This window comes from Nicotiana tabacum, chromosome 4, assembly GCF_000715075.1.
Source record: "Nicotiana tabacum cultivar K326 chromosome 4, ASM71507v2, whole genome shotgun sequence".
Taxonomy (NCBI): Eukaryota; Viridiplantae; Streptophyta; class Magnoliopsida; order Solanales; family Solanaceae; genus Nicotiana; species Nicotiana tabacum.
The window spans coordinates 123,312,236-123,384,324 of record NC_134083.1 but is presented as its reverse complement, the minus strand read 5'-3'; the positions used below and the strand labels follow the sequence as shown (position 1 = coordinate 123,384,324).

At 40.2% G+C, this 72,089-nt stretch overlaps 2 protein-coding genes across 4 annotated transcripts; one reads left to right on the top strand and one right to left on the bottom strand.

Moving 5' to 3' along the window:
- Positions 1 to 29,552: 29,552 nt before the first annotated feature.
- Positions 29,553 to 37,970, bottom strand: LOC142180098 (uncharacterized). Its single transcript, XM_075251023.1, has 5 exons — positions 37,398 to 37,970; positions 36,393 to 37,340; positions 33,140 to 33,277; positions 30,668 to 32,231; positions 29,553 to 30,163 (listed from the first exon to the last, which is right to left on the bottom strand). Exons 1-5 carry the CDS (start codon positions 37,968 to 37,970, stop codon positions 29,553 to 29,555), a joined length of 3,834 nt encoding a protein of 1,277 aa, XP_075107124.1.
- Positions 37,971 to 59,639: 21,669 nt separating this feature from the next.
- Positions 59,640 to 71,355, top strand: LOC107764054 (synaptotagmin-1). Of its 3 annotated transcripts, XM_075252386.1 has the most exons (13): positions 60,058 to 60,189; positions 63,077 to 63,168; positions 64,869 to 64,967; positions 65,052 to 65,102; positions 65,192 to 65,315; positions 66,229 to 66,347; positions 66,464 to 66,565; positions 66,995 to 67,069; positions 67,787 to 67,863; positions 67,952 to 68,198; positions 68,276 to 68,626; positions 70,039 to 70,170; positions 71,015 to 71,355. In XM_075252386.1, the coding sequence occupies exons 2-13, from the start codon at positions 63,154 to 63,156 to the stop codon at positions 71,144 to 71,146; spliced, it is 1,524 nt and encodes a 507-aa protein (XP_075108487.1). In that variant the 5' UTR covers positions 60,058 to 60,189; positions 63,077 to 63,153; the 3' UTR covers positions 71,147 to 71,355. The 3 variants fall into 3 exon arrangements, with proteins under 3 accessions (XP_075108485.1, XP_075108486.1, XP_075108487.1); XM_075252384.1 differs by lacking the exon at positions 63,077 to 63,168 and having other exon boundaries at positions 59,640 to 60,189; XM_075252385.1 differs by lacking the exon at positions 63,077 to 63,168 and having other exon boundaries at positions 60,049 to 60,189; positions 64,796 to 64,967.
- The last annotated feature ends 734 nt before the right edge of the window (positions 71,356 to 72,089 follow it).

The following is a 72,089-nucleotide window of genomic DNA, read 5'->3' as shown; positions in this document are numbered from 1 at the left end:
TTATAACTCTAGTTTTTATGTATTGAATCGTTTTGGATATTTTAATAGTTGCCTCTATATTCATATGTTCATGTAATCGAGAGAGGCATAATTTGTGATATCTTTGCATTATCTTGTTGGTTGAATTCATTAATTCCTCTTAGTAATCGAAAGAGGCTAGTTGAATTGTTGATTACACCTATTTAGGAGGATAATCGAAAGAGATTTTCCTAAAGACCAATCCACTACAAAGTTATGCATATCTTCACTGAACTTAATCTAGTTCATCTTGTGAGGTTGAGACTTAATCGAGAGAGGAGTTTCTACTAAACATTTGAACTAATAATTGAGTGAATTCGAGAGACTCACTTGAACATTAGAAGTGAATTATTTAGAGTTAAATCCCAGAAAATTATCTTACACCTATCCTATCAAAACCCTATTTTCTCCTATTGATAACCGTCTTTGCTTACTTCTTGTTCATTTTTCATTAGTCAATAACTATAGATTCTTAGTTAATTATAGTTTTTTAATTAGAGAATTCTCAACTGTTGATCATCTTGGATAGCAACCAAGCTATAAACTACGAAAATATTGTTTAACTCCAATCCCTGCGGATACGATATTATATTATACTATATTTAACTAGCGAACATATTTAAGTGTGTATTTTGTGCTCGTCAAAGTTTGGCGCCATTGCCGGGGATTGGCAATCAATAGTGTTGTAAATAGTTCGTAGTGCTAATTCAAGAATTAGGTTTTAGTTTTAATTCTTTTCTTTTTCCCTTTCTATTTTATTTTCTGTCACGCCCCAACCTGGGGAGGTGTGGCTGGCACCTGGTGTCGTACTAGCCCGAGCGAACCACTCTATAACTCATTTTGTTTTTTGTAACTATCATGGGCCAACATGGCCACAACTTTTAATGTAGTGGCTAGCTGCTTTCTGCTCTCCTTATTAGTTTAGTGAAAACTCCGCTAGGTATAGGTAAACTATAAGTGGGCAAGCGTTGTATCAATGAACCATCGTTCTTAAAACATGAATACATATGGGCCGTCAAGTCCTCTGACATATTGTACAAAATGAACCTCTGTCTACAAAGCCTCTAAGATTATGTGACATCAAATGGGACAGGGTACCGGCCTACCCATAGTCTGTAGCAAAACTCTAACATGATGACTCATAGACTCGGCTGCACTCCGAATGAGGTGGAGTCTTACTGATCCTTCGCTGAATGGCATTCTCATCTACTATGAGGGCTCGTCAAACTGTTTATCTATACCTGCAGGCATGAATGCAGCGTCCCCAACAAAAGGACGTCAGTACGAATAATGTACTGAGTATGTAAGGCAGAACCGAAACATAACAATAAGTCAACATTAAATAATGACATATAAGAATCAACCTGAATGTCTGAAGTGCCACTGTATATCCATACTTATTATACTTATATATATAATGCTTCTCTTTGAGAATATTATCCATATCGTATGATGCATGACTGCCCAACTGATCAGTGGTAACTGCCCGACCGGCCGTAGTGCGGTGGTAAATGCATGACTGCCCGACCGGCCGTAGCTCGGTGGTAAATGTGTAACTGCCCAACCGGCCGTAGCTCGAGGTAAATGCATGACTGCTCGACCGTCCGTAGCTCGGTGGTAAATGAATATGCATGACTGCCCAATCGATGGTAAATAATGATATATAACTGCCCAACCGGTGGTAACTGCTCGACCGGCCATAGCACGATGGTAAATGCATGAAGATGCATGTACATGTATCACTATATTATAAAAATTAACATCTCTATCATATACCTCATTAGGGACTTAGGGACATACTTAGACATGCTTGAATATCATTTTACAGGAATAACTAATATAGACATCCTTAACTGCTAAGAGTAGAAACACTTATAAAATAGCATTACGTTTACGTATCGTTACTTGGATCATGCCAAAAGAAAAGAAGGGATAGCCTTAACATACATGTATGATCTCTTCCTTATTACTCAACCAAGCTCAACACAACTTCTTTCATCTACAACAAGTGAAATGATATTGCTGTTAACATATAATGTCGTACCATCGTATTTGGCTAGTCGTATGACTTAAGGAAAATCGGGCAGCAACTCCCCTATTTTTAATACAACCCAAAGACCACTAAGGTTCATCAACAGACTAACAACAACAACAACTATAACCAACAATAGCAATAACAACGATATACTCAATTCTCCGATTATCTTAACAATCATATTGAGCGGCAAGCTCGTTTTTACTCATAACAAGATATAAATTGAATCCAACTCTTATTCCATAAATTTGTTTACAACCTTCATAACATTATACTTATATGTACCATATTATTTCTAGTTTAAAATATCCACAAAATACCTTCCAAAACAGCCTCATACATCTAGCACCTTAATTTTTATCGTCAATCACTTGTTTTTCATCTTTTCTTTTTCAATCAACTTAATTAACACCTAGAAAAGCTTAAAAACATCAGCCACAACATTTTAAAATTATTTCTCACAATTTGCAGCCACCACAAACCATATATTTAGCCACAAAACAGTCCAACCAAAAAAACAACCATATCTCATGTTCTTTCAAGTGCTATCTTATGGTTTTTCACTCAAACAACACAACATTAACCTTAGGAACAATTAAAAAGATGTTATACATACCTTGTACAGCAGCTACAACTCGAATTTCTATCTCAACTTAGCTCACAATAGCCCTCAATCACACCACAACACCATAGAAGCTTTCTCTTGTAGTCTTTAACATCTTTGATGATGATTTGAGTTGTTGTTTCCTTGAGTTTGGTTCTTGTGATCTTGAGATATGTTAGGGATGATTTTGGAGATCTTGAGAGTGGTTTTGTGTGAGTAACATCTGTATTGTTGACGAGATATAAGGGGATAAGACCACCGCCTCAAATTTCCAAGCAGGTGGGTAAGCTGCCTGCTTGGCAGCTTGAGCAGTGCCACTTCGGACACTTGTATCTCTCTATTCCGATATCATATTGACAAATGGTTTACAGTGTTAGAAACTAGACACATAGGCTTTAATTAAATATAAATATATCCATGTAACTCTTAATATATTTGGAGAAAACGGCGTCGCAACTTGGCCTATAAACCTGCCAGTTTCTTCGAAGTGCGGCAACGTGACTTGGCGACCCTATTTTAAAAATTCATATTTCTCTGCCCCGATGTCGTATGAATAAATGGTTTGGAACATTGGAAACTAGGTTCCAAGACCTTCATTTCTGTATATAATATGTCCCAAAAAGACCTCATATAACACATGAAATGTATTGCACTAAACGCTTCATTACAAGTCGGTTTTGCCGCAACTTAAATCTAATTTTTTCCAAACTTTATATTTCATATCCAAATATCATATATAGCCATATAACGACTTTAAACGTATTTAAATCATGATTAAAAAATCTCATTCATCCTAACTTTCTTAATACTTAGATAAACCTTCCTTAGCCTTGTAGAAGGATTTCATCCTTTTTGAGCTTACATCAATTTATTTATGGCGTACTTTCATGTATGGAAACATGGGGTGTAACATTTTCTTTATTAGTTAACTTCTTTTCTAGATTTGTTTTGTAATACCTAACAAGTTGGAGAAGATACTGTAGATATTAAACTCTAAATATTATGAAGATGGAGTACAACCAGCCTAAGAGGATTCATATGGGCACAATCTTGACTCTGGTTGGGATGAATACCCTTATTATAACTAGAATGGAAGCGAAGTGAGACAACCACCTCAAGGGGAGAATGGTAGTTTAGAAGAGCTTGTGTATAAGTTCATAAATAAGGTGGAATAGAGATTTACTTGGATCATGCCAAAAGAAAAGAAGGGATAGCCTTAACATACATGTATGATCTCTTCCTTATTACTCAACCAAGCTCAACACAACTTCTTTCATCTACAACAAGTGAAATGATATTGTCGTTTACATATAATGTTGTACCATCGTATTTGGCTAGTCGTATAACTTAAGAAAAATCGGGCAGCAAGTCCCCTATTTTTAATACAACCCAAAGACCACTAAGGTTCATCAACAGACTAACAACAACAACAACTATAACCAACAATAGCAACAACAACGATATACTCAATTCTCCGATTATCTTAACAATCATATTGAGCGGCAAGCTCGTTTTTACTCATAACAAGATATAAATTGAATCCAACTCTTATTCAATAAATTGGTTTACAACCTTCAGAACATCATACTTATATGTACCATATTATTTCTAGTTTAAAACATCCAAAAAATACCTTCCAAAACAGCCCCATACATCTTGCACCTTAATATTTATCGTCAATCACTTATTTTTCTTCTTTTCTTCTTCAATCAACTTAATTAACACCTAGAAAAGCTTAAAAACATCAGACACAACATTATAAAATTATTTCTCATAATTTTCAGCCACCACAAATCATATATTTAGCCACAAAATAGTCCAACCAAAAAAAAAACCATATCTCATGTTCTTTCAAGTGCTATCTTATGGTTTTTCACTCAAACAACACAACCAACACAACATTAACCTTAGGAACAATTAAGAAAATATTATACATACCTTGTACAGAAGCTACAACTCGAATTCCTATCTCAACTTAGCTCACATTAGCCCATAATCACACCACAATACCATAGAAGCGTTCTCTTGTAGTCTTTAACATCTTTGATGATGATTTGAGTTGTTGTTTCTTTGAGTTTGGTTCTTGTGATCTTGAGATATGTTAGGTATGATTTTGGAGATCTTGAGAGTGGTTTTGTGTGAATAACATCTGTATTGTTGACGAGATATAAGGGGATAAGACCACCGCCTCAAATTTCCAAGCAGGTGGGTAAGCTGCCTGCTTGGCAGCTTGAGCAGTGCCACTTCGGACACTTGTATCTCTCTATTCTGATATCGTATTGACAAACGGTTTACAGCATTAGAAACTAGACACATAGGGCTTTAATTAAATTTAAATATCTCCATGAAACTCTCAATATATTTGGAGAAAACGGCGTCGTAACTTGGCCTATAAACCTGCCAGTTTCTCCGAAGTGCGGCAACGTGACTTGTCGACCCTACTTTAAAAATCCATATTTCTCTGCCCCGATGTCGTATGAATAAATGGTTTGGAACATTGGAAACTAGTTTCCAAGACCTTCATTTCTGTATATAATATGTCCCAAAAAGACCTCATATAGCACATGAAATGTATTGCTCAAAACGCTTCATTACAAGGCAAATCCTTAGTCGGTTTTGCCGCTACTTAAAACTGATTTTTTCCAAACTTTACATTTCATATCCAAACATCATATATAGGCATATCAAGACTTTAAACACATTTAAATCATGATTAAAAAGTCTCATTCATCCTAACTTACTTAATACTTCGATAAACCTTCCTTAGCCTTGTAGAAGGATTTCATCCTTTTTGAGCTTACATCAATTTACTTATGGCGTACTTTCATGTACGAAAACATGTGGTGTAACATTTTCTTTATTAGTTAACTTATTTTCTAGATTTGTTTTGTAGTACCTAACAAGTTGGAGAAGATACTGTAGATATTAAACACTAAATATTGTGAAGATGGAGTACAACCAGCTTAAGAGGATTCATATGGGCATAATCTTGACTCTGGTTGTGATGAATACCCTTATTATAACTGAAATGGAAGCGAAGTGAGACAACCACCTCAAGGGGAGAATGGTAGTTTAGAAGAGCTTGTGTATAAGTTCATAAATAAGGTGGAATAGAGATTTACACAAGATCATGAAGCCATTATAAACCTAACAATGCAAGTAAGTCAAATAATAAGTACACTTTCAAAAAGCTCTTTACGTTGTGATGATGAATATATAGAGGTGATACCCTGCAAGAATGAGCCTACTCAAGAGGATGAGCGTCTACAGAGGGAGATTTCCACGGTACAAGAAGACTCTGATTCAACTGAGATGATCGAAAATAAGGCTTTGGTTGAATATGAAGCAACAAAAGAAGAGTTCAAACCCTCATCCACCTTTCCACGTCTGCAACATGTAGTAGAGGAGAATGACAAAATAAATGGTCGTGGACATACCAGAGGAATATTCACTTGACCTTTCGTCTTTATTTTCTTATTCTAACATTGATCATGCGGATTTTATTTTTGAGGATTTATAGGAATATGTATGGATTGATCCTGTGAAAGAATGCAGAAACAAATTAAGGATCGTCATGAACAAGCAATTCACTGCTCAAGATGAGGATAAGAAAGAAAGAAAAGAGCAGGTCTTGCAGGTATCCTCAGAAAAATTGGGCTTAATGAGCTCCACAAAAAATCCCAAGGAGCGAAAATGAGGAATGAATTCAGAATTAGGAGTGGAGTTCATAAGTTCTCGGAAAAGAAAAAAATTCAGGGAAGTTTCCTTTACCTCTTACTTTTTAATTGTGTGTCATGGGGACATGCCACAACTTAAAGTGTGGGGTGGGGAATAATTGTATCTTGTGTGTATATGTGTTAGTTTTATTAGTTGTAGTAGTTCGAAAATTGAAAAAGCCATAAAATTTGACAAATTTTCGATTTTTTCCGACGATGGATATCATTTGACGAGTTTCTTGAGGGATTAAAGTCGAAAGAAAAAGACAAAAAAGTTTCTTTTGTTAGGTAGTGTATTAATTCACCTTTGGTTTTTCTTTGTGTTGCGGTTCTTTTCCAAGGGTTTTATTTGAATCGGGTGTAGTTAGTTTTTATTTTTTTTTAGGAGTAGGAAACCTTGTACTATGATTTGAATGGAAGACGATGTCTCTTAAATTTATTATGCCTTGAGAATAGATAGTGATTTAGTTGTGATGCTTGGGTTCAGTTTTTGACTCTTGTATAAGTACCTTAAAGTGTATGGTCTTAACTTTGTTTTACTGCTTTGACTAGAGTGTCTTGATGATCCAATCTTGAATGAGTTATGTGCCATGTATGTGTGAGGTTTGTGTCATTCTGTGCACTGCATTTGATGTCTAGAACTTGCTCCGTGTGTTTGTAAAGCGAAATAGTAGTTTTATGCAGTCTTGAAAATGATATAGGCATTTCTTTGTTGAGTTAGATATATGAGTTTACCCATCTAATTGTTATGTATCTTAGTTAACCCCGTTGAGCCTGTAATCTTGTTTCTTTGGCAACCACATTACAAGCCTTACCCATTTGTTTGAATTGACCATCTATTTTAACCTAGTACCTCTCATGATCACTTGAAATTGTTATGAACTGTGTAAAAGTTGAAGTGTGGGGTGATTGGTTTGGCTTTTGAGTGGAACTATTGAGTTCCTAATTGTTCTTAATGAAGGTGCTAGATGTTGTCTTTTGAAATTGTTCTATCTTGAGTTCCTAATTATTCTTAATTTCTATTGTGTGTGGAACTACTCTCCATTGTTGTGTAAGGGAACTTGATTCATGAAGGAAAGGTAATGTCGTTGACCTCTATGTTGGAGTAAGAGAGCGAGCTATAAATAATGCGTGGTACTTGTGAGTTAAATCTTGAGGCTAGGATGTTACACTATTGTGCTTAGTCTATTTTAAATATTCTTGGTATGATGGGTTAGGAGAGTTGTTTAAAAATGTCATGTCTTTATAAAGTGTAGTTTGATTGATCAAGGACGAGTAATGGCATAAGTGTGGGGTGTTGATGGTTGGCTATAATCTTGTGTTTTAATCGCCTATTGCACTCTAATTTACTGCACTTCAATTGAGTTGAGCTTTAATCACTAGTGTTTTGCACTAATTGTGTATTTTATGCCTTGTAGGAGATTCCTAGCTATGTGGATATTTTGGAATGAATTCAAGCTATTCTGGAGCTTTGAAGTCTGAATAAAAGCCCAAGGATTAAGTTGGGATCGTGTTCGGGGATCAACGGACAATAGTGCACTTAACAAGAGAAACGAAGAATTGAGCAGGACACCACCCAAGTGCACGAGCGCGCACTGGGCACGCAAGTCAGGCAGAACACTGTCCAAAGTGCACAGCCATATGCGCGAGCACACCTCCAGGTGCGCGGCCGCGCATGTCCAATCCCAGAATTGTCCTATTTCGCGTCGGAAAAGGAGTTTTCGTTTGGGCCAGACCCTAATTGGTATATATACATGGAAAAATGGTATTTTCTGAACTTTTGATACATCTAAGACCTAAGGAGGCTAAGGAGAAAGTGGAGAAGCAAAAGAACAAGGAGTTCATCATTCAATCCTCATACCCACAACCATTTCAAGCCCAAATATGAGCGCTTGATATTCAGCAACATTATTGGAGCACCGTTGTGTCAGAGTGAAATAATATGGCAAAACATCTCCTTAAGAAGTGATAAATACTATTCCAGTGCCAGCTCCTTCACCATGTGCAGTGCCATCAAAATACATCTTCCAAGGAGGTTGAATTTCTATCACCATTGCATCTTTATCAGGCAATTCATCAGACAACTCCCAATCATCTGGAATCGGATGGTCAGCTAGGAAGTCTGCTAATGCTAGTCCTTCTACCACCTTTTGAGGAACATACACAATTTCAAATTGTTGAAATTGGAGGTACCACCTCGCTAATCGATCACTTAGGACAAGTTTAGATATGACAAACTTGATAGGATTCGCTCTTGAGATGAGTCGCACAACGTGAGCTTGGAAGTAATATTTCAACTTCTGAATAGAGAAAACAAGTGCCAAGCATAACTTCTCGATAGGTGAATACTTGAGCTCATTTGGTGTCATCATCCTACTCAAGTAATAAAGTGCAGTTTTTTTGCCTTCATTGTTTCCTTAAGACAGAAGCGCTCCTACTGACCTTTCTTGTGCTGAAATGTATAATATTAATGGCTTTCTAGGTATGGGGGCTGCCAGTACTGGAGGTTTCATCAGATAAGTCTTAATGCTTTAAAAAGCATTTTTGCAAGCTTGGTCCCATTTAAAAGGAACCCTTTTCTTCCTGAGGCGAATAAATGGTTGGCATCTTCCAGCCAGATTCGAAATAAATCTTCTAAGATATGTCAACTTACCTTGTAAGCTTTTTAATTCATGAATATCCTTAGGCTTAGGCATTTTCAAGATAGCATCCACCTTAGATTGATCAATTTCAATACCTCGATGTTGAACAATAAAACCGAGGAACTTTTCAGAAGTAACCCCAAAGGCGCACTTCAACGGATCCATTCTGAGTTGGTATCTTCGAAGTCGTTCGAATACCACCCTCAAGTATTGTAAGTGATCATATCTCTTCCTTGACTTTACTACCAAGTCGTCAATATAAAACTCCACATTTTTGTGAAGCATGTCGTCAAAAATGTTTTGCATGGCACGTTGATATGTAGCACCAGCATATTTCAATCCAAAAGGCATTACCTTGTAGCAGTATATACCTTTAGGGGTTCGAAAGGCGGTAAGTTCTTCATCCTTCGGTGCCATGCGAATTTTATTATATCCAGACGAACCATCCATGAAATACATCGCCTCATATCTAGTCGTGGAATCAATCATGAGCTCCGGGATGGAAAGAGGAAATTCATCCTTAGGAAAAGTGCTATTTAGGTCCCTAAAGTCAACACAAACTCGGATTTGGCCATTCTTCTTTCTTACAGGGATGATTAATCCATGTAGGATATTTAACTTCACGAATAAAACCAACCTCAATAAGCTTGTTAACTTTGGTTTCAATCAAGGGAACCAGTTCAGGTCTGAAGCGACGTTGTTCTTACTTTACGGGACGAGCACATCGTTTGACAACAAGATGATGAACAACCACCTTGGGATATAAATGTAAGGCCCCCTAAGATTTCGCAAAGGAAAAATAATATTTCGTGGTGCTGAACTGGGCTTACGTGTTTGAGGATTGTATAAATTTTTGGGTTGAACAATGCACTGGAAAGTAAAGGAAAAAAATTTTGGGCAGAAGAAATGCACTTTTGCGGCCCACTATGCGGCCGCAGAATCACTCTGCGGACCACATAATGGTCGCAGAGTGAGACAGTCTTTTGGGCCATTTTATATGTCATTTTTGCGGCCTATTATGTGACCACAAAGCCATTTCGCGGGTTGCACTCTGATCGCATACCCAGCTTTGATATTTTTCGGAGGGAGGTTCTACGGCGCATTATGCGACTGCAGAACAAGTCTGCGGACAGCATAATGACCGCAAACCGAGTCAGATTTGCACAGTCCTGGAGGACAATTATGCGGCCTATTCTGTGGACATTAGAAGCATTATGCGGACCGCATACCCTGTTCTGGATCTTTATTTTAGGGTTTTTATAACCCGACCCTACTTCGTTAAATAAACAATTTGTACCACTTTTGAGCTAAAATCTGATATTTTGAGAGTGAGGGTGAGGGAGTGCCCTAGATTTGGAGAGTGATCTTCAACAATTTATTCTTCAATTCTTGCTCGAATCTTTAAAATTAACAAGGAAAACTCACAAGGTCTTCATCCTAGAGGTAAGATTCTACACCCCAGCCCTTAATTTCGAAATTTATCTAAGAATGGGTAATTAACAAGACAATTCTTGGGTATGAGAGTTGTTATCTTGCATGCATGTGTTATCAAAGAATATGGGAAGGTTGTGAGCTAAAACATGGTAGAGAATGGGTTGGGGAATGATGGAATCTTTCACAAAAGGACCTTAAAAATATTAATGCACACCTAGTGTTTGATAATGTGCTCAAATGAGCTAGAATCATGACCATCTTCGTAATTTTGGTCCAACTTGTTATATTTCTAAAATAGATCGAAGTTGCTAAGAATTCCGGAATGTTTTAGAGTTTAAAGGAAGCTCAATTGAGGTATGTTGGCTAAACCCCCTTCTTCTTAGAATCGAATCCCATGGTGTTCATGTAAGTGGTGTAAGTCCCAAATTGATCATAATAGAATTGGCTATTCTAAATGTGCTTGTGTTGAAGGATATATGCTCAATATGTATTGTAAATGCTTCATCATATCACCTTATCATTGAGAATGTGTTCAAAACATGGAATATGTGTTAAAATGTTAAGACTTCAAGTCAAGATCGAAAAAAAGATTGTTATGCCAAATTGTTTTTATGAAAAGCCTCTATGTGCCTAAGATTCCCAAATTGCTCATATGTGAATTTAATGTCTTGAATGGGAAGCCTTATTATTGTTGATAATGATAATGATGTTTGAATGTGGAAAGGTGAAGTGGAATTATGAAATACGGCCAAGTGCCAAGAATGACTTTATAATTGTGGCCACTAGTGCCAAAGAAGTATGATGTGAGATTATTGACTGAAAAAGGTAATGTCTCGGGTGAGACGGCCTAGCCGATCGGACAGTGATTGGACTCCATGCCGCACACATGGTGGTGACTGTGCTTGAAATTATAATGAAATTGTGGTTATGGTTGATGTCTCAAATGAGACGACCTAGCCGATCGGGTCGTGATCAGACTTCGTGTAAGAATACAGTGGTATTGTAAATTATGGTATATCGGCACTAAAGATCACCCAACCTAATAACATGGAAATTGACTTGAAAACTTATGTGATCCTTAACTTGATGTTTTAGTATTATTTGAAGCTCTTATTGAATTCTTGACTGTTTCCCCATTGTATTATTATTCATTCTATTGAGATGGTGTTTAGTTTTACATACTAGTACTATTCGACAGTACTAACGTCCATTTTGTCGGGGGCGCTGCATCTTTAAATGGATGCAGGTGATTCCATAGCAGGCAGTGTTGATCAGCGACAGTGGTACATCCTCTTCCCAGCATACTTGGTGAGCCCCACTTTATCCTGGGGTCACGTATTGTATCTTTTGTTCATATTATTATCACATCTCTAGGTATAGCCGGGGCCTTGTTGCTGGCACTATCATAACACTCTTTTGTATCTTTTAGAGGCTCTGCAGACACTATGTGGGTTGTACATGGGTGCTAGAAAAGTCAAACAAGTTATGTTGTGTTTTGATCACTTGTTCTACTCAAACTATAAGAATATGTGTATTTTGAGACTTAAAAGTGAAGTAACTAATGAAATGATTTAGTATTGTGTACATGATCTCCCTACTGTCTAATTACCGAAATTATGTCTTCTCTTGATCATGGGTGCGTTGGGTAGAAAGCGTCTAACAGGCTTGCTTGACCGGGTTCACTCGGTTGGGCGTCGGTCACGCTTTCCGAGTTTGGAGCGTGACACTAAACCTAGCATTTCTTTGTAGCTCCAAGAAAATATGCCTTTGAACTCCTTAAGTAGCCAGTATATTTGCTCTCTTCATCACCAGTTAGAGAGGCACTTATATATGTGGGCTTTGGATCTTCAACAACTCCGATATTGACTTCTTTTAGTGCACCAACCGTTGTTTTCACCCCCTTTTCAAGCTCAGGTACTGCATCTTTAGCATATTCATCCTCTTGAGGATCATAATCATTGAATGATATGTGATGACATACACAAATATCAAGGCACTTTTCCTCGACTTGCGAAAAAAAGATCGCAAATGCGACCACTGAGAAAACTTCAAACAAAAACTTGTTGCGACCAAACACACTCACGCAAGTATACGCGGTCGTCAAGTAATAAAGTGACTCAAAGTCGGATGTCGAACCCACGAGGACTTATGATTAGCTATTAACTAAATTAGCCTATCTTAATTATCTAAATAAGAATTAAATCTAAAAATATTTTATTCTAACTAATTAAATAAGAAAAATATAAATAATAAACTTTGAACAGAGAAAGAGCAGATTTTAATGATATCAATGTAATGAAAACGATCTAGGGTTATGGTCTATCTAACAATCCTATTGTATTCTTCAATTGAATTGACCGACTGATTTATCTAGCTTATTGGTTGACAGGGTTAATATTGCTCATAAGAATCTGTCGAGTTCTTACTCGCCTATTCAAGCTAACCTAACGCCTATATGTCTATGGAGTTAGAATCAACAAGAACGCATTTATAATTCCTGTAAATCAATCAAGCAAGGCAATTAGGTATATGTCTATCCTAACTACGAATCCGTTCCCCGATGCCCGAGTTCAAGAACTTGCCCTACTCAATCCTATATGCAATATAGAATTCCCACTTTCGAGTTCAATTCTAGATTCGTAGATAGTATTCAATTGGTGATCAAGCAATTAAATAATTAAGTGCAAGATTGAATAAATAAACTAATATGATAAATCAAGAAGTCAAAATCAATATCCGAATAACAATAGTCATGAAAGACCCACAACCCTAGAACGTGAAGTTTAGCTCCACATAGACATGGTAGCCAAACAACAAATCATATAAAGAAACATAAAAATTACTAAATTTGGTGGGAGAAAGATGAAACTTGATGAATTCCGGCCTTCACAGCTTTTTCCTGGCTTTTTTCCTCTTCCCAATATGTTCGATAACCTAAAAGAGGCGTTTTTAGCTTATATATTGCGTACAAAAGTCGTGGGCCAAAGCTCTCCTATTCCTAGTCCAATTCGGCTTCAGGGATTGATGCTAAGGTGGATGCGACGCATCCACCTTGTCCTCCATTTCAATTTTTGCCTGCGAAGGTGGATGCGACGCATCCACCTTGTCCTCTATTTCTCAGCTTGCATGCGATGGTGGACGCGACGCATCCAGCTTCACTTCTACTTCCCAGTTTCGCACGCGATGGCGGACGCGATGGCACAACTTCACTGCTAAGGTTGCATGCAGGATGATGTTTTCCTAGGTTGGATGCGACGCATCCAACCCTTCTTCCTCTAGCTAAACCACCTTTTCTTCATATTTTGCACTCCGAACACCTTAAATCGTCACACATAACTTAATTAGTCATCAAACCAATAATTACACCATGTTGGGTGTTTTAAAGATTAAATAACATCAAAAAGTGGTTAAAGCATGGGTAAAGTAACATTAACACATATCGAAATATGCCAAACATCATGACCCCACACTTAAACCTTTGTTCGTCCTCGAACAAACCATCATATAGTAGACGAAACAAAATTAAACTCTTATCGTTCAAAGCACACTGCACCTATGACCGTGGTTATTTGCTACAATTAGGCTCTAGACTATGCATCAACACACTTCCCTTTTCTTATGCCCTTCTTTAAACATATTCGAACAAAGACAACATGCTCACAACAATCCTAACCTCAAAAACCGACTCAATGTCACAATGCACTCATGGCTTGAACAACCAACATCATAGAGAAGTCTAATAACGTTACCTATCCCTCGTGAAACCATGTGCCCTCACAACAAAAGCAAAGAGAGTAGAATCAATCCACACATTCGAATCTCATGCTCACAAAGAAAATCGCTCACTCTCACAAAAAGAAGTCGCATGCATGCAGTTGGTACCATAGGCTTGCCCTTAATGTAAATCTCTACTAATGTAAGCTCGCTCGATCTAAAATCAATTAGGACTTTTTTCATGGTTGTAATGTGGGCTAAGGGACGGGTAGGATATATTTTAGGAATAGTGACTCAACCTCCTAAGCACTTTAACACATCATCAAATAACTTAAGCGCAAATTCTTCAACACTACTTCAATTTCACAAATAATATCACCCCAACAATATTTCCTCTTTCTTTAAGCACTACTTTAATTCATACCCACTAGCAAGAATAAGACAACAATTTATTCCTCTATATTTTTCTTTCTTTTTTTTTCTTTTTTTTTCGCTAGTGGCGTATTATTTTACAAAATAAGTGCACCCTTCTTTCTTTCATTGGTTCCACTCAAAAGTCACCCCACACTTAGTCCCTTCTTACTTCTTTTAGCGCTCATCTAACAATTAAAGTGCTTTAAGAGGTAAAAGGATCAAAACAATGTCAATTAAGAATAAAAAGGGTATAGGCTTGTAATGTGGGTACCAAATAAAAGGTCTACAGGCTCAAAAGGGTTAACTAGGGATAGATTTTATTTGTGATAAGCAATAAGCTCAAAAAGATCAAAGAAAGCCTAAAATCATTTTTCAAACCGAGCATCACCTAAAATTTCGCTTCAACTCACATACCGGGCAAGTTCTAGACACAAGTACATTACATGGACTACACAAAAACCTCACCACACATGGCACATGACTCGCTAAGGACGATCACATTCCGACTCTCAAACAATGCAAGTATTCACGGAGCAACGAGATATTAAGCATTAAACGCAAAGTGAACACAAGTCAAGAAAAATGAGAAATAGGCTGCAACAAAACATGCTATCCGTTTTAACAAGGCATCATCAATAATTTCAGAGTGAGAAGGGAAGATATTACATATGTAAAAGCTTAAATATGCCAGTATCAACCAAGTCAAGGTCACCTAGGTTCATCATTCTTCCTCCTTTTATTCCCTACATTCCTACTCTACTCTAAAAAGAAAACAAAATTACCCGGTTCAAACTACATCCCATGGAAAAGAACCGAGGCACAAAGAAAAACCACAGGGGATTATTACTATCTACAAAGATACTTTTTTTTTTTAAATAAATAAACTAATAGATAAACTGATAGTTACTCCATATAGATGAATTTACTGCTATTTTATGCCATTAATCCAGTGAATATATTAGTACATTCATCCATACATCAAACATAAATCACCCCCACCCCACACTTAGGATTGTGCGTTGTCCCCAACGCACACAAACAAGGTAAAGTAGGGTGAGAAGGACTCCCTGAAGTCAAGGTGGAGGAGCATCTGCATCCATAGCATTCCTATCATCAACAACTGGTGCTGATTCTGTATCAGGTGTTACAGCGACCTCAATAGGCCTGTTGAGTGGAGCCTCGGTGACTATGGGAGGAACAGGAGTGGATGGTCCGGCAGTGGATGATGCAATCAGCTGGGAGATGTCTGTACCTGCACATTGAACCAGAGCTCTGAGGAGTAATGATATCTCCTTCATCATCGTGGCCTGCTCGGTCTGAACTCGGCTTAGATCCGCACGAGTCTGTCTCAACTCATCCCTGGTGGCACTTAACTCGACACGAGTCGCTATCAGCTCAGCCCTGTTCTCTTGCATATCTGCTTGCATATGCTCAAATAATTGTTGGACGGTGAGCTTAGAAGACCTTCCCTTGTTCGGCTCTAGAACATGAGTGACATCATATGGTCCTGGAGCTTTAGCCTCAATGTCATCATTCTCCTTGTCCCATAGTACTCCCCTCTCTGTTAAAAAAGCCGTTAGGGTATTAGCAAAGAACAGCCTCCACTTGTAATTCATCCTGGTTCGCTGTATTTGATCATGCATGATGGCTCCGAAGTTGAGTGGTATCCCCTCTAATAAAGCATATAATACGAGTGCGCGGTAACGAGGGACATCAGTTTTATGTTGGCATGGCAGCAGTCGATTACAAATGAAATTTAGAGCCACACGTGCTAACGCACTCATGAATTCCTTTGCTATAGAGTGGTACTCCATACTCCCATGCTTCCATTCTGCATCCTTCCTGGTAGGGCATAGGACAGACTTAATGTGTGCATAATCTGGTGTTTTGCATATGGCGTCAAACCTGTCAGTGAGTGTGTGTGGCACCCTTAAGAAGTTATTCAGAGCTTCAGCTGACACATTAATATCTACCCCTCTTACTCGCACAATGTTTCCCCGTGCGTGACGCCAATTGGCGTAGAGCTCTCTAACAATGGTGAGGTTGGCTTTGCCATGACCTTTCAGAATGGGTCCCCATTTTTGCACCTCTCGAATTGACTGGAGAAACTCTGAGTACTTTGTCTTAAGTGGTCCGATGTTTATCGGCTTTTCCGGAATGTACTTCTTTGAAACCAATATCTTCTTATAGGCTCGGAATGCCTTCTCATTAACAAAGTATTTCTCCCAATCAACTCGGTCTATGGGTTCACCTTCGTCTTCATCACTCATGTTGATCTGTAGGTGGTCATTGTCCGAATCGGAATCGGATTCAGATTCTGTAGTAATCTTCTCCTTCCCTTTATCAGTTGGAGCACTCATTCTCGAAGCTTTTCTTTGGTATGTCACAGGCTCTCGTATCTCTATTCCTTTGCTTGGTGTAATACCCTTCTTCACTGTCCTCCGGACCAATGTTTCCTCCTCCTCTTGCTCTGAATCATCACTTAACTGCCTAGGCAGCAGTTCCATTTCCTTCTCCGTCCGCTTCCTCTTTTTCTGTGGATTTGGACCGCCCGCTGCCCTTCCGGTAGGCTTTTTGGGCGGTTGTTTGTTACCATCTTTGTCTTGTTGCTTGGATGGTTTACTCGCTGCTGTCATTTTATGAATCTAAGTACCTGCAATGCAAAGAATTCAACAATTAGCAGATGAAACAGCGAAGTTCAGCTTGAAAGCAATTGCGACAGCTTGCAGACTTCAATTTATTTGTAAAGTCATGCCATTCACTCTTCATGGAATTGTAGCTCATGACTTTCGGCAAGTATGTGATAACTTTCTTCAAAAACGCAATTTCACATAGCCCCTCACTCGACCCCACACTTATTCTCAAGCATACACCAATGTTGCTCGGTTACTCAGACTTCACCGACGCCTAAATTTTTCTCAGGGACAATTCGTCGAACATGTGGTATGCAACAAGTGTGCCTAGTTCATTCTATCAGTTGAGCAGTGCAACTACCCTCCCAAAGTTGGACGAGATGAAGGGAATTATAGTTTATCATCTCTCAACCATTACAACTACCAAGAACGACAGCCCTAAAAATCTTGAAATTGCAAAACCTACTTGTTGCTGCCATTGAAGGAGGGAGGAGAGACGAATTTGGAGAGAAGCCAACGGAAGAACGAAGAGGATGATGCGTACCTGTCGCGTTTGATCTTATTGCGATACAATTTCGATGAGAGAATTCTGTTCTGCGTTCGTAGGCGTCGCCAAAACGAGACGAGTGGATGCGTCGCAAGAAACGTTTTTGTTCGAATAGGTTATCTTAAGATGTGTTAAAATATATATTACTTACCTGTGCGTGCGAGCTTTGACGCGACGCATCCCCTTGTCTTCCTTCAAAAATTTTCGGACGCGATACGGGCGCGATAGGCAGACTTCACTGCCTTGAGCAATTGGCCCGTCAATTTTTTTGCTGAGGGGGACGCGACGCATCCCCTTGTCTTCCTTCAAAAAATTTTCGGACGCGATACGGGCGCGATAGGCAGACTTCACTGCCTTGAGCAATTGGCCCGTCAATTTTTTTGCTGAGGGGGACGCGACGCATCCGCCTCATTTTCTTGAATAAAATCTATGTCCTACGAAACGAAGGGAGAAAAAAAGAAAAAAAAATTAAAATTAAAATAAAAAAACTAACTAACTTGGGTGGCCTCCCAAGAAGCGCCTGATTTAACGTCGCGGCACGACGCAACATGTTCTTCATGCCTTCACTAAGTCCATTGTGGTCTTGTGACGTGCAATGTCACGACCCCAATAGTGTTTTACTCTTTGGCCATTTACCAAGAATGTCGTATTGGACCCCTTTTCACACAATTCTATCGCACCATGAGGTTTCACACTAACCACTTCAAACGGACCCGACCATCGAGATTTAAGCTTTCCTGGAAAAAGCTTTAGCCTTGAATTAAACAGTAGAATTTGTTGACCTGGTTCAAACTCACGATGTTGGATATGCTTATCATGCCATCTTTTGGTCTTCTCTTTATACAATTTGGCATTTTCATACGCATGCAATCGAAACTCATCAAGCTCGTCGAGTTGTAGCAATCTCTTTTCACCGGCCAAGTCCATCTCCATATTTAGCTTTTTAATCGCCCAATAAGCTTTGTGTTCAAGCTCGACGGGCAGATGGCAGGCCTTCCCATAAACCAACCTGTACGGAGAAGTGCCTATTGGGGTCTTGTACGCAGTGCGATATGCCCATAATGCGTCATCCAGCTTCCCGGCCCAGTCCTTTCTATTCATACTTACTGTCTTTTCCAAAATCTGCTTTACCTCTCTGTTGGAAACTTCTACTTGACCACTCGTTTGGGGATGATAGGCAGTGGAAACTTTGTGCTTAACTCCGTATTTTGCAAGAATATTATTCAGCAGTTTGTTACAAAAGTGAGTTCCCCCGTCGCTTATCAACACTCTTGGGGTCCCAAAACGTGTGAAAATGTGCTTCTTTACAAAGCCTACCACAACTTTTGCGTCGTTAGTAGGAAGAGCTATGGCCTCTACCCACTTAGAAACATAGTCGACCGCCACCAAGATGTATCTGTGTCCGTTAGAATATGGGAATGGTCCCATAAAATCAATCCCCCAAACATCAAAAAGTTCTACCGCCAGTATATTTTGCAAGGGCATCTCGTGCTTCCTCGTGATAGTTCCAGTTCTTTGGCATCTATCACAATTTTTAACGAAGGCATGTGCATCCTTAAACAATTTTGGCCAATAAAAACCTGATTGTAGCACTTTTTGGGCGGTTCTATCCCCGCCGTGATGACCTCCATATGGTGACGCATGGCAGTCATGTAGTATAGCCTTCATCTCTTCCTCAGGAACACACCTTCTCACCAACTGATCTGCACACTGCCTATATAGGAATGGCTCATCCCACACGTAGAACCTTACATCATGTAGGAATCTTCTTCTATTGTCAGCTGTCCATTCTAGTGGCGTTACCCCACTTGCGATAAAATTCACATAATCTGCATACCATGGGGCTTCACCTGAGGTGATTGCCAATATTTGCTCATCCGGAAATGTTTCTTTAATTGACCCTCCTTCAGCTACATGGTTCCGGCTCTCTAATCTGGACAAATGATCGGCCACTTGATTTTCTGTCCCTTTTCGATCTCGGATCTCTAAGTCAAATTCTTGCAAGAGGAGGACCCAACGAATCAGCCTCGGCTTGGCGTCTTTCTTTTCAAATAGGTATCTGATAGCTGAATGATCTGTGTAGACGATGACTTTGGTTCCCACTAGATAGGATCTGAACTTGTCAAACGCCCACACCACTGCAAGCAACTCCTTTTCAGTCACTGTATAATTCATCTGAGCTGGATTCATAGTTTTGCTTGCATAATAAATGGAGTGAAAGATTTTATCCCTCCTTTGCCCCAACACCGCTCCAATTGCTATGTCACTTGCATCGCACATCAACTCAAATGGTTGTGCCCAATCGGGGCCAATGATAATTGGTGCAGTCACCAATCTTCCCTTCAGCTCCTCAAATGCTTTCAGACATGCATTATCAAACTTGAAGGTAACGTCTTTCTCTAGAAGCCTGCACAAAGGGGAAGAAATTTTCGAAAAATCTTTAATGAAACGACGATAAAAACCTGCATGACCCAAGAAACTGCGAATGCCTTTTATGGATGTCGGCGGGGGCAATTTTTCGATCGTCTCCACCTTTGCTTTATCCACCTGTAGACCATCTTTTGAAACCTTGTGCCCCAAAACTATACCTTCACGTACCATGAAATGGCACTTTTCCCAGTTTAGCACCAAGTTCGTCTCTTCACACCTAGCTAGCACTTTATCAAGGTTCATCAAACAACTATCAAAAGAACATCCAAACACAGAAAAATCGTCCATGAATACTTCTACATATCTTTCAACCATGTCAGTGAAAATAGCCATCATACACCTTTGAAAAGTCGCAGGTGCATTACAAAGACCGAAGGGCATTCTCTTGAACGCATACGTGCCATAAGGACATGTAAATGTAGTATTCTCTTGGTCTTCTGGGGCTATAGCAATCTGATTATACCCCGAATAACCGTCCAGGAAACAGTAGTATTCCTGGCCAGCTAATCTATCAAGCATTTGGTCAATAAAAGGCAGGGGAAAGTGGTCTTTCCGGGTGGCATTGTTTAGTTTTCTGTAATCTATGCAAATTCTCCATCCAGTTACAGTTCTTGTAGGAATTAAGTCATTATTTTCATTAACTACTACGGTTATCCCCCCTTTCTTCGGCACACATTGAACGGGGCTTACCCATTTACTATCAGAGATTGGAAATACAATACCTGCATCAAGCCACTTAATCACTTCTTTCCTTACCACTTCTTTCATGATTGGATTTAGTTGGCGTTGGTGTTCTACACTCGGCTTGTGTCCGTCCTCCATGAGGATTTTGTGCATGCAGAAAGCTGGACTAATGCCTTTAATGTCAGACATTGTCCACCCAATTGCTCGCTTGTGCTCACGTAGCACCCTTAATAGCTTTTCTTCCTGTAATTTAGACAAGTGAGCAGAAATAATAACAGGTAAAGTGTCAGAACTTCCCAAATAAGCATATTGAAGGTGAGGGGGTAGGGGTTTAAGTTCCAAATTTGGAGCTTTTTCAATTGACGGCTTTGGTGGGGGGCCACTTGGCCTATTCAGGGACTCAAACGGGATTATTCCTTGCATGTAACCACATGATGTATCTAGGATTCCCTTCATCTCCTCAACCTCATCATCCATCTCCAAGCTATCAAACAGCATGATTGCTTTTTCTAAACAGTCGCCTAGATATACACTCGTGTTAAGAAGTTTCTCATCCACCTCCACCACAGATATCATAGAGAGCTCCTCATAGTGGCGGGGGAGTTGGATTGCTTTGTAGACATTGAAGACTGCCTCCTCGTTGTCCACTCTCATAATCATTTTCCCTTCTCTCACTTTAATTATTGCATCGCCAGTAGCCAAGAGAGGTCGTCCCAATATGATTGGAACTTGTTCATCAGCCTCGAAGTCTAGAATAATGAAGTCAGCTGGGAAGATGAATTTTCCAATTTGCAGCAGCACATCTTCAATCACTCCTTCGGGGTAGGCTATGGACCTATCAGCTAATTGCAACATCACGGTGGTTGGTCTCGGAGCTCCCAGACCTAATTGCTTAAACAAGGATAACGGCATCAGATTTATGCTTGCACCCAAATCACACAGAGCACGTCCCACGTTAATATTACCGATTTGTACTGGAATAGTGAAGCTGCCAGGGTCCTTAAGCTTTTGGGGAAGCTTGTTTTGGACCCTTGATGTGCACTCCTCAGTAAGTGCAACCGTCTCGAACTCAGTCAATTTCCTCTTATGAGCCACTATGTCTTTTATGTACTTAGCGTACTTTGGAATTTCACGAAGTACATCCACTAATGGAATATTTAATTGAACCTGACTCAACATGGAGAGAAATTTGTTGAACATGCGATCGTCATTCCTTTTCTGCAATCTTTGGGGGAAAGGTGGTGGTGGCCTTGTAACCTCCATTCGCTCTGAACTTGCATCATCTTCCTTTGACTCTTGTGTTGCCTTAGGTGTCAACTCCCCCCCAGGTATAGGTTTTTCTTTTATCTTCCTTGGCGCTTCCTCTAGTTCCCTCCCATTTCTAAGTGTAACTGCATTAATTTGAGGGTTCTTCTCTGTATCACTGGGAAGTGAGCCTGTAGGTCTAGTATTTTGGTTTGCTGCTAACTGCCCCATTTGCCTCTCAAGATTTCTGAAATCGGTCCTGAGCTGTTGATTGTCTAGTAACAACTTTTTCAGCAAGTCATTCGTACTTTCTTCCATTTGTTGGGGTGGCTTCTGAGGTTGAGTAAAATTCCCTTGAGGCCTATACTGATTCTGTTGACTCCCGCCCCATGAGAAGTTAGGATGATTCCTCCAGTTTGGGTTGTAAGTGTTCCCATATTGCGCATGTTGATTCATAGGACCTCTGTTTTGTTGTCCCACATAGTATATAGATTCAGGATTCGTGGGGCACATGTCAATCATATGACTGTCTCCGCATAGTTCGCAACAAATAGACATCTGCTGTACATGTTGCATTTGTTGTGTTGTCATTCTATTCATCTGATTTGCCAATTTTGCTATATCGGCTCTCATGGCGGAAAAGTCATCAAGCTCAATCAAACCGGCGGCCTTCTGTTTAATTACCCTTCGTGAATCCCCCTCTCCTTGCCAATTATGGTCATTAGCAGTGAAATTATTTAGCAGGAGTTGTATTTCACTATACGGTCTTGCCATGCAACTACCCCCACAAGCTGAGTCAAGATTCATCTTTGATGCTTCATCTAACCCATCAACAAAAGTGTGACCCAATACCTTATCAGTTTGACAATGATGCGGGCAGTCTCTGAGTAGTTTCTTGTATCTTTCCCAAGCTTGACGAAGTGTCTCGCCATCCCGTTGTTGGAACCCAAGAATTTGGCTCCTCAACGACTTTGTCTTCTTAGTTGGGAAAAACTTGATCAGGAATTTCCTTGCTAGATCATCCCAAGTGTGGATAGAGTTCGCGGGCTCCTTTTGCAACCATTCTTTAGCTTCCCCCAACAGTGAAAAAGGGAATAGTGTCAGCCTGACATAGTCCTTGGAGACGTTCGGATAATTGTAAGTGTCCGTGATTTCCAAGAAGTTCTGAATATGCCTCTGCGGGTCCTCATGAGATAGACCCACATATTGTCCTGTGGACTGAATCAGCTGTACCATGTACTGTTTGAGTTCAAAATGCCCAGTGATATCAGGCTTCACAATAGCCTGAGTCATATTCGCAAGATTGGGCCTTGCGGCTTCGATTACCGGACGCTCTTCATTGCCTGCCATATCTATTGGCTGTGGTTGGATTGCGATGTCCAAATCTCTTTCTATTCTCGTTCTAGCTTCGTGTTCCCTTCTCACTCTATGTAATGTTCGTTCGATTTCTGGATCAAGAGGAATGAGGTTGTTTGCACTTCTACTCCTCTGCATTCGAGAGTAAACCCTGCGTTGACACAAACCAGGCAAACTGAAAATTAAAACTTGAAAACAAATATCTAATAAAAGCTTAACTTAGTCACGTAGCTAATTTCTAAGTCCCCGGCAACGGCGCCAAAAACTTGTTGCGACCAAACACACTCACGCAAGTATACGCGGTCGTCAAGTAATAAAGTGACTCAAAGTCGGATGTCGAACCCACGAGGACTTATGATTAGCTATTAACTAAATTAGCCTATCTTAATTATCTAAATAAGAATTAAATCTAAAAATATTTTATTCTAACTAATTAAATAAGAAAAATATAAATAATAAACTTTGAACAGAGAAAGAGCAGATTTTAATGATATCAATGTAATGAAAACGATCTAGGGTTATGGTCTATCTAACAATCCTATTGTATTCTTCAATTGAATTGACCGACTGATTTATCTAGCTTATTGGTTGACAGGGTTAATATTGCTCATAAGAATCTGTCGAGTTCTTACTCGCCTATTCAAGCTAACCTAACGCCTATATGTCTATGGAGTTAGAATCAACAAGAACGCATTTATAATTCCTGTAAATCAATCAAGCAAGGCAATTAGGTATATGTCTATCCTAACTACGAATCCGTTCCCCGATGCCCGAGTTCAAGAACTTGCCCTACTCAATCCTATATGCAATATAGAATTCCCACTTTCGAGTTCAATTCTAGATTCGTAGATAGTATTCAATTGGTGATCAAGCAATTAAATAATTAAGTGCAAGATTGAATAAATAAACTAATATGATAAATCAAGAAGTCAAAATCAATATCCGAATAACAATAGTCATGAAAGACCCACAACCCTAGAACGTGAAGTTTAGCTCCACATAGACATGGTAGTCAAACAACAAATCATATAAAGAAACATAAAAATTACTAAATTTGGTGGGAGAAAGATGAAACTTGATGAATTCCGGCCTTCACAGCTTTTTCCTGGCTTTTTTCCTCTTCCCAATATGTTCGATAACCTAAAAGAGGCGTTTTTAGCTTATATATTGCGTACAAAAGTCGTGGGCCAAAGCTCTCCTATTCCTAGTCCAATTCGGCTTCAGGGATTGATGCTAAGGTGGATGCGACGCATCCACCTTGTCCTCCATTTCAATTTTTGCCTGCGAAGGTGGATGCGACGCATCCACCTTGTCCTCTATTTCTCAGCTTGCATGCGATGGTGGACGCGACGCATCCAGCTTCACTTCTACTTCCCAGTTTCGCACGCGATGGCGGACGCGATGGCACAACTTCAATGCTAAGGTTGCATGCAGGATGATGTTTTCCTAGGTTGGATGCGACGCATCCAACCCTTCTTCCTCTAGCTAAATCACCTTTTCTTCATATTTTGCACTCCGAACACCTTAAATCGTCACACATAACTTAATTAGTCATCAAACCAATAATTACACCATGTTGGGTGTTTTAAAGATTAAATAACATCAAAAAGTGGTTAAAGCATGGGTAAAGTAACATTAACACATATCGAAATATGCCAAACATCATGACCCCACACTTAAACCTTTGTTCGTCCTCGAACAAACCATCATATAGTAGACGAAACAAAATTAAACTCTTATCGTTCAAAGCACACTGCACCTATGACCGTGGTTATTTGCTACAATTAGGCTCTAGACTATGCATCAACACACTTCCCTTTTCTTATGCCCTTCTTTAAACATATTCGAACAAAGACAACATGCTCACAACAATCCTAACCTCAAAAACCGACTCAATGTCACAATGCACTCATGGCTTGAACAACCAACATCATAGAGAAGTCTAATAACGTTACCTATCCCTCGTGAAACCATGTGCCCTCACAACAAAAGCAAAGAGAGTAGAATCAATCCACACATTCGAATCTCATGCTCACAAAGAAAATCGCTCACTCTCACAAAAAGAAGTCGCATGCATGCAGTTGGTACCATAGGCTTGCCCTTAATGTAAATCTCTACTAATGTAAGCTCGCTCGATCTAAAATCAATTAGGACTTTTTTCATGGTTGTAATGTGGGCTAAGGGACGGGTAGGATATATTTTAGGAATAGTGACTCAACCTCCTAAGCACTTTAACACATCATCAAATAACTTAAGCGCAAATTCTTCAACACTACTTCAATTTCACAAATAATATCACCCCAACAATATTTCCTCTTTCTTTAAGCACTACTTTAATTCATACCCACTAGCAAGAATAAGACAACAATTTATTCCTCTATATTTTTCTTTCTTTTTTTTTTTTTTTTTCTTTTTTTTTTTCGCTAGTGGCGTATTATTTTACAAAATAAGTGCACCCTTCTTTCTTTCATTGGTTCCACTCAAAAGTCACCCCACACTTAGTCCCTTCTTACTTCTTTTAGCGCTCATCTAACAATTAAAGTGCTTTAAGAGGTAAAAGGATCAAAACAATGTCAATTAAGAATAAAAAGGGTATAGGCTTGTAATGTGGGTACCAAATAAAAGGTCTACAGGCTCAAAAGGGTTAACTAGGGATAGATTTTATTTGTGATAAGCAATAAGCTCAAAAAGATCAAAGAAAGCCTAAAATCATTTTTCAAACCGAGCATCACCTAAAATTTCGCTTCAACTCACATACCGGGCAAGTTCTAGACACAAGTACATTACATGGACTACACAAAAACCTCACCACACATGGCACATGACTCGCTAAGGACGATCACATTCCGACTCTCAAACAATGCAAGTATTCACGGAGCAACGAGATATTAAGCATTAAACGCAAAGTGAACACAAGTCAAGAAAAATGAGAAATAGGCTGCAACAAAACATGCTATCCGTTTTAACAAGGCATCATCAATAATTTCAGAGTGAGAAGGGAAGATATTACATATGTAAAAGCTTAAATATGCCAGTATCAACCAAGTCAAGGTCACCTAGGTTCATCATTCTTCCTCCTTTTATTCCCTACATTCCTACTCTACTCTAAAAAGAAAACAAAATTACCCGGTTCAAACTACATCCCATGGAAAAGAACCGAGGCACAAAGAAAAACCACAGGGGATTATTACTATCTACAAAGATACTTTTTTTTTTTAAATAAATAAACTAATAGATAAACTGATAGTTACTCCATATAGATGAATTTACTGCTATTTTATGCCATTAATCCAGTGAATATATTAGTACATTCATCCATACATCAAACATAAATCACCCCCACCCCACACTTAGGATTGTGCGTTGTCCCCAACGCACACAAACAAGGTAAAGTAGGGTGAGAAGGACTCCCTGAAGTCAAGGTGGAGGAGCATCTGCATCCATAGCATTCCTATCATCAACAACTGGTGCTGATTCTGTATCAGGTGTTACAGCGACCTCAATAGGCCTGTTGAGTGGAGCCTCGGTGACTATGGGAGGAACAGGAGTGGATGGTCCGGCAGTGGATGATGCAATCAGCTGGGAGATGTCTGTACCTGCACATTGAACCAGAGCTCTGAGGAGTAATGATATCTCCTTCATCATCGTGGCCTGCTCGGTCTGAACTCGGCTTAGATCCGCACGAGTCTGTCTCAACTCATCCCTGGTGGCACTCAACTCGACACGAGTCGCTATCAGCTCAGCCCTGTTCTCTTGCATATCTGCTTGCATATGCTCAAATAATTGTTGGACGGTGAGCTTAGAAGACCTTCCCTTGTTCGGCTCTAGAACATGAGTGACATCATATGGTCCTGGAGCTTTAGCCTCAATGTCATCATTCTCCTTGTCCCATAGTACTCCCCTCTCTGTTAAAAAAGCCGTTAGGGTATTAGCAAAGAACAGCCTCCACTTGTAATTCATCCTGGTTCGCTGCATTTGATCATGCATGATGGCTCCGTAGTTGAGTGGTATCCCCTCTAATAAAGCATATAATACGAGTGCGCGGTAACGAGGGACATCAGTTTTATGTTGGCATGGCAGCAGTCGATTACAAATGAAATTTAGAGCCACACGTGCTAACGCACTCATGAATTCCTTTGCTATAGAGTGGTACTCCATACTCCCATGCTTCCATTCTGCATCCTTCCTGGTAGGGCATAGGACAGACTTAATGTGTGCATAATCTGGTGTTTTGCATATGGCGTCAAACCTGTCAGTGAGTGTGTGTGGCACCCTTAAGAAGTTATTCAGAGCTTCAGCTGACACATTAATATCTACCCCTCTTACTCGCACAATGTTTCCCCGTGCGTGACGCCAATTGGCGTAGAGCTCTCTAACAATGGTGAGGTTGGCTTTGCCATGACCTTTCAGAATGGGTCCCCATTTTTGCACCTCTCGAATTGACTGGAGAAACTCTGAGTACTTTGTCTTAAGTGGTCCGATGTTTATCGGCTTTTCCGGAATATACTTCTTTGAAACCAATATCTTCTTATAGGCTCGGAATGCCTTCTCATTAACAAAGTATTTCTCCCAATCAACTCGGTCTATGGGTTCACCTTCGTCTTCATCACTCATGTTGATCTGTAGGTGGTCATTGTCCGAATCGGAATCGGATTCAGATTCTGTAGTAATCTTCTCCTTCCCTTTATCAGTTGGAGCACTCATTCTCGAAGCTTTTCTTTGGTATGTCACAGGCTCTCGTATCTCTATTCCTTTGCTTGGTGTAATACCCTTCTTCACTGTCCTCCGGACCAATGTTTCCTCCTCCTCTTGCTCTGAATCATCACTTAACTGCCTAGGCAGCAGTTCCATTTCCTTCTCCGTCCGCTTCCTCTTTTTCTGTGGATTTGGACCGCCCGCTGCCCTTCCGGTAGGCTTTTTGGGCGGTTGTTTGTTACCATCTTTGTCTTGTTGCTTGGATGGTTTACTCGCTGCTGTCATTTTATGAATCTAAGTACCTGCAATGCAAAGAATTCAACAATTAGCAGATGAAACAGCGAAGTTCAGCTTGAAAGCAATTGCGACAGCTTGCAGACTTCAATTTATTTGTAAAGTCATGCCATTCACTCTTCATGGAATTGTAGCTCATGACTTTCGGCAAGTATGTGATAACTTTCTTCAAAAACTCAATTTCACATAGCCCCTCACTCGACCCCACACTTATTCTCAAGCATACACCAATGTTGCTCGGTTACTCAGACTTCACCGACGCCTAAATTTTTCTCAGGGACAATTCGTCGAACATGTGGTATGCAACAAGTGTGCCTAGTTCATTCTATCAGTTGAGCAGTGCAACTACCCTCCCAAAGTTGGACGAGATGAAGGGAATTATAGTTTATCATCTCTCAACCATTACAACTACCAAGAACGACAGCCCTAAAAATCTTGAAATTGCAAAACCTACTTGTTGCTGCCATTGAAGGAGGGAGGAGAGACGAATTTGGAGAGAAGCCAACGGAAGAACGAAGAGGATGATGCGTACCTGACGCGTTTGATCTTATTGCGATACAATTTCGATGAGAGAATTCTGTTCTGCGTTCGTAGGCGTCGCCAAAACGAGACGAGTGGATGCGTCGCAAGAAACGTTTTTGTTCGAATAGGTTATCTTAAGATGTGTTAAAATATATATTACTTACCTGTGCGTGCGAGCTTTGACGCGACACATCCCCTTGTCTTCCTTCAAAAATTTTCGGACGCGATACGGGCGCGATAGGCAGACTTCACTGCCTTGAGCAATTGGCCCGTCAATTTTTTTGCTGAGGGGGACGCGACGCATCCCCTTGTCTTCCTTCAAAAAATTTTCGGACGCGATACGGGCGCGATAGGCAGACTTCACTGCCTTGAGCAATTGGCCCGTCAATTTTTTTGCTGAGGGGGACGCGACGCATCCGCCTCGTTTTCTTGAATAAAATCTATGTCCTACGAAACGAAGGGAGAAAAAAAGAAAAAAAAAATTAAAATTAAAATAAAAAAACTAACTAACTTGGGTGGCCTCCCAAGAAGCGCCTGATTTAACGTCGCGGCACGACGCAACATGTTCTTCATGCCTTCACTAAGTCCATTGTGGTCTTGTGACGTGCAATGTCACCACCCCAATAGTGTTTTACTCTTTGGCCATTTACCAAGAATGTCGTATTGGACCCCTTTTCACACAATTCTATCGCACCATGAGGTTTCACACTAACCACTTCAAACGGACCCGACCATCGAGATTTAAGCTTTCCTGGAAAAAGCTTTAGCCTTGAATTAAACAGTAGAATTTGTTGACCTGGTTCAAACTCACGATGTTGGATATGCTTATCATGCCATCTTTTGGTCTTCTCTTTATACAATTTGGCATTTTCATACGCATGCAATCGAAACTCATCAAGCTCGTCGAGTTGTAGCAATCTCTTTTCACCGGCCAAGTCCATCTCCATATTTAGCTTTTTAATCGCCCAATAAGCTTTGTGTTCAAGCTCGACGGGCAGATGGCAGGCCTTCCCATAAACCAACCTGTACGGAGAAGTGCCTATTGGGGTCTTGTACGCAGTGCGATATGCCCATAATGCGTCATCCAGCTTCCCGGCCCAGTCCTTTCTATTCATACTTACTGTCTTTTCCAAAATCTGCTTGACCTCTCTGTTGGAAACTTCTACTTGACCACTCGTTTGGGGATGATAGGCAGTGGAAACTTTGTGCTTGACTTCGTATTTTGCAAGAATATTATTCAGCAGTTTGTTACAAAAGTGAGTTCCCCCGTCGCTTATCAACACTCCTGGGGTCTCAAAACGTGTGAAAATGTGCTTCTTTACAAAGCCTACCACAACTTTTGCGTCGTTAGTAGGAAGAGCTATGGCCTCTACCCACTTAGAAACATAGTCGACCGCCACCAAGATGTATCTGTGTCCGTTAGAATATGGGAATGGTCCCATAAAATCAATCCCCCAAACATCAAAAAGTTCTACCGCCAGTATATTTTGCAAGGGCATCTCGTGCTTCCTCGTGATAGTTCCAGTTCTTTGGCATCTATCACAATTTTTAACGAAGGCATGTGCATCCTTAAACAATTTTGGCCAATAAAAACCTGATTGTAGCACTTTTTGGGCGGTTCTATCCCCGCCGTGATGACCTCCATATGGTGACGCATGGCAGTCATGTAGTATAGCCTTCATCTCTTCCTCAGGAACACACCTTCTCACCAACTGATCTGCACACTGCCTATATAGGAATGGCTCATCCCACACGTAGAACCTTACATCATGTAGGAATCTTCTTCTATTGTCAGCTGTCCATTCTAGTGGCGTTACCCCACTTGCGATAAAATTCACATAATCTGCATACCATGGGGCTTCACCTGAGGTGATTGCCAATATTTGCTCATCCGGAAATGTTTCTTTAATTGACCCTCCTTCAGCTACATGGTTCCGGCTCTCTAATCTGGACAAATGATCGGCCACTTGATTTTCTGTCCCTTTTCGATCTCGGATCTCTAAGTCAAATTCTTGCAAGAGGAGGACCCAACGAATCAGCCTCGGCTTGGCGTCTTTCTTTTCAAATAGGTATCTGATAGCTGAATGATCTGTGTAGACGATGACTTTGGTTCCCACTAGATAGGATCTGAACTTGTCAAACGCCCACACCACTGCAAGCAACTCCTTTTCAGTCACTGTATAATTCATCTGAGCTGGATTCATAGTTTTGCTTGCATAATAAATGGAGTGAAAGATTTTATCCCTCCTTTGCCCCAACACCGCTCCAATTGCTATGTCACTTGCATCGCACATCAACTCAAATGGTTGTGCCCAATCGGGGCCAATGATAATTGGTGCAGTCACCAATCTTCCCTTCAGCTCCTCAAATGCTTTCAGACATGCATTATCAAACTTGAAGGTAACGTCTTTCTCTAGAAGCCTGCACAAAGGGGAAGAAATTTTCGAAAAATCTTTAATGAAACGATGATAAAAACCTGCATGACCCAAGAAACTGCGAATGCCTTTTATGGATGTCGGCGGGGGCAATTTTTCGATCGTCTCCACCTTTGCTTTATCCACCTGTAGACCATCTTTTGAAACCTTGTGCCCCAAAACTATACCTTCACGTACCATGAAATGGCACTTTTCCCAGTTTAGCACCAAGTTCGTCTCTTCACACCTAGCTAGCACTTTATCAAGGTTCATCAAACAACTATCAAAAGAACATCCAAACACAGAAAAATCGTCCATGAATACTTCTACATATCTTTCAACCATGTCAGTGAAAATAGCCATCATACACCTTTGAAAAGTCGCAGGTGCATTACAAAGACCGAAGGGCATTCTCTTGAACGCATATGTGCCATAAGGACATGTAAATGTAGTATTCTCTTGGTCTTCTGGGGCTATAGCAATCTGATTATACCCCGAATAACCGTCCAGGAAACAGTAGTATTCCTGGCCAGCTAATCTATCAAGCATTTGGTCAATAAAAGGCAGGGGAAAGTGGTCTTTCCGGGTGGCATTGTTTAGTTTTCTGTAATCTATGCAAATTCTCCATCCAGTTACAGTTCTTGTAGGAATTAAGTCATTATTTTCATTAACTACTACGGTTATCCCCCCTTTCTTCGGCACACATTGAACGGGGCTTACCCATTTACTATCAGAGATTGGAAATACAATACCTGCATCAAGCCACTTAATCACTTCTTTCCTTACCACTTCTTTCATGATTGGATTTAGTCGGCGTTGGTGTTCTACACTCGGCTTGTGTCCGTCCTCCATGAGGATTTTGTGCATGCAGAAAGCTGGACTAATGCCTTTAATGTCAGACATTGTCCACCCAATTGCTCGCTTGTGCTCACGTAGCACCCTTAATAGCTTTTCTTCCTGTAATTTAGACAAGTGAGCAGAAATAATAACAGGTAAAGTGTCAGAACTTCCCAAATAAGCATATTGAAGGTGAGGGGTAGGGGTTTAAGTTCCAAATTTGGAGCTTTTTCAATTGACGGCTTTGGTGGGGGGCCACTTGGCCTATTCAGGGACTCAAACGGGATTATTCCTTGCATGTAACCACATGATGTATCTAGGATTCCCTTCATCTCCTCAACCTCATCATCCATCTCCAAGCTATCAAACAGCATGATTGCTTTTTCTAAACAGTCGCCTAGATATACACTCGTGTTAAGAAGTTTCTCATCCACCTCCACCACAGATATCATAGAGAGCTCCTCATAGTGGCGGGGGAGTTGGATTGCTTTGTAGACATTGAAGACTGCCTCCTCGTTGTCCACTCTCATAATCATTTTCCCTTCTCTCACTTTAATTATTGCATCGCCAGTAGCCAAGAGAGGTCGTCCCAATATGATTGGAACTTGTTCATCAGCCTCGAAGTCTAGAATAATGAAGTCAGCTGGGAAGATGAATTTTCCAATTTGCAGCAGCACATCTTCAATCACTCCTTCGGGGTAGGCTATGGACCTATCAGCTAATTGCAACATCACGGTGGTTGGTCTCGGAGCTCCCAGACCTAATTGCTTAAACAAGGATAACGGCATCAGATTTATGCTTGCACCCAAATCACACAGAGCACGTCCCACGTTAATATTACCGATTTGTACTGGAATAGTGAAGCTGCCAGGGTCCTTAAGCTTTTGGGGAAGCTTGTTTTGGACCCTTGATGTGCACTCCTCAGTAAGTGCAACCGTCTCGAACTCAGTCAATTTCCTCTTATGAGCCACTATGTCTTTTATGTACTTAGCGTACTTTGGAATTTCACGAAGTACATCCACTAATGGAATATTTAATTGAACCTGACTCAACATGGAGAGAAATTTGTTGAACATGCGATCGTCATTCCTTTTCTGCAATCTTTGGGGGAAAGGTGGTGGTGGCCTTGTAACCTCCATTCGCTCTGAACTTGCATCATCTTCCTTTGACTCTTGTGTTGCCTTAGGTGTCAACTCCCCCCAGGTATAGGTTTTTCTTTTATCTTCCTTGGCGCTTCCTCTAGTTCCCTCCCATTTCTAAGTGTAACTGCATTAATTTGAGGGTTCTTCTCTGTATCACTGGGAAGTGAGCCTGTAGGTCTAGTATTTTGGTTTGCTGCTAACTGCCCCATTTGCCTCTCAAGATTTCTGAAATCGGTCCTGAGCTGTTGATTGTCTAGTAACAACTTTTTCAGCAAGTCATTCGTACTTTCTTCCATTTGTTGGGGTGGCTTCTGAGGTTGAGTAAAATTCCCTTGAGGCCTATACTGATTCTGTTGACTCCCGCCCCATGAGAAGTTAGGATGATTCCTCCAGTTTGGGTTGTAAGTGTTCCCATATTGCGCATGTTGATTCATAGGACCTCTGTTTTGTTGTCCCACATAGTATATAGATTCAGGATTCGTGGGGCACATGTCAATCATATGACTGTCTCCGCATAGTTCGCAACAAATAGACATCTGCTGTACATGTTGCATTTGTTGTGTTGTCATTCTATTCATCTGATTTGCCAATTTTGCTATATCGGCTCTCATGGCGGAAAAGTCATCAAGCTCAATCAAACCGGCGGCCTTCTGTTTAATTACCCTTCGTGAATCCCCCTCTCCTTGCCAATTATGGTCATTAGCAGTGAAATTATTTAGCAGGAGTTGTATTTCACTATACGGTCTTGCCATGCAACTACCCCCACAAGCTGAGTCAAGATTCATCTTTGATGCTTCATCTAACCCATCAACAAAAGTGTGACCCAATACCTTATCAGTTTGACAATGATGCGGGCAGTCTCTGAGTAGTTTCTTGTATCTTTCCCAAGCTTGACGAAGTGTCTCGCCATCCCGTTGTTGGAACCCAAGAATTTGGCTCCTCAACGACTTTGTCTTCTTAGTTGGGAAAAACTTGATCAGGAATTTCCTTGCTAGATCATCCCAAGTGTGGATAGAGTTCGCGGGCTCCTTTTGCAACCATTCTTTAGCTTCCCCCAACAGTGAAAAAGGGAATAGTGTCAGCCTGACATAGTCCTTGGAGACGTTCGGATAATTGTAAGTGTCCGTGATTTCCAAGAAGTTCTGAATATGCCTCTGCGGGTCCTCATGAGATAGACCCACATATTGTCCTGTGGACTGAATCAGCTGTACCATGTACTGTTTGAGTTCAAAATGCCCAGTGATATCAGGCTTCACAATAGCCTGAGTCATATTCGCAAGATTGGGCCTTGCGGCTTCGATTACCGGACGCTCTTCATTGCCTGCCATATCTATTGGCTGTGGTTGGATTGCGATGTCCAAATCTCTTTCTATTCTCGTTCTAGCTTCGTGTTCCCTTCTCACTCTATGTAATGTTCGTTCGATTTCTGGATCAAGAGGAATGAGGTTGTTTGCACTTCTACTCCTCTGCATTCGAGAGTAAACCCTGCGTTGACACAAACCAGGCAAACTGAAAATTAAAACTTGAAAACAAATATCTAATAAAAGCTTAACTTAGTCACGTAGCTAATTTCTAAGTCCCCGGCAACGGCGCCAAAAACTTGTTGCGACCAAACACACTCACGCAAGTATACGCGGTCGTCAAGTAATAAAGTGACTCAAAGTCGGATGTCGAACCCACGAGGACTTATGATTAGCTATTAACTAAATTAGCCTATCTTAATTATCTAAATAAGAATTAAATCTAAAAATATTTTATTCTAACTAATTAAATAAGAAAAATATAAATAATAAACTTTGAACAGAGAAAGAGCAGATTTTAATGATATCAATGTAATGAAAACGATCTAGGGTTATGGTCTATCTAACAATCCTATTGTATTCTTCAATTGAATTGACCGACTGATTTATCTAGCTTATTGGTTGACAGGGTTAATATTGCTCATAAGAATCTGTCGAGTTCTTACTCGCCTATTCAAGCAAACCTAACGCCTATATGTCTATGGAGTTAGAATCAACAAGAACGCATTTATAATTCCTGTAAATCAATCAAGCAAGGCAATTAGGTATATGTCTATCCTAACTACGAATCCGTTCCCCGATGCCCGAGTTCAAGAACTTGCCATACTCAATCCTATATGCAATATAGAATTCCCACTTTCGAGTTCAATTCTAGATTCGTAGATAGTATTCAATTGGTGATCAAGCAATTAAATAATTAAGTGCAAGATTGAATAAATAAACTAATATGATAAATCAAGAAGTCAAAATCAATATCCGAATAACAATAGTCATGAAAGACCCACAACCCTAGAACGTGAAGTTTAGCTCCACATAGACATGGTAGCCAAACAACAAATCATATAAAGAAACATAAAAATTACTAAATTTGGTGGGAGAAAGATGAAACTTGATGAATTCCGGCCTTCACAGCTTTTTCCTGGCTTTTTTCCTCTTCCCAATATGTTCGATAACCTAAAAGAGGCGTTTTTAGCTTATATATTGCGTACAAAAGTCGTGGGCCAAAGCTCTCCTATTCCTAGTCCAATTCGGCTTCAGGGATTGATGCTAAGGTGGATGCGACGCATCCACCTTGTCCTCCATTTCAATTTTTGCCTGCGAAGGTGGATGCGACGCATCCACCTTGTCCTCTATTTCTCAGCTTGCATGCGATGGTGGACGCGACGCATCCAGCTTCACTTCTACTTCCCAGTTTCGCACGCGATGGCGGACGCGATGGCACAACTTCACTGCTAAGGTTGCATGCAGGATGATGTTTTCCTAGGTTGGATGCGACGCATCCAACCCTTCTTCCTCTAGCTAAACCACCTTTTCTTCATATTTTGCACTCCGAACACCTTAAATCGTCACACATAACTTAATTAGTCATCAAACCAATAATTACACCATGTTGGGTGTTTTAAAGATTAAATAACATCAAAAAGTGGTTAAAGCATGGGTAAAGTAACATTAACACATATCGAAATATGCCAAACATCATGACCCCACACTTAAACCTTTGTTCGTCCTCTAGTGTGGACTATAGTATGAGCCTTTGCTTTGAGGACCTCTCCGCAAGAATCTACAAGTTTGGTCTCTCGCCTCATTCTAGAAGGAATTAGACTTGGACAGTCTCTGGTCAAAATCTCCTTTTTAGCGAAGATAGGTGCTCCAATCCTTCTATTACTTCCATGACGCTTGTTTTCCATATTTTGTGGTCCCAACCTATCAAAGACTAAGGTACTTGGTTTCGCAAGTTGATCAAACACATAAGGCTTCTCATTAAGTGCCGTAGACACTTCTTTAGCAGTAATGTAGTTACAACTTGCCCTTTTAATGGAGATACGGATTGGCGAGGGTTGTTTGTAACCCAAACCTTCACGTGATTGCTTCAGTGAGTACCCTTTCTCCATCATCATCTTTTGAGTAGGGTTTGAAGCTTCAGGCGGGAGCTTTCCCAACTTGGATGGTTCATTGAGATCATATCCAGCTTTTACTAAGAACTTGTAGGCATTTGGTTCAGATCCCTCAAATGTGCGCTTTGCAGGAAGTGCTAGATTTAGAAGCGAGTTGTGGTTTGATGATTTGAAAAACCCTTTAAGCAACTTTTTAGATGACTTAATTGCATCAATTCGCTTGATAGGAAGGGTCAAGTCTCCTAACACATTACCTTGTAGTTCATAAGATGAATCTTCAACCTTCCTTGCCTTTGGGACATAGCGAAGAACATGAGTAACTCTCTTACTTGAAGATGCCTCATTTATCTTGTTCCTATCATAAAGCACCTGGTCGTTTTCAACTGTAATCTTTACCTTACTAGTTGTGACATCAACCTTCTTTGCAGCACTTTTAGTCAACATCACATCATCGACCTTATCCTCCTTTGAGACATAATTCTTTAAGTAGAATTTCGCATCGGCAAAGTATGAATCATCCTCGGTAAAGGGCTTATCATCAGCAACTATCTTCTATTCGACCCCATCTTCATAGTACTTCAAGCATTGATGGTAGGTGGATGAAACCACTTTGTTCTCGTGTATCCATGGCCTTCCTAACAAGATATTATATGAGGTCTTTGCATCGATCACGTGTATCCATGTACTTGAATGCATATCTCCCATATTGATTTCTAATTTTATGGCCCATATAGCTCTTTGCCCGCCTTGATTGAACCCTTGAATCATCAAATGACTTTCACATAGTTCATCCATCAGTATGCCAAGATTTTTGACAGTACGAATTGGGAGAATATTGACACCAGATCCATCATCGATCAAAAGTCTACTTATTCTCTGTTCCCACACAAAGCCAACCATAAATAGTGGACGATTATGGTGTGTTTCACCAAACAAAATATCATCATTAGTAAATGTGATTTTTGCATCACAAATGTCCACTTCTTTAGAATTCTCAGTGAGTTTTTCAGACAGGGGAGGCGGCAGAAATGATGGATCTTCCTTCTTTGTCTCTTCTTCATCTACCTTACAACATGAGGCCTTGATATATTCACAGGAAGCTTGCGAGCGTAACCAACTTGGAAGCAATTCATCCAATGTCACTGGACGACGTAGCCTTTGATAGTGATTGTCCTCCATTTTTTGTTTTCTTCCAATTCTTCTTTATCATTTTCTTCTTGTGTTTTTTCACCATTTTTCCCGTAGTCAATTGCTTACTTGACTCCCTTTGTGAACTTGTCTTGCAGCGTCTCCGCCGAGTCACAAGAATCCAACCTTCATCATCAATTTGAACATCATGTGATTCACTTTCCTCTTGAGATCTTTCCTCCAATATTCGTTTATACACTATATGGAAAAGCAATGGTTTGCTCACATCGATAGGTTCAAAGTCACCAAATTTAATCTTATTTGGTGATGATGCAGTTTGGATGCCATCACATTAATGTACTTCGACATAATTGCAAAGGACAATGGGATCAAGTGAACCAAAAACGAAAGAGACTTGATTCGAACTGTCTTTCTCGTCCTCAAGCAAGATTTCTCCTTCAGTGGCCAAGTCCATGACTTTCTCCTTGAAGATAAAGCACTTTTCAATAGGGTGGCCAATCAACCGATGGTACTTGCAATAATTTTGATCATTAGTCCTTCCAACTTCGTCTGGTAGCTTCATTACGGGTAACTCAATGAGCTTCAACTCAAGGAGTTCTTCAAAAATTGCTGGGACATCGGAGTCTACAAATGAATATTCTTTCGCTTGCATTTCCTTTAGAGTTAACTTTCGGCCAACTTTATCCTGTAAGGACGTTATCTTCACACTTTGCTTCTTACTCACTTTTGTAGTGACATTTAATGCCGAGGCATTAACATTCATTAATTCCTTGCTCTCAAACTTCGGCACAAACTTGCCTCATTTCTTTACTTCTTGTTATGCTTCACTTTGCGAGGTTCATAAATAGGTGGCCCTTGATTTCCACTTGAAGACATACTTAACTCCATATCATGAGAACGTGTAGCCAATTCTTCAAAAGACTTAGGCTTGATACCTTGTAGGATGTAGCGAAGTCTCCAATGCATTCCTTGGATACACATTTCCATTCCAAAAGCTTCACTAAGTCTGTCTTTGTAGTTGAGGCTTGCATTCCTCCATCGATTGATGAAATCAACGACTGGTTCATCCTTCCATTGACGTGTGTTTGTGAGTTCAACCATACTTACAGTACGCCTTGTGCTATAGAAGCGATTGAGAAATTTATGTTCATGTTGCTCCCAGCTATCGATGAAACTAGCCTCGAGATCAGTGTACCAATCAAAATCATTTCCTTTTAAGGAACGAACAAACCTCTTGACAAGATAATCTCCACAAGTTCCAGCATTATTACAAGTTTCGACGAAGTGTGCAATATGTTGCTTTGGATTTCCTTTACCATCAAATTGTTGAAATTTTGGGGGTTGATAACCTACAGGCATCTTCAAACTATCAATTCTCGCAGTATATGGCATCGCATATGCGAGAGAAGACTTGGCAGCAACATCGTACTTGTCTTTGATAGTTCCCATGATGAGGTCTTTTAATTAGTCAATGGCAATAAGCCCGTCAGATGAAATCTGAAGTTCTTTAGGAGTCGGGTTCTACCTTGCATATGAGTCTCCTTTATCTTGCATCATAGGGAGCTTTCCAGGGGCATGACTTGAATCTCCCTCCATCATGCTTTCAACTCTATCTGTCAGCTTGACAATTTGATTATCTTGATCTTGCATATGCTTCGTTCACCCCTCAATTGCCTTTGTTAAATTTGCGAGTTATTCTTCAACAGTTGAAGTGTTAGTCACCATCGCTTGGATAACCGTCGTGGATGATGGAGCAAAGCATGGATTTTCTCTTACACCATACTTTGGGTGGTGATAAGTGGGGATTTTAACTACTTATTAGCATATTTTTGCTTTCGTTTTAGTCCAAAAGCGTTTAATTGTGTTACCGAAAATTGATAAAATATGCTTAATTGCAAGAATAGTGGAAAATGAGCCCCCAAGATGAAATCTAACTCAAGAAGGAGTGATCTGAACTCAAGGACACAAACAGGTACAGAACCTCAGAAGTGCGGACTGGAGATTTTCATCTGCCGCAGATTGTGAAGAAACTCCTATTAAAGACAGGTGCAAAGTACGGTACACACATGACATGTGCGGCCGCAGAACCTGGGCAAGAGCAAAAGTTCAGATAAGTTGCATCTCAAGGTCAACAGAAGTGCAGACCACATAATTATTGTGCGGCCACAGAAGAATAGCTACGCATCCGCAGTCATATTTGTGCAGTCCGCAGAAGAGCAATGTGCGGCCGCACTCAGAAATACGCGGATCGTAGAAAGAGAGAAGTGCGGCCACAGTTCAGAATTATGCAGCGCAGGTTTCCAGTACTGTCAGGCTGAAGCAAAGTGCGGACCGCACATGGAATTGTGGGGCCGCAGAACCTCCGGAAGGGCATTTTTGTCCGAAAATTCCAGCACTGTATAAATAGAACAATTTTACTTTTTTAGGTCAAGTTTTGACATCAGCAGCTACAGTAGACGTTTTCTTTTACTCTTTTTAGTAGTTTTTTCTATTTTGAGCTTTTTGAATATCGATTTCATCATTTTAGTTATCCATATGGGTTTAATTATCACTTCTTCTTCTTTTTCTTCCAATTTAAGCATGAGTAGCTAGATTTTCACTAGGGATGTGACCCAACCCTAGTATGTACACTTAATGGTTGTTTGATTTATTGCTTGTTTATGGTTGGGTGTTGATTATCTAGCTTAGTTCTTGCTTTTATGTGAAGAATTAATGGTTGCAAATATTATTTCATACCTATTTGACTTGGTCTCTACTTGAGAAAGAGAGACTTAGTCTAGCAAAACTTGGCTAGCAAGAAATTGGGTCAATCGAGAGATTGATAAGCCCAATTAAAGGGTTGAACCTAGAGATAGTAAAACCCGACTTGAGCTTATCATCTACTATTTTGTTCAATACCCATTTGGACTTGAGAAAGCCAAATTGGGCAAAATCACTCTCTGACCGAGAGGTATTGAGTGGGTACTTGGGTGTTGATAGCTATAATACACCCCGACCAATAAAACAAGATTTAAAGTTTACAACCCATTAGGCGAACACCTAGGTGAAGGTCATAGCCCTAGGCCTTTTATATCATTTGAAAAACAACCAAAAACACTTACCTAGTTTAAATTCTTAGTTTGTAATCTTAGTTTAAATTAGACCTAGAAACAACCCAAGTTTGTGGAAGTGCAATTTGAGATAATTCAAGCTCATATACTATAATATATATTCCTAAGACCCATTCATAGCTCCCTGTGGAAAATCAACCCCGACTCCTTGTTGGGTATTACTATTGCATCGACCGTTTTCATATCCTCAAATAGAGGAGTGAAATTAGATAAGATCAATTTTTGGCGTCTTTGCCAGGGAGCTAAAAATCGGTGTTAGCTATATATTTAGGTATGTTTTTGGAATATCATCTTTTCCTTCCTTGTTACTAACGTGTGAATATTGTAGGTGCAATCATGACAAACAATGAGTTCGGAAACATAGTCGTGGGGGATGTGGACGTTGATGATGATGCAATGGATGAGGTCCCTCTTGAACCTCAAGCCAATATATGAGGCCGACCGCCTCAAGACAATGTTCTCATTCCACCCCCACCTCCACCACGGGCGGCTCCACACCGGGTATTACCGAATGAAGGGTATGCAAGTGCTATAGTCCCACCCCGTATTATGGCGGGCAACTTTCAAATAACCAAAGTGATGCTCACTTTGCTTGAGAAACGAGGGTTCTTCACCGGTGCACCAGGTCAAAATGCATATAAACATTTGAAGGGGTTCGTTGATACGTGTTGGGGAAGCAAACAAACAAATATCTCTGAGGATTCTTTGAGGCTAAGGATTTTTCCCTTCTCTCTATGGGGAAAAGCTTTAGATTGGTTGGAACGTTTGCCAAATCATTCCATTAGTACTTGGGATGAACTAGCAGAGAAATTTATTTCAAAGTACTTCTCTACCAGGCACATAGCCATTCTTCGGGATGAAATTCTAGCATTCAAGCAAGAGCCTAATGAATCACTACACGAGATATGGGAAAGATATAGGACAATGGTGAAAGAGTGCCCCAAAAATGATATGACGAAGAACATGATTCAACAAACTTTCTATCAAGGGATAAATACCACCAACCAATGTGTAGTGTATCAACTTCCCAGTGGGAACTTCATGACTACGCCCTTTGCGGAGGCGTGTGATATTTTGGATGAGATGGCAGATACTTCATCGGCATGGCAATCTAGAGCCAATGTTCCACAAGGTGATCCAAATCTGATTCTTCTTCATAAAGAGTTACATGACCATGGGTAAGCCACAACCGAGTTGACAACCACCATGAACCAATTGGAAAAGGCTCAACTTCAACCAGTGCAAAACTCGAGGCAAGTCAATGCTATAGAGGGAATCAATATGATGGTTAACAAGAGAAGAACAAAAAGTCCACAAGTGCAACAAAGAGTGGACAATTGTGTGCAAGAAGATAGTGGATTTGATCAAGGTAATTCTTACAATGATTAAGAAGAAGAGGTCCAATATGTGAACAACTTTCAAGGGAAAAGAAGCAACTTTCAAGGTCCTAGTCAACAACAATGGAGACCTTCGAATAATCAAGGCAACTGAAATTCTAACAACCAAGGTAATTGGAATAGTGGAAACAATCAAGGCAATTGGAACAACAACAATCAAGGTAATTGGAGTGGAGGCAATAACCAAGGGAATTGGCAAAACAATAATAACCAAGGCAATTGGGGAGGCAACAACCAAGGCGGGTGGAACAACAACCAAGGAAATCGGGGGTCGGGTTTTCAAAGGCCCCCGATGTATCAACAACCGAGCAACCCGCCTCCTTATCTTTCTCATGGTCCTAGTTCCTCCAACAATGAAATGGGTCATATTGAGAACATGTTCAAGCAAATTATGGAGAAGAATGCCGATTCCGATGCTCAACTTGCTTCACATAACACATCAATCCGAAACTTAGAAGTGCAAATGGGTCAAATCTCTCAATATTTAAATTCTCATCCTAAGGGGGCACTACCAAGCGATACGGTGGTGAACCCGAAAGGTGGGAAAAATACGGGGGATGCTATGGTCGTTACAACAAGAAGTGGAAGAGGTGGGAATGCACCTACCTCAAGTCAAAAGAAACTTGTGGATGATGAGCAAGTGGTAGAAGAAGGGGAGATCACGAACAATGTTATGCAAGCAAATGATGAATTGTGGATTGATATTGATGACATGGCAGAAGAGACTCAAGAGGATGTGAACCCCTCTAAGGATCATGTGATTGACATACCGGAACCGGTAGTGCAAAAAGCTAAGGCACCATTGCCTAAGCCACCTCCTCCCTATCCTCAAAGGCTAGCCAAGAAAAATAGCGAGAATCAATTCAAGAAATTCATTGATATGATGAAAAGTCTCTCTATAAATGTTCCATTAGTTAAAGCTTTGGAGAAAATGCCCGGATATGCAAAATTTATGAAGGACTAGGTGACAAAGAAGAGATCGATGAATTTTGAAACTATCAAAGTCACTCACCAAGTGAGTGAAATTATGCATTCGATGGATCCTAAGTTGGAATATCCCGGTGCTTTTACAATTCCTTGTACCATTGGAAGTGTCGAGTTTGTAAAAGCTCTTTGTGATCTTGGGGCGAGTATCAACTTGATGCCCTATTCGGTTTTTAAGACATTGCAAATTGGGCAACCAAGACCCACATCTATGAGATTAAAAATGGCCGATCGTACGATTGAGGATGTATTTGTTCGAGTTGACAAGTTCATTCTCCCAGCGGATTTTGTTATTCTGGATTGTGAAGTGGACTATGAGGTGCTGATTATTCTTGGTATACCTTTCATTGCTACGGGGAGGCTCTTATTGATGTGAAAGCCGGTGAACTCACTTTCTGGTTGGGTAATAAAAAAGTGGTGTTCCACGTGTGCAAATCTATGAGGCAACCGAATAGCAATGAAGTGTGTTCGTTCGTGGACTTGGTGACCGATGTGATTATTGATGATACAAGTGCCACGATTAATGTGGGTGACATGTTAGAGGGCATTTTGCTCAATTTTGATGATGATGAAATGGATGGCTTCATGGAATGTGTTAATTCTTTGCAAGGGATGAGGTCATACAATTATGTACCTCGGAAACTTTCCTTGGATCTTGAGAATAGGAAAACTCCTCCTACAAAGCCTTCAATTGAAGAGCCTCCTATCTTGGAGTTAAAGCCATTACCTCCACATCTCATGTATGAATTCATTGGCCCTTGCTCTACTTTACCGGTTATTCTTTCATCTTGTTTGACTAACGTGCAGGTTGACTCTACATTGGCGGTGCTCCACAAGAGGAAGAAAGCTATTGTGTGGACTTTCGCAGATATTCGGGGAATAAGCCCCGCATTTTTCATTCACAAGATTAATTTGTAGGAATATGCCAAACCCTCTATTGAACATCAAAGGAGACTCAATGAAGCCATGCAAGAGATGGTCAAAAAGGAGATCATAAAGTGATTAGATGCCGGGGTTGTCTACCCCATTTCTGACAGTTTGTGGACTTCTCTGGTTCAATATGTTCCGAAGAAGGGGCATAACTGTGGTCAACAATGATAAAAACGAGTTGATTCCAACAAGAACGGTGACCGGATGAAGAGTGTGTATGGACTATCGGAAGCTAAACAAAGTCACAAGGAAAGACCATTTCCCACTACCCTTTCTTGACCAAATGCTTGATAGGTTTACCCGTCGGGCATTCTATTGCTTTCTAGATGGATATTCGAGCTACAATCAAATCCTTATTGCCCCGGAAGATCAAGAGAAAACAACTTTCACTTGTCCCTATGGCACTTTCGCTTTCAAGTGGATGCCATTTGGCTTATGCAATGCACCGGTAACTTTTCAATGGTGTATGATAGCGATCTTTACGGATATGGTAGAGGACTACCTTGAAGTATTCATGGATGACTTTTCGGTAGTCGGGGATTATTTTGATGATTGTTTGGCAAATTTGGATAAGGTATTGGCAAGGTGTGAAGAAACGAACTTGGTATTGAATTGGGAGAAATGCCATTTCATGGTCGAGGAGGGTATTGTCCTTGGCCACAAGATTTCAAAGAAGGGAATAGTGGTCGACAAATAGAAAATAGAGGTGATTTCTAAACCTCCACCTCCAACATCCGTGTAAGGCGTGAGAAGTTTCTTGTGGTCATGTGGGGTTCTAATGGCATTTCATAAAGGATTTTTCCAAAGTGGTGAACCCCTTGTGCAAGCATTTGGAGAAAGATGCTAAATTTACTTTAATGATGATTGCATGAGAGCATTTGAATTGCTCAAGTTCAAATTGACAACTACTCCCATTATCACCGCTCCTAATTGGAGCATTCCTTTTGAGCTCATGTGTGATGCTAGTGATGTAGTGGTTGGAGCAGTTTTGGGGCAACATATCAACAAGATATTTCATCTGGTCTACTATGCTAGTAAGACTATGAATGATGCCTAAGTCAATTACACTGTAACCGAAAAAGAGCTCCTTGCCATTGTGTTTGCTATTGAGAAGTTTCGTCCGTACTTGATGGGTGCAAAAGTGATTGTCCACACGGATCATGCGGAACTTTGTTACCTTATGATTAAGAAATCTTCCAAATCTCGGTTGATGAGATGGGTGCTTTTGTTGCAAGAGTTTGATATAGACATCCAAGACCGAGAAGGAAGTGAAAACTAAGTGGCGGACCACTTGTATCATTTGGAGGAGGAGGGGAGGCCGCATGATGGCCTTGAAATCAATGACTCCTTCCCCGATGAGCAACCCTTAGCCATTTCAATGAAAGAGGTGCCATGGTTCGCGGATCTAGAAAATTTTCTTGTAAGTGGTATCACCCCGGATGAGTTCTCTTCAAACTAAATGAAGAAAATCAAACGGGATTGTCAAGAATATTATTGGGATAAACCGTACCTTTTCCGGATTTGTACGGATGGAGTGATTAGAAGATGTGTACCGGAGGAGGAACAAGTTGAAATTCTGGGGGCTTGTCATTCTTCGTCGTATGGTGGTCACCATGGTGGAGCAAGAACGGCGACCAAAGTGCTAAGTTGCGGTTTCTATTGGCCCACTCTTTACAAGAATGCAAGTGATCTAGTCAAGCATTGTGATGAATGTCAAAGGGCCGGTGGAATCTCAAAGAATAATGAAATTCCCCTCACCGCCATTTTGGAGATTGATATTTTCGATGTGTGGGGTATTGACTTCATGGGACCTTTTGTAAGTTCTTGTGGAAACACCTACATCTTTGTTGCGGTTGATTATGTGTCTAAATGGGTTGAGGCCATTGCTATACCCAATAATGAAGTAAGAAGTGTGGTGGCATTTTTGAAGAAGAACATCTTCACAAGATTTGGTACTCCGCGGGCTATCATAAGCGATGAGGGGTCGCATTTTTGCAACAAAACTTTTGACACCTTTCTTAGCAAGTATGGTGTCACTCATAAAGTTATGACTCCCTATCACCCTCAAGCTAGCGGTCAAGTGTAAGTCTCCAACCGGGAGATAAAGAGTATTTTGTCCAAAATAGTGAATGCTAATCGGACGGGTTGGTCAAAGAAGCTTGATGATGCACTATGGGCTTATCGGACTGCTTTCAAAACTCCTATCGGGATGTCTCCATACCGGTTGGTGTTTGGCAAAGCTTGTCATCTTCTGGTGGAACTTGAGCACAAGGCCATGTGGGCTTTAAAGAAGTTAAATCTTGATTGGGATGCAGCTGCTAACTTGCGAGTTGCACATTTGAATGAATTGGATGAATTCTGGTACCATGCATATGCAAGTTCATCCTTGTACAAAGAAAGAATGAAGTACCTTCATGACAAATACATCCGAAACAGGAAGTTCAAGGTGGGCGATCTTGTTTTGTTTTTCAACTCACGATTGAAGATGTTTCTCGGAAAGCTGAAATCCAAATGGAGTGGTCCCTTTGAAATTGTGGGTGTGACACCTTTTGGTGCACTGGACTTGAAGAACAAAAAGGATGAGGTATTCCGAGTCAATGGTCACCGGGTGAAGCATTATTTGGGAAGGTTGATGATGGCCATGTGGTGGCAGTGATTCATTTGAAGTGTTAGTAATCTGCGTCGTGCTGCGATGTTAAATTAGGCGCTACTTGGAGGCAACCCATGTTTCTTTTTCTTTTTTTATTTTCTTCTTCTTTAGATAGGTCTTATTTTGTACTAACTGGATTTGAAGTGTGTTGCAGGAAGGTGTGTGATTTACAGGAACAGTGCTCAAAAAAATTGGCTAAGTATGGAAAAAGTGCGGATCGCAAATATTGGACGCTACAGCAAAAGGCAAATGCGGTCGCACAATTCCTGTGCGGACCGCACAACTTGAGATGAAAAAATGCAAACTCTCTAAAGTTTGTTTGTCAGAGAAACAACCAAAGTGCGGCCGCACATCGAATTTTGTGGTCAGCACCAAAATCTGCGGCCGCACAACTAAATCTGCAGACCACTGATCATCAAAAGGAAGTGGAACACCAAGTAACAGAGTGCGGACCGCAGAAGGAATTCTGTGGCCGCACTCTTCTCTTTATTCCTTAGCTAGACCCACTATGTATAAATAGTAACCCTAAGGCTACTGTTGAAACTTTCCATTCTTTAAGAAATAAAAAAAAAAGGCTAAAATTTTACACACATCTAATTCAATCATCTACCACCTAATTATGCATATGTGATCATTCCTTAGGACTTCATCACAGGTATGTTCAAATAATTTCTAGGATTCTTTAGTTTTCTTAGTTTAATTTACAATTTGTTAGTTAGTTTAGACCATTTGTCAATTTCATATCCATGTGGGGTTTAAATTGTGTGGGTTAACTCTTACTTGCTTTTTGGGGAGTGGGTAGTTTGATTATCATGTTTAGTTGCTATCACCATGTCCAATTTATGCATAAATCAAAAACCTACAAGACTCTGCCCGATTGAATTTTGAAATGTGCGGCCGCACAAAGAATTGTGCAGTCCACAAAAGTATAGATTAGGGCAGTTGGTGAGGTAAGATTGTGCGGACCACACTTAAAATTGTGCGGACCGCAGTAATGTCATCACGGCCACAGAAAAGTGTGTGCGGCCGCATATCAGGCCAATCTCTGTCATAAGAGAGTTGGCACTTTTGGAAAGTTTCATGTGCGGCCGCACTTGCAATTGTGAGGACCACACTTCAATTCTGTGGTCGCACTCAAAATTGTGCGGACCGTAGTTTCATTGTTGCGGCTGCACTTTAAAATTGTGCGGTCCACACAACCCAGGCTGCGGCCGCACTTGCAATTGTGCGGACCGCACTTCCCCACCCTGCAACATGTTTTGTTCTGTGACTTTCTATTTATCTGCAATTGAATTGGAACTGACTCATGCTGTTGTTTGTTACAGAAAATGGTTAGATCACGAGGTCGTGTTGATATATCAAAGGGGATGGGTGAACCTTCCAGAGGAAGAAGCAAAATCAATTTACCCCTCACCCTCCAAAGGGCAATCAGTAAGAAAGCACTAGCAGGCCGAGGAAGACAACCCGAGCCTTCCGAGTCTAGTTTATATGCCCCATCTCGGGAAGCGTCTGAGGGTGACTCAATGCAAGAGCAGTCTGTTGTTAAATCACAACCACAACAGGCACAAGGCATATACCAACTTAGATACGAGCCTTCCTCCTCTGAAAGCACTTACGAGGGTTAGAAAGGTGACAGTCAGGCTTCAGAGCCCTCATCCACACATGCCACCGACGCACCTGCTACTACAGTGGATGTTGACGATATTCTGTATGATGGTCGAGGGGGTGATACTAGAGTTGCCGGCCTTGAGAGGTCGAAGAAGAAAGAGATTTGGGAAGATATGGTTGTCAGTCTGGCTGCTTTCACAAGCTTCCGAGAGTGGTGGCCAATGCGATCGCTCACTCTTGAGTGTCAGTTCATGATAAAAGACCTTGACAAATAGAACCCGGAAGTGTTGAGACAGTTTCGGGAGCGGAAAGGATGGATGTGGTTCACCAAAAGTGTGGTAGATTCCAAGGAATACCTGGTCCAAGAATTTTACGCCAATGTGGAACATATAAAGAAAGGGACCAAGGTAACAAAAGTGAGAAATTTAAATGTGCGATTCGATCAGAGCACCCTGAACACGTATTTAAGGTTTGAGGACGTGGAGCTTGTGCAATACCTGGAAACATTAGCACTGGGAGATGCAGTTCGACCATGGCTAGCTGAGATTTTTGCAGCTCCAGGCCCGCCTCCAGTATGGATCACAACAGGGGTTCCCATTCAGCAGAACACCCTAAATATTAAGGCAAAGGGATGGCAAACATTCGTGTGTAGCAGACTAGACCCGTGCCAAAATGAAACAAATCTTCCAATTCAGCGGGTAGTGCTAGTCGCTTCTATCATGGACGGGTACTCAATCAATGTGGGTGTCGTGATGTCGGCCAACATGTCTATGGCCGCCAGGCAAGGTGACACCTCATACCCGTATCCCAATACTATCACTGAGTACCTGACGGATGCGGGTGTGGAGGCGAGCGATTTTGATACCAAGGTGCGGGCGAAGAAGCCCTTCTCATGGTATTCTTTGATGGGTGGTGGAAACCCAAAGAAAAAGGGTCAACCCTCTACTACTGCAGGCCGGTCTGATGAGCCCGTCGGGGTAGCTACTGAGATAGTTGACATGCCATCTACTTCAGCAAATCCTGATGATGGTGCAGCAGCTATGCCTCCACCTCCTTCTCTAGGTCCCTCAGCATCAGTGCCTTCCACATCGGCTTTGAATCCGGTGCCCATGCCCGCTCATCCAATATCTACGTTGCGAGTCTCCCAAACACTAGTGAGCCTCAACAACTGGATGCAGACAGCCACTGCAAAGCTGTCTGACATATCTAGTGTTGTTTCAACACAGTCATCCACTCCGGCAACCCAGATTTCTCCGACAGTGGAGGATACATTGAAGAAGATCTTGGAGAACCAAACCACCATCATGAACACCTTGGTAGCACATAGAGCAGTGATTGAGGAGCTGGGGAGGTAGGTAAAGAAAATGAAGAAATCCCAGGCATCCAAGAAATCAGTTGACATGTTGAGGAGAGAGGTGACCAAGATAGCAGCAGCTGGTGAGCTTCCATTCGATTTGCTCATAGGGTCAGACCCACCACCACCAGCAGATCCAGCAGCATCATCAGCTCCAGTGGCACCAGCTAGCCAGTCTGAGGAGCCAGACCTAGCTGCCGACACTGCTGAGGTAGTGTGCCAGATGTTCACCAACCCAGTTACTCCCAGAGCCGATGATGATGGGATCCAGTTAGAGGAGACTGAGGGCGGTGACGCTGCTATGGACATGGAGATGTCCAAGGCCACATAGGGAGTCTTTTTCACTCTTACCCTTCTTTATTCTTATTTTGATTAAGCATTGGGGACAATGCTTATTTTCATTCGTGGGGTGGAGTTATTTGCTATTTGGATGACTTTTAGACATTTGGTTTGTAATAACTGATAATATTTTATTCTTTCTCTTTATTATGTATATATATTCTCTCTGTTCTCTCTTGATGTATATATTCTCTCTTTTTCTCTCTCATTATGTATATTCGTTATGCTTTCGGTAGTTTGTTTTTTTAGCTTCTTTATTCTGTTTTCTTATTAGTCTATGTTTAATCTAATAGCTTCTTTTTATGTTTTAGTAAACAATAGGCCTTTGGTTTTCTTAATGTCACGGTTCTTTCCAAAGGTCATTTTTGTGTGAACCGGGTGACTCTTCCCAACGATGGATAGCATGATAACCTTCTTAAGGGATTGAGTCCTTTTTGGTGTTTAGGTAAGAATAGTAGTAATAATGAATAAAAAGACCTAATTGAGTCAGGCTCGAAGAGTAAAACATGTTTCACTTGGTACCAACACACTTAACTATGTGTTTATGGTTAAAAACAAGGTTTTTGGAAAGATATAGCTCTAGTTAGTGACCTTGTGATTCTTATATTGACTTAGGCAATCATCGAGTGATTTAGTCGAACCATAGTGATTTTCAATCTTGAATATATTCGTTGTGGGCCCTCGACTCTATCCTCTTTAACAATCCCGCTGCGTGAGAGGTGAGATGTTTTTTATTCAAGTCCAAGTACCCGTGCGAATCGTCTAGAACTTGCCCCAAATGTGTCTCTAGGCAAAATTTTAAATTTTGCTTAGCTTGAGAAGTGATTGTAGGCTCTCCTGGACCCGCTTGAAATTTTTCATGACCCACCAATATTGTTATCCCTAGTCAACCCATTTGAGCCTAAAACCCTTATCATTTGATAACCATGTTACAAGCCTTTACCCGTTCTGCCGTGACCCTCTCTTGGCACCCGAGCTTTCCTTAACACTCTTGTGAAACAATTGGCTAAAAACGTAAGTTTGGGGGAGAGACGAGGAGTTTGAAATAGGTATAAAAGCACATAAAGAGAAAAGAAATGAAGAGAAGAATGGCAAGAAAAAGAAAGAAAGAACAAAAAGAAAAATGCAAAAAGAAAGTGAATAAGTTGAAGAGTTGAAGGGATTCAAAGAAAAGTAATGATGCAAAGCATGGAGAAAGAAAAGAAGGAGAAAATGAATATCATGACCAAGAAAGAGTGATGCTAAGTCTCTCTAATCCCCCTATGGAAAAGAAAATGCCTCAAAGAGTTGGCAAAGCATGAGTCGATAAGAGAAAATGGAGTGCTTAAGGAAAGATGAACCCGTTCTTACATAGCATATCCAACCATAGTCCAAAAGCCTTCATTGCATTCCGAAAAAGCCCTACGTGATTTCAAGCCGAGTGAGCTTACATTAGTGGTGATTTACATGAGGGGCAAGCCTATGGTACTTAAAGTCGTACTTGTGACATTCTTTTGAGAGAGATGAGCGAACCTTTCACAAATCTTTGAATTGAGTGCTACATTCTTAAGTGAGATATGCAAACGAAGAGTAGAGAGGAAGAGTTTGGGATTCACAATGATCTATTTGAAAGAGCGAGCTTCCTTGATGAATGAAGTCAACTCTTGATGCTCAAGTGTCACATTAGAACTATTTGTGCTTAAAAGTTCAACCCATTGCCTTGTTAATAATTCATAAGTGTTGTGGGCAATTGTTGGTCCCAATTGATGCGTGATTGATGCATCTTTGATTAGCAGAAACAACTCTTAACTTGTGGAGGTGGGAATTACCTTATTTTCTTGAGGACAAGCAAAAGCTTAAGTTTGAGGGAGTTGATAAGTGGGGATTTTGACTACTTATTAGCACCTTTTTGCTTTCGTTTTAGTCCAAAAGTATTTAATTGTGTTCCTGAAAACTAATGAAATATGCTTAATTGCAGGAATAGTGGAAAATAAGCCCCCAAGATGAAATCCAACTCAAGAAGGAGTGATCTGAACTCAAGGACACAAACAGGCATAAAAGCTCAGAAGTGCGGACTGCAGATTTTCATCTGCGACCGCAGATTGTGAAGAAACTCCTATTAGACACAAGTGCAAAGTGTGGTCCGCACATGACATGTGTGGCCGCAGAACCTGGGCAAGAGCAAAAGTTCAGAGAAGTTGCATCTCAAGTTCAACAGAAGTGTGGACCGCACAATTATTGTGCGGCAGCAGAAGAATAGTTATGTGGCCGCAGTCACATTTGTGCGGTCCGCAGAAGAGCAATGTGCGGCCGCACTCAGAAATGCACGGACCGCAAAAAGAGAGAAGTGCGGCCGCAGGTTTCCATTACTGTCAGGCTGAAGCAAAGTGCGGACCGCACATGGAATTGTGCGGCCGTAGAACCTCCGAAAGGGCATTTTTGTCCGAAAATTCCAACACTGTATAAATAGAAGAGTTTCACTTTTTTAGGTCAAGTTTTGACATCAGCAGCTACACTAGACGTTTTCTTTTACTCTTTTTAGTAGTTTTTGCTATTTTGAGCTTTTTGAATATTGATTTCATCATTTTAATTATCAATATGGCTTTAATTATCACTTTTTCTTCTTTTTCTTCCAATTTAAGCATGAGTAGCTAGATTTTCACTAGGGTTGTGACCCAACCCTAGTATGTAAACTTAATGGGTATTTGATTTATTGCTTGTTTATGGTTGGGTATTGATTATCTAGCCTTGTTATTGCTTTTATGTGAAGAATTAATGGTTGCAAACATTATTTCATGCCTATTTGACTTGGTCTCTACTTGAGAAAGAGAGACTTAGTCTAGGAAAACTTGGCTAGCAAGAAATTGGGTCAATCGAGAGATTGAGAAGCCCAATTAAAGGGTTGAACCTAGATATAGTAAAACCTGACTTGAGCTTATTATTTACTGTTTTGTTCAATACCTATTTGGACTTGAGAAAGCCAAATTGGGCAAAATCACTCTCTGACCGAGAGGTATTGAGTGAGTACTTGGCTGTTGATAGCTATAATACACCCCGATCAATAAAACAAGCTTTAAAGTTTACAACCCATTAGGCGAACACCTAGGTGAAGGCCATAGCCCTAGGTCTTTTATATCATTTGAAAAACAACCAAAAAATCTTACCTAGTTTAAATTCTTAGTTTAAATTAGACCTAGAAACAACCCAAGTTTGTGGAAGTGCAATTTGAGATAATTCAAGTTCATACACTATAATATATATCCCTAAGACCCATTCATAGCTCCCTGTGGAAAATCGACCCTGACTCCTTGTTGGGTATTACTATTGCATCGACCGTTTTCATATCCTCAAATAAAGGAGTGAATTTGGATGAGATCATGTGGAACAACTCATTTGGAGTGATTGGAGCAGATCCAGTGATCAAGACATCATCATCATCTTGTGTGATGGTATTCTTAGATCTAGACGGGCTAAGTAGAACCAATGTCTTTTCAACAATTTCAACAATGTTCGCTCCTTCTTCCAATTCAGTTGAAAAAGATCTTTCCCCCTTTGAGGGTCGAAAATCAAAGATAGGAACTGACGCAGATGACATTTGAAATTCTTGTTGTCCCGTCAAGTTTGCTTTGTTCCCCGTGACGGGTCCTACGCTTTCTATAGTAGCATCCATCAAGTTTTCAACATCAGAGGAAAACTTGGAATTTGTAGCAGTAGTGAGTTTGAAGTTGATCTTCTTAGGAGCCATTTCTATGTTCTTAAAATTTGGTAATTGAAGAGATGAGAGGTAGAGATGGTCCCACTAGGCGTGCCAGATATTTCTAACAACAAATTTTCGCGTCGAGAAAAATAAGTAATCAAGACTAGAAAACTGTGTAACTAATGTAGTATTTGATTTCAATAATTAATGAGTGCTACAATCTCTATGATATTCCTCTGATTCTTCAAGAATGTAAACTATCTTAATGAAATTGATTTTGATTTTGATTCAAAGGCTTGTAAAACTTGATTTTGAATCTCCTTCTTGAACTTGAATTTGGATTTGATCACGAACAAGTAATTTGATCTTGAACGCCTTGGTATTTGATTTGACTTCGTTCTTCATCTTGAACTTAAATTTGAAGTTGTAGCTTGAGTGCTTGAACTTGTAGCCTGTAGAGAAATCTGCGGTGTTTGATCCACGGGCTCTCTGCTTGCTTCTTGTTATCACTTCTGGTGTCTTCTAGCTTTATGAAAACCTCTATTTATAGTTGTAGGGAGTTGTGTGGCTCTGCGATTTGATTAGTCCGTTTGAACTAACCAATACCATCTAGACACTTGGCATGATTTAATTGGCTCATTCTTTTGACTTGGATTGCCACATCACTTGACACGTGGCATGCACATGAGCTTTAAGATGGGCTAATAGCCATTTGGACCTTGGGCTACTGAAGTGGGCTTATCATTTAATTTATAGTCCAATTAAATGGACTAGCCCAACACATACATTGGATTTAAATAATTAGTCCAATTTACTAGCCACAATATTTGTTTGGACAATGTCTTGAATTTAATATAGTCCGAACATTTCTGATTTAAAATTTGCATGCTTATAGTATGATTCATTGCATTAAAAATGGATATACAGTCAGACATCTCTATAACAACACTTCACTTTAACGACCAGTTTTCCTTTTGAATCATTCTCCATGTTATGTTATAATATATGTTTTATATAACAATACTTCACTATAGCAACCAAAAGATATCGAAACAAATGAGACTGTTATAAAGAGATTTGACTGTAAAAGATATTATTTAAAATATTTATTTATATTTTAAGCTAAAAAATAATGAATTTACAAATTATACCCTTGAATGTTTGGCCTTCATAGGCTTCTGGAAAAAGACAAACATTATATCAAAATTGGTGTATAACTTTATACAAGGATTGCTATACATAAATTGAAGATATAAACCAAACATTGAATAACTATTACAACTCTTTATACCATAATTATTTCTTTCTGTACTCAAACCAAATGACCCCTAAGAGAATAACAACAACATCAACCCAGTAGTAATCCCACTAGTGGGGTTTGGGGAGGGTAGAGTGTACGCAGACCTTACCCCTACCCGGGGGTAGAGAGGTTATTTCCGGGAGACCTTCGGCTCAGAGACAAAAGATCTGTAACAACACAGAACCCAAACAAATAGAATCAGCACTGTAAGAGACAACAAATAAGTGGAAGGGCAATAAGTATGTCAATAATAAAATTGAAAAATAAATTATGGAAATAAAAATCGTGTGATGAACAACAACCGCTAGCATACCTAGATCAAACTCTATCAGACTAGCTGGAAAAATGCTCAACTACCCCCTAATCTACAACCCTAATGCTCGACCTCCACACCTTCCTATCCAGGGCCATGTCCTCGGAAATCTGAAGTTGCGACATGTCTTGCCTGATCACCTCGCCCCAATACTTCTTAGGTCGCCCTCTACCTCTTCTTGTACCTATCAAAATCAACCGTTCACACCTCCTAACCGGGGCCTCTAGGCTCCTCCTCCGCATGTGCCCGAACCATCTAAGCCTCGCTTCCCGCATCTTGACGTCCATGGGAAACACGTCCACCCTCTCCCGAATATCTTCATTCCTAATCTTATCCAGCCTAGTGTGCCCGCACATCCAACTCAACATCCTCATTTCGGCTACTTTCATCTTCTGGATATGAGAATTCTTAACTGGCCAACACTCAGCTCCATACAATATGACCGGTCTAACCACCTCTCTATAGAACTTACCTTTAAGTTTCAGTGGCACCTTCTTGTCGCACATGACTCCAGATGCTAACCTCCATTTCATCCAGCCCACCGCGATACGGTGCGTGACATCCCCGTCGATCTCCCCATCTCTCTGGATAATTGACCCTAAATACTTGAAACTCTCTCTCTTAGGGATGACTTGCGAGTCAAGCGTCACCTCTATGCCCGCTTCCCCCGACCCCTCGCTGAACTGACACTCTAAATATTTCATCTTGGTCCTACTCAACTTGAAACCTTTAGACTCCAAGGCCTGCCTCAATACCTCCAGTCTCTCATTCACGCCGTCTTTCGTCTCATCAATCAGAACTATATCATCAGCGAACAACATACACCATGGCACCTTTCCTTGAATATGGTGTGTCAGTGTGTCCATCACCAGAGAAAATAAGAACGGGTTGAGTGCAGATCCTTGGTGTAAACCCATAACCACTGAAAAAAGCTCTGAGTCCCCTCCCACAGTCCTTACCTGAGTCTTAGCTCCATCATACAAATCCTTTATTGCACTAATGTAAGCTGCCGACACGCCTTTCACCTCAAGGCATCTCCAAAGAACGTCTCTAGGGACCTTGTCATACGCCTTCTCTAGATCAATAAATACCATGTGCAAATCCCTCTTCTTATCTCTGTACTATTCCATCAATCTCCTGATAAGGTGGATAGCTTCTGTTGTAGAACGACCTGGCATGAACCCGAACTGGTTATCGGATATTGACACCGCCCTCCTTACCCTCCCTTCCACCACCTTTTCCCAGACTTTCATGGTATGACTTAGTAACTTAATACCCCTATAGTTGTTACAATTCTGGATATCCCCTTTGTTCTTATACAGCGGGATCATCGTACTCCATCTCCACTCATCTGGCATCCTTTTCATCCTGAAAATAACATTAAACAGCTCAGTCAGCCACTCCAAACCTACTCTACCCACATACCTCCAAATTTCCACTGGAATCTTGTCTGGTCCAGTCGTTTTGCCCTGGCTCATCTTACGCATTGCTCCCACGACCTCCTCCACATCAATACGCCCACAATACCTAAAGTCTTGGTGACTCTCGGAGTGCCCTAATTCCCCTAACTCGATGTTTCTGTCTCCCTCTTCATTCAGAAGTCTATGAAAATACGACTGCCATCTCTGCTTAATTTGGGCTTCTTCCATCAATACACGACCTTCCTCGTCTTTGATACACCTCACTTGCTCCAGATCACGAGCCTTCCTCTCTCTCGCTCTGGCCAGCCAAAACAACTTCTTGTCCCCACCTTTACCCCCCAATTCCTCATACAGCCGCCCCAAACGCAGCTGTCTTAGCCTCCGTGATCGCTACTTTTGCCTCCCTCCTAACTTCGTTATACCTTTCTCTATTCGCTCTCATCTGCTCCACGTCGGTGCTCTCTACTAACTTAAGTTAAGTCGCTTTCTTTGCTTCCACTTTACTCTGGACCACGTCATTCCACTACCAGTCGCCTCGGTGCCCACCTGAGTATCCCTTCGAGACCCCTAATACCTCTCTCGTCGCCTCCCTTATACAATCCGCCGTCGCCGTTCACTTACCGCTAGCATCTCCACCACTCTTCCAGGATCAGATCGTCGCCAACTTCCCCTCCAACTCCAACGCAGTATCCTTAGTCAAGGCTCCCCACCTGATCCTTAGTTGACCCCGTACAAACCTCTTCTTCCTCTTTATCAAGATACCGATGTCTATCACCAAGAGTCTATGCTGTGTCGCGAGGTTCTCACTCGGGATCACCTTACAATCCTCGCACAACCCCTTATCACACCTCCTGAGGAGAAGATAATCAATATGAATCTTAGCCACCATACTCCGGAAAGTAATCAAATGCTCCTCCTTCTTCGAAAAAATAGAGTTCACGATCACCAACTCAAAAGCTCTAGCAAAATCCAACAGTGAAGTGCCTCCTCCGTTCCTAACCCCACAGCCGAAGCCGCCGTGTACCTCACCATAGCCACTAGCAGACGACCCAATATGCCCATTGAAATTCCCTCCTATAAATAACTTCTCCGTAGGCGGAGTACCCCGCACCACCTCATCCAACTCCTCCCAAAATCGCCTTTTAACCTCCTCGTCCAAGCCCACTTGCGGCGCGTAAGCGCTAATGACATTCAGAGTGCTTCGTCCAACTACTAACTTAATCGCCATCAATCTATCACTCACACGCCTAGCCTCTACCACTGACTCTCTAAGCTCCCTATCCACCAAAATACCCACTCCGTTCTTGCCTTTCACGCCTCGGGAGTACCACAACTTATACCCGTAGGCATTCCTCGCCTTCGATCTTACCCACCTAGTCTCCTGAACACAAGCTATATTTACCTTTCTTTTCTGGAAAATCTTCGCTAGATCTATAGACTTACCCGTCAATGTCCCTATATTCCACAATCCAATTCTCAATCTATAGGCACCTTTGTTCCTCTTACCCCCTATGGGCCCCGTCCCACCCCCGACCCTTGCCCTAATCCCCGCCCCGCCACCCGCCCTCCCCGAGGACATGACCCTACATTGCCATTACAAACCACAACCGTTATACCTACGGAAGTCTATGTAAAAAATGAGAATATAGGTCCACTACTAAATTGACTGAACTAATTACGTACTACTACGACAACAAATCAACTAAGACAGGAGAGAGAGAAATAGGAGGCGGGAGGTACCAATTCCCGCAAATATAACCTGGACTTTCGACTTGGTATACTCTCGATGATGTAGAACCCGATGTTCTGCCGTTGTTCCTGCCAACCGACCTGCTATGCTGCTTTTGCGCGTGCGCCTCCCTCCCGTCACCAAACAGCCACAAAAATGGTACCTGCAGCACTCACACCACACCACACAACCAAGAAAAATGGATGATGGTAGGGCTGTCACCCTCACCACAGGTGGCCTAATTGAACTCAAAGCAGAGACACAACGGGCAGAGAAAGGAATAAAGAAGAGAGGACAAAAGGAACGGCGTCGGCGTGGGGTGGTCGCTGGACTGCTCGTCGCTCGCCGAAAATTTGTTGTTGTGCTAAGAATGGGGGAGAAGAGGAAAGGGGAAGAAAGAAAGGGGGTGGGGGGGTGGGAGAGTGATAATAGAGGAGGAGGAGAGAGAGGGGTGTGGGGCGAGGGGAGTGTGTGTGTGTGTGTGTGGGAGGGCTTGGACTTCCCGTCACGCCGGAGTCGACGCTGAAGTAACGGTCGAAAAACTGTTTTGTACTGAAGATATAAATAACACTGCTAATAACCATAGTCAAAACAGAGAAGTGAAAGGTAAAGATTGAGGAAGAGAATAAAGTCTAAGAAATTTAAAATATAAAAATCATTGTTTTAAAAATAAACTAAAATGAAATAGTGTGATGTAATATGAAATAAGAGAACATTATTTGTATCAGCTGTGAGACTTGCTTAGTTGGTAAAAACACAATATTCACGACCGTTAGGTTTTGAGTTCGAATTACCCCGGATGAAAAATATGAAAAAACTATATATAGATTTAAAAAAAAAAAAGTTCGTGTCAGCTTCCATAAAGAAGTAATGAGTAATTTCATACATAACGTCTGTTGATCAAAATAGTTTTCGGCACTGTGTTTAGTGGCATCCTGACTATAGTTGGGATCATGTCGGTAACCCAATCTCCAAACAAAGCATAGCGTGTGCGTCTAAAAATGTAACACGCAGTTCCTTCCCTCTTCCGCCGGTCAATTGGGCACTTTAGTTCGTTACGTTTGTCCAGAAGACTAATTTGAAAAGACATCCAAGGACACGCATCTTAAGCCCATAGCGCATGGATCATTTAAGGGTAGTTATGCCTTTTCATGCTGTTAATTAGAGTATCAAGCTATCTAGTCTTTTATTGTGGGTCCACGTGTTCTTTTCCCTTTTCTGGCGGTTGATATTTGGGAGGAGGGAAGTGGAAACACCGAGGACTGGATTCCAAATGTTGTTTTTGGAACGTTTGCTTTGAATTACGGTGATTTGGAGGGTTATAGAGATGGGTTTTTTGAGTTCGATACTGGGTTTTTGTGGATTTGGAGTTGGAGTTTCTGCTGGCTTGGTGATTGGTTACTTTATGTTCATCTTTTTTCAGCCCAACGATGTTAAGGTGCTACCTCTGTCTTTCTTTCTCTATCTTTATGATTGTGTGTCAGTAGGTATCTTTTTTGTTGGCACTTTCCTCTATTCAGTGTTTCTCCTTGCTACTATATTTGTTGATTTGTGGGGTTTTAAGTTCATTGTCTCTAGTGACAAACACGTCCGGTGAAGTTCTATATTTTCATTTGCCTGCTTGAAGACATTTTATTCAAGCATCTAAAAAATTTGGAGTACTTGCAAATAGTCTCTTCAAAGTTTAAGTTAAAGAGGGTGCTGAAATTTTATGTTTACTATTGGAATGAATGGGCGTGATAATAGAAGATTTATATAACCGACTGCAACTAGATTGAAATCGAGGTGTAGTTGGTTGATTTGTTGTGCTATATTTATGTGCTTCTACTAGATTGGTTATGGTGGTGGAGAAGAATATCTGCATTGCGATTTCCTATTTGAGTTAGATTCACATAACTCAGTGGTCTTTCCCCAAGTTGAGCTCATATACCCAAGGAAATTAACATTTAGTAATGCTAAAGAAGCTACATTAGCCTCGAAATTTCGCCTACTTAAAAAAAGAATCCTCTGAATTCCATGTAATATTTACTAAACCCTTCTTGATGTAAGCCTCCTAAATTTATGAAGACAGTAGTGTTCCTCTCTCAAATTGAATGCCTCCATTGCAACTTAGACAAGTATCAATCTAAAGATTCATCTAATTTGACAATTTCTACGCTGGCCGTCAACCTACTGCAGGCCTCCTCTATTCTTATTTGAGATTGATCCTGCTATTATTAAAATGGATAGAGTCATAACATCAAGATGAGGTTTAGAGGTAAAGGTCAATTCCACAAAGGGGTTCTCTCACAAGAGAAATCTTCATTAAAACATCATAAACTAACTTTAAACTAAAAGACTTCCTATTTATATGCGAAGTTAATGGAGTAGTCCGAAATACAAAGTAAAGATCCTAAATAACTAGGTAGATTATATGGCCCAGGTGGGTGGACGTGTGGCCCACAGGTTATTCATTTGTGAGAATAATATTTCTGGAAGTCTAAATGCTATACTCAATGTCTTGGTCAAACGTGGTCGATCCCCGGTCAACCCTCAGCCAAACTTGGTCAACTCTTCATAGAGCACTCCGGCCTTCTAAAATGGTGCAAAGTCCATGATCATGTTGTTGTCATTGTCGAAGAGGTTATGGAAGTACAGATTAATAGAACCTTGTCAAGCATCCCTACACATTGTTTGTCTTTTATGTCCGCACTGGTTAGTGTGACCAAAAAAATTAAAGATGTTGAGAATAAATTTCTCGTATGAAACAATTGATGAGAGAGAAAGAAGTTTCAGTTGGATAATTATGAGGTGGTCACATCTCCGAAAAGGTATGGAGGGCTTGGAGTGAAAGATTTGTTGGTATTCAATAGTGCATTATTAGGTAACTTAATGTGGAGATTTTGTAATGAAACAAGCTTTATGGAGGACTGTGATCCAAAGAAGTATAGAATTTAGGAGCTGGATGGAGGTTTGGGATCACTACATTACTCTATGAATGAGGAATATCGTGAAGAGATAAAGATGATTTCAGCAGTGACGTCCCTTCAAACTAGGAAAGAAAATAGGGTTTAGTTGTGGAAGCACGGGTGGTATGGTGATGCACATTGATGGCTGATTTCCATCTATTTATAGCACGTATATCTACAGTGTAGAAGATAAAGGAATCATTTGAGATTTAAGATTCAGGTGAAATTAACAAGACTTAAGAATAGTTGATTTTCAAAAGTAACTCTAAAAACAGAACATTACATAGCAAAACATGACATCTGGAAGAAGAATGGCAAAAAAATAGATTCTCTCTATAAAGTCCTATTACATAGGCTGCTGAAACCACTGGACACGGAGTTTCTTTACCTGTCAGTGTGAACTCTCAGAGCACTGAGGAAGGTAAATGACAACTAGAGGGGTGATACTAAAAGCTGAAAATGACAAGGAGTGTTTCTCACATCAATGTGAAATTACTTTATCAAAATATATTAAGCTAATCATATTTAAGCTAAAAATGCTATAACAATGAAGCAAATGCATATTTCATTTTAAGCATTTGACCTGTATTCATAATAGTACTTGCATGCTTTATTAAGCATAAGAAAATGTGGTTTTACAGCATGAGTAACGCTTAACGACTTATCATGCAAAACTTATTCCTAACAAGATTTGATGAACCACCAGGTGAACCTTTGTGTCCAACAAGAGGTGATTGGTACATGGTTACGACCGAACAAAAATGTACACAATTAGAAGAGGTGAAACAGTGCGATCATTCAGCTTGTAATATTTTATGACCCACAAGCTCAAACCTATATGCATATACAGTTACAGTTGTGAACCGGTCAAGTCTTTTTTTTTTTTTTGGACCTGGCAAGTAGCTTCCACTGCCAATATTGTGCATCCTTTCTGATTAATCCACTTGCTTGTGATTATTTGATTGAGGAACTACACTGGGTTGTTGGGAGGACTATGTTGGGGGAACAATGAAAACTTGATAGGGCCATCAGGATCTATGTTGCGCGGACTCATTATTTTAGCTGCTCCACCCGTGTCGACACGACACTGGTACTAGTAAGGGTATAGAATTCGTACCGGGTGTGGTCAATCGAGATAGGGTACTTTGACCACAATCCATGGACAAATTTGAGGAAACAAAGATTGAATTTTAGCTGTTGCTGGCTAGTGCCTACAATGTGAGAAATTCTCAAAATGAAAGATTGAATTATTGGTTGCACTCCACAACTTACTAGTAGGTTTTATAGATCTTTTTTTAGAATTTTAAATTACTTTTAGCCGAATCTCCACACCCGTATCCATACCTGAATCCGTACTCCCCGAATCTTAAAATTTAGATTATGAAGGATCCAGCATCTAGATTCGCACCCGGAGCGGATACCCGCACCCGAGTTTGAGCAACATAGACCAGGATATGATGATGGTTGAGGTATTACCTAAACACATCTTTAGCTCATAATGTTAGTTGTTTGGCAAATAATGTTTGTGTATTGCAAAGTTGCATCTCTAAATGATTTTGTTATTCAACGTTATGAGAGTTTAACTCTGTCTTTGAGCTTCCCAAAGTATTGACAGTTCGTAATTAGGATGACGGAGGAGGATTGTGACATTCAGCGCAAATAGCCAAAGTGTGATGAAGGATTTCTTTGAATACTAATTGGACCTAAATAGAGCAGAATTCATATGGAGGATTCATATAGCCGATCCAAGCTAATTTGGAATTGAGATATAGTTGACTGATTGATATACTTTCGACATTTTTCATTTGGACACTTTGGTATATATTTGATACGGTCAGATGTGAATATTGTAAGTGAAGTTTGAGATTGACATATGGAAAAGGCAAAGGAATGGAGTTTTCTCGGTTGGTTGTTGTGTACACCCCTGGATAAGTCATAAACCCCTGAGTTTGACTTACAAGGACTTACAGCTTCTCTTCGAATGCAAGACTGTCTGGTATCACAATGTTGGAATGGAAGCAGCTGGGTTTAGAAGGTGAACCTAAATGCAGAAGAAGAAGAAGAAGATCAACTAATATGGAAGAGGCAAACAAATGGAGTTTCCTCAGTTGGTTCTTCTTACAGGGAACTAAACAAGGGTTTCTGTAGCAGTATCACTTGGCCTTGGATTTAGCTATGGAAAAGTAAAGCCTTCTATAAGGTAGCATGTTTCATTTGGCTTCTTGCACATGATGCTTGCCTAATACAATGCAATCTACAGCAAAGGTGGATGTTATTATGTAGCAGATGCTATCTCTGTAATAAGGAAGAGGAGAGCAGCAGTCATCTGTTTATGCACTGCACAATTGCTAGACAACTGTGGAACTTATTCTTCAACTTGTTCAACGTATCGTTTGTCATGCCTAAAACAGTAGAGGAATTGCTGTCCGGCTGGAGAAGTGGTGGGATTAGAAATTCTCTGAAAAGAGCATGGATCACAGTACCTGCTTGTATCTGTTGGACCCTGTGGGGAGAGAGAAACTCGAGGTGTTTTGAAGGAAAAGAGACTATACAGTTGTTAAAGTTCAGATGTCTATGGTTTTGGCTTTCTTCTGCAACATTCAAGATGTAAATGATGAGGACAGCATGCTAGATTACATCATTTCACTGCAGGAATAGACATTTCGTACAAATGGGATCTTTTCTTTTTGTTTTTGTATATGGGGATCCCAGATCATGTAATCTCAAGCACTGTCTTAGTGCTTGGTTGTTGTTATTTATTAACTCCATAACTGTTCCCCCCCCTCCCCCCCAACCACAAAAACAAAAGTAGTCATGACATTGACAGGATCATTAACCATGTTAAGCTGGCATCCGTTAGTGATTGGTGTGTGTGTGTTTGGGGGGGGGGGGGCTTACATTAGCATTTCACATTTTTTCCTTGGGCATGCCGAACTACTGTTTTTAATTACTATCTTAAAATTATTTACCTTCTATGTTTTAATGTGATATCTCAGTGGGCAGCCATGTTGTTGAGATAAACTTTACTCGTGCTAAATTCTTCTCCTTCCTGCTCATTGATATATTTCATTTGTCTCACTTCTGCACTTCTATCAGTGGAGGAGATAACATTTTCTATTTTACACAATCAGCACCTTTGGAACAGCTAATGGTTTTCATTCTCAATCAGGACCTTGTTATTCATCCATTGGTCGAACGAGACACTCAAAGCTTGCAGCAATTACTTCCTGAAATTCCTATTTGGGTTAAATGTCCGGATTATGACCGTGTAAGTATTTAGTTACATGTTTAACCTGCATCCTTGAAGTTGAGCTGTGAATTATATTTTTATTTCCTTTGTTCGTTGCTGAAGGTGGACTGGCTCAACAAATTTCTTGAGCTCATGTGGCCTTATCTGGACAAGGTATTCTCCATTTCCTAACAGTGTTTTGAATTTCTTTCTCATTGATATCTATCAAAAAGGAAGTAAACTAACCTAATTTATATAAACAGGCTATTTGCAGGACTGCGAAGAATATTGCTGCACCTATTATTGTGGAGCAAATTCCAAAGTATAAAATTGACTCTGTTGAATTTGAAACACTGACTTTGGGGTCCTTACCACCTACTTTCCAAGGTTAGTGGTTTCTTAATGGCCATTAACAAAATTAGTTGGTCCTTTTATTTTTAGTTAGTGTTGTGACTTACTAGGAAATTAAAATGTGGCATACGAATAAGATACAGAAGATGCCCTCTCTTACTCGTCTGCTTTCCATTCCTATCGTAGAAATGCATTAGATGATAATTGTATAGTGGTCTTGATGTTTTAGTTGGCTAGGTAAATGATCTGCGTAAGAAGAAGTTTCAGTTATGTAGGGTAAGAATATGGTTATGGCATCAGAGAGTGCAATGCATTACTTTGTAGTTGCTCCATTTGTTAGCTGAAGTTCGCATTAATATATAATTGTCAAGGAGTTAACCCTCAAACTAGCAGATGCTGTCGTTTCGACACATAATAAGAGCTTTTTCCCCTTTTTGATAAGTATCATGTTTGGTGTAAGTTAATGAATTTGAGTGCACCGCCAAATAGTCTTTGAAAAGTTTGGTTAGTAAAGCTTATATCTTCGATAGAAAGATACAAACTCGTGATCTTAAACGTTTTGTACAGATAAGAAGGGAAGGTGAAAGGTGAAACGTACTAGTTGGCAGAGTTACTCGGGGAGTTTTTTCTTTTTATGAATTTCTGTTAACAGTGGTGTTATTATTATTTAAGTGTTGCATGGGATATTCTCTCTCTTTCATAGAGTTGGTGCAACACCTTTCATATACCTCTTCCCATGCTTCTTACTGGTTGCTCTGATCAGCTGTGATAGCTCATCTTCTTTCTCTCTCTCAACTGCTTTCTTGACCCTTGGTATATGTCAGACCTTGGATGCAATGAAATTGTGATCTAAATCTTTTAATATGATGGTTTATAAATAAGGTAGTGTGTTATAGGACTTTTGACTTAGCTTCAACATAAACTTCACCTAAGGTTCTGCTGCTGGCAGGTATGAAGGTCTATGTTACTGATGAAAAAGAGTTGATGATGGAACCATACTTAAAATGGGCCAGCAATCCTAATGTCTCTGTTGCGGTCAAAGCATTTGGATTGAAAGCAACTGTTCAGGTTTTGCAATTTTTTTAACCGTTCTGCATTTTGCCAAATTTTGAGAAAAATAAAGTGCCTGCCTACATTTGCTGTAATTGAGTAGAAAGTTGTAATTGCTTTGGTGGATATTTCAGGTTATCGACTTGCAGATCTTTGCAGCTCCACGTATTACTCTGAAGCCTCTAGTTCCGAGCTTTCCTTGTTTTGCCAAAATCTTTGTGTCACTTATGGAGAAGGTATGTCAGTCACATTTCTGGGAAAAGAAGGCATGTTGCTTGCAAACATGCTTCCAGTAGTTGTAATGGCAGATAGTTAAATGGTATGAAATACTTGAGACAGTATCATTGGTCAGTGTCCTTTTCTCTTATCCCGAGAATGTTAACATGTTCCGGATTGAATATCTTTTTTCTTGTTTGGATGGGTTGTTGTATGGAAAAATCAAGGTGGTGAAATGTATTCCCTTGACGTGCACTATGGAGAAGTGCACCATTATGTACATAGTTGCTCTTAATGTCCTCGATGTAGTATCACTGCTTTGGTATTAATTTTCATTTTGAAGATCTATTGCTTTTGTTCTATGTATGATTGTGTATTTATGCTATTGTATTTAACTATTTATGCTACTGTCTTGTTCACGTCCGTTGTTTTTTTATTATGGTTTTTAGCCACATGTTGACTTCGGGTTGAAGCTATTGGGGGCTGATCTAATGGCCATTCCTGGGTTGTACAGGTTTGTCCAGGTATTATTTTCTTTTATGCCAATTTATTTCTTTTGAAATATTATGTTTGTTGGATTTGCTCCATTTGCGCAAAAGAACCTGGAATGTTGATTTTACCCAAGGGCTTTAGTCTAGTGGTTAGAGCACAACACCTGACATGTGGGTTAGACACGCGTGTGGATTCAAATTGTGCCGCTGATGAAAGCTTGGTACTTAAGTGGAGAAGGGTAGAGAGCAGTGGCGGAGCTAGGATTTTCACTAAGGGGTATCAAAATATAAGAGTTTAATTATACCGTAAAATCAAGGGAGTCAATGTATAGTAAATATACATAAAATAAAAAAAATTATCTAGCAATACAGTGTAATTTTTGGGCCAAGGGGTGTCGATTGACATCCCTTGGTTGAACACTTGTAGAGAGGCGGGCCCATTATCCACCAAGTTCCGAACCGTGTGCCACTAACACTCCGGAGTCCTCGGTCATAAAAACTAACCCTGGAATTGTTGATATTTTTTTTTTTTTTGAGTGTAAGCTTTTGACTTTTGAAAGCTGCTAAAAACTTATTATAAATGTCTTGATAGATCCCAGAGTTGTAAGTTTTGATGTTTAAGGATGTGAATCACCTGTTAGATACTCTGCTGCTTTGCTTGTGAAGATGTGTCTGGGTCTGGGATAACATATTTGTCTTAGCTATTACTAAAGATCAGATGTTAATATCAGTTAGAGCTTTTTCTTCCAGGAGACAATTAAAGATCAAGTTGCTAGCATGTATCTATGGCCTAAAGCTCTAGAAGTACAAATTTTGGATCCATCCAAGTATGCTACATCTAGATTTTGTTCCCACATTCTTTGACTCACTTCACAAATTCCTCGTAATAACTTATTTCATTTTGGGAATATGTAGAGCCATGAAAAGACCAGTTGGGATTTTACATGTTAAGATTTTGAGGGCAATGAAGTTGAGAAAGAAGGACTTATTGGGCGCATCTGATCCTTATGTAAAACTTAAGCTTACAGAGTCGAAGCTTCCATCTAAAAAGACCACGGTGAAGCATAGTAATTTAAATCCAGAGTGGAATGAGGAATTTAGTATGGTAGTTAAAGATCCGGAATCACAAGCATTGGAGATCTCTGTTTATGACTGGGAGCAGGTAACTTTCAAGATTTAATTCATTTATTGATTATTTTACCTATTGAGTCTCAAGCTTCTTTTTGCCTTCTGTATCAGATTGGGAAACATGACAAGATGGGTACAAATGTAGTCCCGCTGAGAGATTTGACTCCTGATGAGTCAAAAACTATGACACTTGATCTCCTGAAGAATATTGATCTGAATGATGCTCAGAATGACAAGCAACGGGGACAGATTGTAGTAGAATTGACATATAAACCGTTTAAGGAGGAGGATTTGCCAAAAGATTTTGAAGAGTCTGGAACAGTCTTAAAAGCTCCAGAAGGAACGCCACCAGGGGGAGGTGTCCTTGTAGTTATAGTCCATCAAGCTGAAGATGTTGAAGGAAAGAACCACACTAATCCATATGTCAGGATTATCTTTAAAGGGGAGGAGAGAAAAACTAAGGTGCCTACTTGCCTCTTTCTTTGGCCCTTCATTGCTCTCTCCTTAACATATATGGATTGCAATAGTTATGGTGCGAAAAGCTTCTGACCTACCCACCACCTTGAATCTATAACCTACCCGTAGCTCTACCCAAGTGAAAAGACTATACTTTAACCTTGGCTCACTTCAGTAATTTTTACTGAACATGTCCCAAATTAATTTAACTTGGCCTTTTGCTTAATTGAGAAGTCTCCTAGTTTAAGCTCAAACCTGTATGTATCAATACTTCAATACTACTTTATTTATTTTAGATTTTGGATATAATAAATCCTCACAACCTACTCCTCCTTCACATTTCGACCACTGTTCTAAGCATATTGCATCTTTAACTAACTTCAGTATAATATACTATGCGACTTAAAATTATTAATCTTTGTGCTAATCTGATTATGTCCTGCAAAGTGTTAACTAGGATATAGGGAGCATTGATCATTTTGCATCTTCATAATAAACTTGCATTAGCCAACTGAGTTTCGACCACCGAACGTCGGAATACCTAATAGATTAATAGAGGGAGAGAGTGAGAAATACATACATCAGAACAATCACAAAGACAGCTGTCAGTCAGAGATGGTAGAAAGGAGTAGGTAAGCAGCTGTGAGAGGAGTGACTATGAAGAAGTTAAAACATAACCTAAAATCTTGTCTATACCCCAAGCTTATAGTGTGAATAACCAAAGAAAAGTATCTAAAATAAAAGACATAATGTATCTACATAGTGAGAGTAAGGCCAATGCCGATTCCACAATAATAACCTTCCTTTAGCAACAGGATATTGAGATTCCAACCTGTAATTTTCTTTACGCACTATTTTCTCCAGAATCCTGAACTTCTTAACAGAAATAGGTTAGGGAACAAGAACCTGTTGGCAGCATAGCATTGGTATCAAGTTTGTTTTCTGGGACCTTTTGCCACTTGTATGAAAGACTCCTTGATGTTTTATTTATCTGTTTTTTCCTTCTCCTGATTTGGATGACTGAAAATTTTCAATTCTGCTGTTTCTACACGTTTCATAATGATAAGATTGATCAAATTTAAATTGCCTTGTTGCCTTCATTATTAATCTACTTAGACCATACACGCTACTTATTCTTTTTCTCCCCCTTTTTATTCTTCTTCTTATTCTTCTGAGACGAGGGTCTATTGGAAACAGCCTCTCTACCTTCACTAGGTAGGGGTAAGGTCTGCGTACACACTACCTTCCCCAGACCCCACTTGTGGGAATAATACTAGGTTTATTGTTGTTATTGTTTAAAAGAGTTTCTTGTTTGGTAATTACTCTGAACTCGAGAAATGTCCTATCAAGGGGTCTACTACTACTGCTGAATTTTGCCCACGTAAGCACTAGAAGTGATTTCTCCATTGTGATTGCAGCAAGTGAAGAAGAACAGGGATCCAAGATGGGAAGAGGAGTTTAGTTTTGTGTTGGAGGAGTCTCCCGTGAATGATAAACTGCATGTAGAAGTTATCAGCACCTCAACAAGGATTGGCCTTCTACATCCAAAGGTACGTAAGTTGCAATTTACTCTTATTTATTTTCATCATCAGCAGACTGAATGCTGCAAGTAATATTTGTCGAGAACTTAAGATCACCATCTAGTTTATAAGTCAAAGTGCCCTTAGAAATCATAATAATGCCATCTTTTAGTTTCAAAAGCTCAAATCCATCTGCCATTAGTTATTTGACAAGATATTACTGGTCTCCCTATTTCAATGAGTTCCTAAGAAATATGTTCTCTTGTTTATATTGTCCTGCAAATTTTCCCATGGCCCTCCCGGGACGCAAAAAAAGAGTTATCATCTTTAATTAATTCAGAGTTTTCATTTAGCAATAATGAGTTTTTAAAAAAAATTAATTCAATGGATTTATGGACCTTCTTTTGGGAAAGAAAACATTAGGACAATACCTTTCCTAATAGTAATGAATTATTAACTTTATATGCGGCTTCAAATACTGACTTGACATGGTTAGGGCATGATATTCCTAATAGAAATAAAATTAAGAGATAACCATGCCCTAGCATCCCTAAATATGAGCTGCATAAGCTTTTGATCTCTTGCCAACTCACCAATTATTTTTATCAATTTTGGATATCTAGTATATAGGTCTCTGCCATGTATCCTATGATCAATTTAATATGGGCGACTAAGCAGTAACACCCTGTCAAGATAATATATTTTATTTCTGTTTTCGGGAAGTCGAAAATCAGATGGAAGATAGTATTATTACACTTGGAAGATAACACGTATTCCAGAAAGGATGGAGTAGGCTGCTTCTATATGCTACTGTTTTCAGTTGTTCGTTGCACTACTAAAGCTTTCACTTTTTTGGGTATATTTCTTAATACAGGAAGTGTTAGGGTATATTGATATAAGTCTTTCAGATGTCGTTCACAACACAAGGATCAACGAGAAGTACCACCTCATAGATTCAAAAACCGGACGGATTCAAGTTGAGCTGCAATGGAGGACCGCTAAATAATCTTATCCCGCCTTTACTAAGTTACATACTTCTTAACCTCTTTTCTTTTCCTTTTTTCTGGTATTATCTTGGTTCCCTCTTATGCTAAGACAGACATTTTCCTCTCTCCAAACTCATGTGTTGAAAAATCATTGAATGTTTGTGTACATAGTACAATGACAACCTGGTTATGGTGGGTTATTTATATTTTCAGTACAGTTCTTCTCTGCATAACAGGTCGGTTCTGAAACGGCACCCCTTAGATATATTTGATTCTCATCTTTCATTAGATATTCTTTCTTGGTTGTTTTCGTCCTCAGATATTTGTTGAACTAATTCAGTTAAAGAGCGATTGAAAGAAGAGTGATTCATAGGGACTTAAAAGAGGGTTACCTCTTTTTACTCTCGGAACTTCAGACTTGATAAGAAAAAGGTGGGTCAGATAAGGTGGTTGTTTCAACCTTAACCGGTGTAATAGATTAAATGAGTTTAAGTTATATGCACTGTCAACAAATTTTACTCCAAAAGTTGTATACAATTACGGTGCATATAACTTAAAACTCCGATGTACTTGTTTAATGTCTCGTGTGCGAATATTGAGGTGCCAATTTGCTAATACTGCCTAACATTCTCGGGGACTGTAGCACTAGATTTTCCCAAAACAGGGAAGGTATTAGTTGCAAGTTTTCTGTAAATTTTTGGTTTTTTCTTGCTTAATTATTTTTTGTTGTTGCAGTGCATGCATCCTTCAGCCCCAAGCCCTTTCCAGAAAAAAAAAAGGTGCTTCGTGGAGTTTGTGTTTGTATTCAATAGGGAAACACGTGAGACTACATTTTGCTTTTATGAGCTTAATCCAAAATATGAACCATAAGAGAAAATACCTTTTGAATATATGAAGATACAAACAACTAAATGTCGAAGAAAACGATAATACCTTTTGAATATATGAAGATACAATATAGGA

Bases quoted from the DNA above. Each gene is read 5' to 3' on its own strand.
- LOC142180098 (XM_075251023.1), bottom strand. From the start codon at position 37,970: ATGGAGGACAATCACTATCAAAGGCTACGTCGTCCAGTGACATTGGAT. The intron at 37,341-37,397 runs GTTTCATCCACC...GTCGAATAGAAG, and splicing joins GGATACACGAGAACAAAGTG to ATAGTTGCTGATGATAAGCC. The intron at 33,278-36,392 runs GTTTAAGTGTGG...ATGTTGAGTCAG, and splicing joins ACACTAGAGGACGAACAAAG to GTTCAATTAAATATTCCATT.
- LOC107764054 (XM_075252384.1), top strand. From the start codon at position 60,079: ATGGGTTTTTTGAGTTCGATACTGGGTTTTTGTGGATTTGGAGTTGGA. The intron at 64,968-65,051 runs GTAAGTATTTAG...TCGTTGCTGAAG, and splicing joins AATGTCCGGATTATGACCGT to GTGGACTGGCTCAACAAATT. The intron at 65,103-65,191 runs GTATTCTCCATT...TTATATAAACAG, and splicing joins TGTGGCCTTATCTGGACAAG to GCTATTTGCAGGACTGCGAA.